Source organism: Desarmillaria tabescens, assembly GCF_030435595.1.
Source record: "Desarmillaria tabescens strain CCBAS 213 chromosome Unknown EV420scaffold_1, whole genome shotgun sequence".
NCBI lineage: Eukaryota > Fungi > Basidiomycota > Agaricomycetes > Agaricales > Physalacriaceae > Desarmillaria > Desarmillaria tabescens.
In genome coordinates, this window is record NW_026848300.1 from 4,179,649 (window position 1) to 4,246,536 (window position 66,888).

At 48.2% G+C, this 66,888-nt stretch overlaps 14 protein-coding genes and 4 non-coding genes across 18 annotated transcripts; 5 read left to right on the forward strand and 13 right to left on the reverse strand.

The window, feature by feature from the left end:
- Positions 1-237: 237 nt before the first annotated feature.
- EV420DRAFT_1258342 (putative zinc finger/binuclear cluster transcriptional regulator) lies at positions 238-2,160 on the reverse strand (the record flags this gene model as incomplete). Its single annotated transcript, XM_060466884.1, has 4 exons — positions 238-1,475; positions 1,658-1,827; positions 1,882-1,936; positions 2,082-2,160. The coding sequence occupies 4 exons, from the start codon at positions 2,158-2,160 to the stop codon at positions 238-240; spliced, it is 1,542 nt and encodes a 513-aa protein (XP_060340226.1).
- Positions 2,161-5,457: 3,297 nt separating this feature from the next.
- On the reverse strand, positions 5,458-9,354 carry EV420DRAFT_1473492 (putative glycoside hydrolase; the record flags this gene model as incomplete). Its single annotated transcript, XM_060469141.1, has 10 exons — positions 5,458-7,071; positions 7,124-7,216; positions 7,358-8,097; positions 8,145-8,227; positions 8,284-8,340; positions 8,390-8,484; positions 8,541-8,597; positions 8,647-8,902; positions 8,956-9,067; positions 9,123-9,354. The coding sequence occupies 10 exons, from the start codon at positions 9,352-9,354 to the stop codon at positions 5,458-5,460; spliced, it is 3,339 nt and encodes a 1,112-aa protein (XP_060340227.1).
- A 363-nt stretch (positions 9,355-9,717) lies between these two features.
- Positions 9,718-12,531, reverse strand: EV420DRAFT_1500671 (putative efflux transporter). The gene is made up of 12 exons (XM_060471027.1): positions 11,964-12,531; positions 11,793-11,900; positions 11,622-11,736; positions 11,506-11,573; positions 11,319-11,449; positions 11,226-11,259; positions 10,995-11,172; positions 10,712-10,941; positions 10,523-10,658; positions 10,265-10,473; positions 10,043-10,217; positions 9,718-9,989 (listed from the first exon to the last, which is right to left on the reverse strand). Exons 1-12 carry the CDS (start codon positions 12,099-12,101, stop codon positions 9,868-9,870), a joined length of 1,644 nt encoding a protein of 547 aa, XP_060340228.1. The 5' UTR covers positions 12,102-12,531; the 3' UTR covers positions 9,718-9,867.
- An 817-nt stretch (positions 12,532-13,348) lies between these two features.
- EV420DRAFT_1616574 (putative halogenase) lies at positions 13,349-15,397 on the reverse strand (the record flags this gene model as incomplete). Its single annotated transcript, XM_060475132.1, has 10 exons — positions 13,349-13,692; positions 13,745-13,857; positions 13,912-14,065; positions 14,125-14,421; positions 14,478-14,820; positions 14,876-14,922; positions 14,974-15,016; positions 15,064-15,203; positions 15,260-15,332; positions 15,383-15,397. 10 exons carry the CDS (start codon positions 15,395-15,397, stop codon positions 13,349-13,351), a joined length of 1,569 nt encoding a protein of 522 aa, XP_060340229.1.
- Positions 15,398-15,805: 408 nt separating this feature from the next.
- On the reverse strand, positions 15,806-17,929 carry EV420DRAFT_1257672 (putative efflux transporter; the record flags this gene model as incomplete). The annotated part of the gene is made up of 10 exons (XM_060466848.1): positions 15,806-16,138; positions 16,189-16,533; positions 16,587-16,807; positions 16,855-17,032; positions 17,081-17,114; positions 17,162-17,292; positions 17,341-17,408; positions 17,464-17,578; positions 17,633-17,740; positions 17,789-17,929. 10 exons carry the CDS (start codon positions 17,927-17,929, stop codon positions 15,806-15,808), a joined length of 1,674 nt encoding a protein of 557 aa, XP_060340230.1.
- Positions 17,930-18,164: 235 nt separating this feature from the next.
- Positions 18,165-18,993, reverse strand: EV420DRAFT_114838 (hsp10-like protein). The gene is made up of 4 exons (XM_060466078.1): positions 18,920-18,993; positions 18,778-18,861; positions 18,538-18,723; positions 18,165-18,486 (listed from the first exon to the last, which is right to left on the reverse strand). Exons 1-4 carry the CDS (start codon positions 18,920-18,922, stop codon positions 18,436-18,438), a joined length of 324 nt encoding a protein of 107 aa, XP_060340231.1. The 5' UTR covers positions 18,923-18,993; the 3' UTR covers positions 18,165-18,435.
- Positions 18,994-19,981: 988 nt separating this feature from the next.
- EV420DRAFT_115004 (uncharacterized protein) lies at positions 19,982-20,675 on the forward strand. The gene is made up of 3 exons (XM_060466091.1): positions 19,982-20,243; positions 20,295-20,408; positions 20,462-20,675. Exons 1-3 carry the CDS (start codon positions 20,228-20,230, stop codon positions 20,563-20,565), a joined length of 234 nt encoding a protein of 77 aa, XP_060340232.1. The 5' UTR covers positions 19,982-20,227; the 3' UTR covers positions 20,566-20,675.
- Positions 20,676-21,780: 1,105 nt separating this feature from the next.
- On the forward strand, positions 21,781-23,170 carry EV420DRAFT_1664233 (uncharacterized protein; the record flags this gene model as incomplete). The annotated part of the gene is made up of 10 exons (XM_060478955.1): positions 21,781-22,119; positions 22,178-22,219; positions 22,267-22,302; positions 22,359-22,394; positions 22,446-22,475; positions 22,515-22,568; positions 22,613-22,669; positions 22,723-22,782; positions 22,835-22,965; positions 23,022-23,170. Exons 1-10 carry the CDS (start codon positions 22,097-22,099, stop codon positions 23,168-23,170), a joined length of 618 nt encoding a protein of 205 aa, XP_060340233.1. The 5' UTR covers positions 21,781-22,096.
- Positions 23,171-23,348: 178 nt separating this feature from the next.
- Positions 23,349-24,766, forward strand: EV420DRAFT_115373 (uncharacterized protein). The gene is made up of 6 exons (XM_060466110.1): positions 23,349-23,407; positions 23,462-23,556; positions 23,605-23,881; positions 23,933-24,457; positions 24,510-24,543; positions 24,592-24,766. Exons 3-6 carry the CDS (start codon positions 23,629-23,631, stop codon positions 24,620-24,622), a joined length of 843 nt encoding a protein of 280 aa, XP_060340234.1. The 5' UTR covers positions 23,349-23,407; positions 23,462-23,556; positions 23,605-23,628; the 3' UTR covers positions 24,623-24,766.
- A 1-nt stretch (position 24,767) lies between these two features.
- EV420DRAFT_115020 (uncharacterized protein) lies at positions 24,768-26,617 on the reverse strand. The gene is made up of 2 exons (XM_060466093.1): positions 25,974-26,617; positions 24,768-25,926 (listed from the first exon to the last, which is right to left on the reverse strand). Exons 1-2 carry the CDS (start codon positions 26,272-26,274, stop codon positions 25,010-25,012), a joined length of 1,218 nt encoding a protein of 405 aa, XP_060340235.1. The 5' UTR covers positions 26,275-26,617; the 3' UTR covers positions 24,768-25,009.
- Positions 26,618-31,717: 5,100 nt separating this feature from the next.
- EV420DRAFT_115011 (uncharacterized protein) lies at positions 31,718-33,737 on the reverse strand. Its single transcript, XM_060466092.1, has 10 exons — positions 33,047-33,737; positions 32,978-32,993; positions 32,830-32,921; positions 32,759-32,772; positions 32,623-32,698; positions 32,526-32,558; positions 32,427-32,464; positions 32,325-32,374; positions 32,242-32,267; positions 31,718-32,188 (listed from the first exon to the last, which is right to left on the reverse strand). The coding sequence occupies exons 1-10, from the start codon at positions 33,565-33,567 to the stop codon at positions 31,810-31,812; spliced, it is 1,245 nt and encodes a 414-aa protein (XP_060340236.1). The 5' UTR covers positions 33,568-33,737; the 3' UTR covers positions 31,718-31,809.
- Positions 33,738-38,433: 4,696 nt separating this feature from the next.
- Positions 38,434-40,212, reverse strand: EV420DRAFT_1634866 (uncharacterized protein; the record flags this gene model as incomplete). The annotated part of the gene is made up of 3 exons (XM_060476380.1): positions 38,434-39,198; positions 39,247-39,360; positions 39,415-40,212. 3 exons carry the CDS (start codon positions 40,210-40,212, stop codon positions 38,434-38,436), a joined length of 1,677 nt encoding a protein of 558 aa, XP_060340237.1.
- Positions 40,213-41,278: 1,066 nt separating this feature from the next.
- EV420DRAFT_t21 lies at positions 41,279-41,349 on the reverse strand. The gene has a single exon. It is a non-coding gene; the product is annotated as a tRNA-OTHER (tRNA).
- A 115-nt stretch (positions 41,350-41,464) lies between these two features.
- On the forward strand, positions 41,465-41,941 carry EV420DRAFT_1742790 (uncharacterized protein; the record flags this gene model as incomplete). The annotated part of the gene is made up of 1 exon (XM_060480059.1): positions 41,465-41,941. Exon 1 carries the CDS (start codon positions 41,525-41,527, stop codon positions 41,939-41,941), a length of 417 nt encoding a protein of 138 aa, XP_060340238.1. The 5' UTR covers positions 41,465-41,524.
- A 1,276-nt stretch (positions 41,942-43,217) lies between these two features.
- On the reverse strand, positions 43,218-43,311 carry EV420DRAFT_t20. Its single transcript has one exon. It is a non-coding gene; the product is annotated as a tRNA-Asp (tRNA).
- Positions 43,312-46,346: 3,035 nt separating this feature from the next.
- Positions 46,347-46,439, reverse strand: EV420DRAFT_t19. Its single transcript has one exon. It is a non-coding gene; the product is annotated as a tRNA-Asp (tRNA).
- An 8,513-nt stretch (positions 46,440-54,952) lies between these two features.
- EV420DRAFT_1757964 (uncharacterized protein) lies at positions 54,953-56,546 on the reverse strand. Its single transcript, XM_060480531.1, has 2 exons — positions 55,826-56,546; positions 54,953-55,773 (listed from the first exon to the last, which is right to left on the reverse strand). Exons 1-2 carry the CDS (start codon positions 56,426-56,428, stop codon positions 55,336-55,338), a joined length of 1,041 nt encoding a protein of 346 aa, XP_060340239.1. The 5' UTR covers positions 56,429-56,546; the 3' UTR covers positions 54,953-55,335.
- Positions 56,547-59,060: 2,514 nt separating this feature from the next.
- On the forward strand, positions 59,061-59,156 carry EV420DRAFT_t14. Its single transcript has one exon. It is a non-coding gene; the product is annotated as a tRNA-Asp (tRNA).
- The last annotated feature ends 7,732 nt before the right edge of the window (positions 59,157-66,888 follow it).

Sequence of the window (66,888 nt, forward strand, 5' to 3'; positions counted from 1 at the left end):
TCACTCCTCCTCCTGAGATCCCTCCGCTACAATTACATAAATAAAAAGGCTCAATCTCGAATAATTATCTGGATATTTTGACAAAACAACTGGTATCTAACATAAGTGCAATCAGAGCAAAGAAAAGAAACGAAGAAAAGAGAGGGGGGAAGCCAGATATATATATAATCCTCGGCTCGTCTAACACGCAAATCGATCAACGAAAATCCGCGGCGCGGCGTCCATATAGTCATATAGTCATTCGCTACCCTCCACCTTGACCATACCCATCAGGTCGTCTGGGTCGTCACCTCCTCCGTCGCCTCTCACCCGCTTCGACCCCCCGAATGGTTCCAGAACCTGGCTGGGGAGGCGCTTGAAGTTGGGTCTTTCTCCCTCGCCCATAGCACCGGCGAGAGAGAAACCATAGGAGGGACCGTTGTTTATAGGCGGCTGGCGCGGCTGAGGATTCGACGAAGTCGACGGAGGATTTAAGTGCGTCATTCGTCGGCCCTTGATGCCTTGGATGCCTCCCATGCTGAGATTTCCTAGCGTTTTCCGAGCCATCACGGCATCCTCGAAGCCGCCCTTGCCTTCACCACCACCGACTATATTTTCCGTGGGCGTCTTCACGCTCGGCAAGCTCGAAACGCGCTTCCGGCCGTTCGGTGGACTCATCACTGGATGCGGCGGAGATGCCGAATGGGCGTGGTTAGCTGGGGGATATAAGGGCGTGCTGCGCATGTACTCCTTCCAAAACTCACGAAGTGCCCTGGTCTCCGCTTCACGGGGAGTTGGAATTTGCATCATACTGGACACCGGTACATGGTTGACAGTAGCCGTCGGTTGAGTCGATGACGATGGGAAAATACCATCGAAGAACGGGGCGGAACCATTGTAGAGGGCGTTCGGCTCCTCAAGGCTCATCATCCCGAAAGCTTCTAGGCGTGCATCTGCCGCTGCCGCCGCTGTTGAAGGATCAACGTTCTCGTAAAGCGGTAAGTGAACGCTGCTACTTGCGGCGCTGCTGCCTCCACTCTCTGAAAAAGAATCTCTTCTCGTCCAGCCTCCGCCTTCGTCGTAGATTTGGTTGGAGTGATGGTTGGAGTGGGAGCCATGGTGATGATGATGCTCCAGCGAATGAGCTCTCGTGAGACCTGAACCTCCGGCATTAAGGACATCGTGCGAAGGCTCGTAGTTCACCCATGTCGGAGTCGGGTGATACATTTCTGGACTAGGCTGCTGCGTCTGGGTATGCATAAGCTCGCGGTACTTGGACTGGTAGTCGTCGAGGTTGGATGGGTACATTTGCGGTGGTGGGAAAGAAAACTGCTGCTGAGTTGGGAAAGATACAGATACGGGTGGAGGAAGATAAGAACGCTGCGCCGTGGGCGGTAAATGAGTCGAGGGAAGAGGATTATGACCTGGGCCGACAGGCGCTGTCTGTCGGTGAAATTTGACGAATGTACAACGACATTTTCGTTGTACGCATTTGGCTACGGCGTTATTAATCAGCACAAGTTTGCATTGAAGTAACGCCTAGGCTAGCTGACGGCTAATGGCGTAGGCTTGACAATTTCATTACGAGTAGCTCATAGCGAGCCGGCTCCAATGAAATTCAAAGACCGCCAAGGGCGTCGAAGCTAGCCACGACAGAATTAATGAAAGGAAAACTCACAACATGGGTTACAGCCATCACAGGGCAGACTACTTTGCACGCATTGGTCGCATGCTTGTTTGCTGGTCGTTGCACGCGTAGCCGAGGCTTTCCGTCGCCCGTTGCCCTTTTCGCTGGTCGTCGTGGACGCGGAAGCGTGACATTTGTTGATGTGTCGTGAGAGGAGGTCGCTAGGAAACCCCTCAGTCAGTAATCACGGAAAACTAAAGGAAATAAACACGTACCTCCGGGCAAACTGGTCGCCACAGTGTGTACACTTGTACGGTCGGTCGCCAGTATCTAAACAGACGTAAATTAGAATTCCATATGGTCCGTACCGGAGACGTGGAGAGTCGGTGGAGAGACAATCGAGCAGGGTGGAGAAAGTGAAAGGTAGAATAATGGATACCACAAAATCAAACAAAGTGGAGCTGAAAGTACTTACGCGAACGCATATGGCGCGCGACGTGCTGCGGCCTGGTGAAGGTCGCTTGACAAACGGGGCATTTGTGGTCTCCGCCCATTGTTGCAGAGTTTCTGGACTTTGTTGGCTGGAATTTCGAGCTCGGTTCAAGTGTGAATGCAACTTAAGTACGTGGAATCGAGTATGAGGTAGGCGATGTGGAGTGACGGGTGATGGGGGATGATGGATAAGAAAGGAAAAATCAAATTGGCCAATTTTTTGCCCGGTCGTGAGGGGCTACGTCATGCTTACCACGAGATTACATGACGTCAGTGGATCGCCTCAATGTCCTTTTCTCCTTTTCTGCTCAAAGTCCGCACACTTTCGGAATTTAGCTGAGAAAAGGAATATGCCAGAAACTCTTTCTGGAACTAATAGACACCTCAAAACCGACGGACGGACTGTTCAAAAGCAAGTTTAAACGAGTCCTTGATGTCACTAACAAAAGAAGCTCGGTACTGACGTCATATTGACATGAGGTAATAAAATTTTAATTTATGGGGAAGGGTAACATTGAATGATGACGCGCGGCGTTCGTCCTGTGTGAATGTTGAAGCTGAAGGAGAGAATGGCAGGCACGCAGCGGCAGGAATACAGCGTCAAGAGACTACCCGGCCTAAATAGTATCATAGGAGCGAGAGGGATCAAAACACGGAAGTATAGTAGGCTACTTGCCGGCCCGGTGAAAATAAGCTCGTGCTATGAATCAGATCCTCCTATCGGGTCCTCGTAATCTCATCAAAACATGCGGATAGTGCGAGTAAAGAAAGATGAAAGAGGACATCGTATTGGAGAAAGAATAGAAGACTTTTAGACCCGTGTTCAGTTTACGGGAGCAAATGACATCAACGAAACGCAAAACCGGTGCGGTACCGAGATATACGAGGCCTCTGGCTGAGGAGTGCGTTCGGTTTGCTTGATATCAATCAGTTTATCACGAGAAAATCTGACAGGGTCAAAAGGAAATCACCTTGTCCCTTGAGCTTGTGTACACGAGTCGGTTTGAAGACCAAAGGCCGTCGCACGATTGTCAACAAGACCGCTGTGCAGACTACAATGTTCCCAGGATGGCGACTAGCTGGCCGCTAAAAATCCAAAGACTCGGGAGATGCCAAAGAAGGAACTAATAGTAAGAGACCGGCGAAATGAACGGGCCAGGGCTGCGATGCAGGGAGGCGACAAACGACAGCCTAACCGCAAAAGTACATAACAACCGCCATCGGAACCGATAATCCAAAGACGCGAGCTTGAGCTTGAACGTTCTGTCCCCTAAAGCACACGAAAGAAACAAAATGAACACCCACGTCGAGGATAAATACACATACTCACAGGAGCTTTCTTGGCAAGTATAAAGTGTGCACACTACTAATTATGGACACGGCAAAACGGTTACTGTCGGTAAAGCACCGGAATAATTTCCCGCCGCGCAATTGTTTCCGTTTAGAGAAAGCAAACTGCAAAGATCGAGCATCCGAGGAAGAGAGCTCAGAGCATGCCTGCCAGGAAAATATCCCCGACGTCCAGGCAATTTTTCGTTCAACTCTGTAATAGCTTGTACAGGTGGGAAAGTGGCGGAAGCCCATCGGAAGGTGTGTGAGAGCCAAGTGGAGCATTGGGTGGGTCTGGTGGAAGCAGTACAGTTGAGGATCAGTGTATTTCCAGCCCGCAGAGAATTTTCTAGCCAAGGAGGTTCAAGAATCAAGAAACTCTGCTGGCGTAAGAAATTGCTCAGCTTTGCTGGAGCGAACAACAAGTCTCGCTCTGTCGGTCCTCGGGGTCGTGATGGTAAAGAAGCACGGCAGTTATACCCCAAGAGCACTGGAGCATTGAGCATGGCGAGGTTCGCCCGTTTAGTTGCCGGTAAGTCACCGATACTATTCTGGTCTCTCTTACCGCCGGTTTCCCACGATCACTTATCAGCCCGCACCTATATTGAGAAGCTGCTAAGTGTCCGGATGACCTAGCTTCGAGTTGTTTATCCACAGACGTCATACCAGTGCGATCGACTCCACTAGATATAACACAAAAGAAGCGACTTTGCCAGGGTTGACCTCGAGTTAATATGCCGCCGGCTGTGGAATATCGTGGAAGTCCACAGCAGCTTTATGTCGAGATGCTGACAAAGCATTGTACCCGGGGTCACGCGCTGTCATGCCGATCAGCCGAGCCATGCCTCGGTTTTTGGAAGTTCCCGAATCCCAAGACCTTTGCTTTTTTTGGTTCTTATCTCTCCCTTTTTAGAGCATGCGACACCCAGTAAAATAGACAAAAACCCAAAACTCTTCGTTTACTTCCATCCCGCCACCGTCATCTTAATGCTATACCTTATTTTTGGACATCCTCCTTGCACAACCGTGCTACATTCATCGTTCTGAGTAACTCTCGGGCAACTTCTGGTTCCATGAGAATAACAACGAAGTCTCAGTATTCAATTAATACACCTTGCCGAGTTGTGAGCCAACACTAAAGTTGGAATTTTTTCCAGTTAACTTTAGGGCTGCGTACCGTACCGTATACGGTATACGGCCATAAAGTCATTGTCCTAGACGGTCACGGAATTATCCGTATACCGTGCCGTATGGTCAGTTTCAATGCCTTGTCGGCGTCGGTACGGGTACGTTACGGCCGTCTACGGTCGTTGACGACCGTGTGCCTAAATATGAAATTGATTGGCTCATAAAGAAGTAAGTCAGACGCCTTTGAGACTGCCAAAAATCTGTAAAATGCACCTAGTCTTATAATGAGCTATGCCACATTGAGTAAGGCTAGAGGTATCCAAGACTTAAAGGAAAGTCATGCATATTGTCTTGAATGCATACAAAATTTTGATAAAACGGCTAAAAAGTGAAGTTGGTAATGCCACGGAATTGAATGATGGATATTTTGTGTTGATTTTGTGTCATAGATTCGCCCTAAAAAGACTCTTGGTTAAGTCAAAAGTCAGATAACAAAATAAGCCGTATTACGACGTTGTACGGCCATCTGTAAGAGCTCTTGACGGTGACGGAACAACCATATACCGTGCCTTACAAAATGGTCAATATGGTGCTTTCGGCTTCGTCCCGTCTTCCGTATAATGGTTACCGAAAACCGTACAATACGACGACGGTGCGCAGCCCTAGTTAACTTGCTGGATTTTGCCCTACTGTTAGTCTTAACCCCGAAAGGTGCTCTAATGTGCATGACCGTAGCAGAAAAAAACATTCTCCATGCCAACCTGGTATACTCAGTGAGTACCCAACAAGAGTTAGTTATCCGTACAGTAGACCCCCGCAGCATCATGATACCGCACCCCACTACAAAACAGGTAAAGAATTTCGTAAAACGACACGGTGTTGGTCATTTCACGCCCTTCTATTCAATCAAACCATGGCCTCCCCGACCGCTTTTGATTCGCGAACATCAACCTCTTATTAACTTTCACACCTTCAAGACCTCTAATCTCCGGACCGAAATTTCGATACGTCGAAATCTTACAAAATTTCAGCGGGACACACCCCTCCCTTGGTTCCTTAAGCCGCGTCAATAGGAACTGCTCTAATGTCTTTTCCTCAAAACCAAAGTTGTCGTCGAGCTTGAACAGCTCCAGGCTCGGACACAACCCACCACTGGTGAGCGCTTCGAGGAGGCTATCCGTGACTGCGGGAGATCGAGGACGATGGGCCTCAGTCCATGGATAGTCGAAATCCTTTATCTTGAGCTCCATTAGCGAGGGAAGGAGGTCCAGACAAGAAATCAGGACGTCCGTCGAGTTGATGGACAGGTATGAGCGGAGCTTGAGTTTCCTCAAGGTGTGAGAACAATTCGTGACGAACCCACGCAGTGCGATGAGGGCAGCGTCATTAGCAGTAACTTCGTGGTGGAGCCCATCGACATCTAGGGCTTCGAGGGCGGGGGCCACGACGTAAGTGAAGATGTCGGGAAGGTTAAGGAAACTCGGCGCTGCCCCGGGTGGACCGCGGAACCCGCATGCCTCAACTCTTAGCGATTTGAGATGAGCAAGGTGGGCGGGCACGAAGATAGCAGGTTCCTGAGCGGTCGGGTGAAATCTCTCAGTGGTGGTGATGTAGCAATGAACGAGATTGGTGCATGTGCCGAGGATCATGAGCATCTCGGGGGTGTTCATATCCCAGTGTTCGCAGCGTTGAAGAGTAAGATTCGTGATATTGGGGAGGACTTGGGGGAAGGACCCCCTTCGAAGGTCCGGTGAGAACAAGTGGAAGGAAATTTTGCGAAGGTTTGGGGTGGTTGCAGCGGAAAGAAAAGGAAATTCGATGTATTCGAACTGAAACGGTGTGTGGTAGTTTGATGTGCCCAACTCTATCGACTCGAGGAGGTCATACTGTTGATCAGCAGGGAGATCGAAGAATACGCCCAGCGAAAATGAAGGAATATAAACCGTAAGATGTTTCCATCGAGCTCTCGATTTCTCGAATACCCATTCAAGCTGAGAGTACAACATCTCGGACTCGTCCTCTCGTCGTTCTTCAGAGTGGAGGGAGAGATTTAAGGGGAGACTACCCAGATGCTCCAGCCAGTATTCAAATCCCGCGCGCATCTGTTCGTACAGCTCAGGTTGCGAGTCGGGATAAGGGATTGACCGGGGAATCACGAGATGTAAGGATGACCACAATTTGGGAGTTTGTAATGATATAGTCCGCCAGGCTCTGCAGACTCTACCGAGCAGTAGAGGTGCCTCTGCAGCATCCATGACGGGGTGTTTCCGCAAACAATGAGAAAAGATATCCTGAAGAAGCTCGGTTGGAAGACTACAGATAGTAGTGGAGTAAGTGTCAGCTTGGTCTGCAGGAAGTTCAATGACTTCATTGACTTCGAAACGTCGAAGTTCGTCACGTTCAGTAGTCAGCGTGGCAAGCTTCTGGGCCAACAAAGTGATTTCAGCTTCGATACACGTCAGACGAGCTTTTACCGAGCCAGGGTCCGATGACGATGATGACGCAAGGGCCATTCCCTTAGAAGAGTGGTGTTAGTAGATTCTTCACGAACTTTATTCTTGTACTCACCACGGGTTGACAGTGTACCACGGACTCGGAACGTGTGGCTATAGGGCGAGTGGCTGAGCAGTAGAGTATTCCGCCTTTCAAGCGCCGCTCCGCCTAGCCGGTCTGTCAGAGATGGGAATCAATCGTAATGACCCGATTGGGCTATCTATTACCTGGCCACTACTACTTTTGCATTACAAGCACAGGTATCAGCATGATTAACAGCACGGTTAGTATACCCGACCCAAACCTCACTGACCCGTTGATACTCTGCAACCCCTTGACTGTGGAATTCCCGTAATAAAAGCTATCACCATCACTAGGTTCTCCTAGTATGACCAGAGCGGCCCCGGGGCCTGGGATGTTCACAGTGCACCCATCGGTACAATCAAGATGAAACGTATCCTGTTCCCCGTCCAACTGACCTAAACCTCCCACTGTCTGGCCAGCCCATGAGATGTTACTCGTTTCAACGACGGACGGCGCGAGGAGCAAGCGGTAGCGCAACGAGGCCGTCATATTAGCTGGGATATCATACGTCTGCTCATCACCTTGTTCACTCAAGTTGAGCAACACGATCTTCCCCCGTGTGGATTCGGCATCGTAAACTCCGTATGCGGCCGACGTCGCACTTGGATTGTGTAGAGAGTCATTGAGGTTCAAGTCGACAATGATATTTCCGCTGGCGCTAAAAGTTTCTGCTAGAAAGAGTGCTGCGTAGTATGGCGCTCCAGTAATCCACCCGGACGAAGTTGAGGTAGGTGGATCAAAAAGGTTGTACTGAATTCCGGCTTCTCGAGTGTGGATATAAGCTCCGGAGAACCCACGCTCGGCGCTTTTGAGACCAGCGTCAATTAGCCAAAGGGCTGCAGCAAAGGTGGAAGAGATGTTAGTGCCACCGCATGAAACTGTATTGTATTCCGTAAGGAGAACGGGAATACCGTCTTCCTTGGCGAGTGTGATGCCGTCCGAGTTCCAGTCTAAGTATGGGCCAACTGAAACGCGAATAAGCGCCTACTCGACAAAGAGGCAAGTAGCACACCTTCCATGTGTGAGAGATAGTACGTGATGTTAGTATTGCCCTCATTCGGACCTTGGCAAGCATGATTCGGGTAATGTTGTACGCTGCAGCGTTTCATCAGACACGGAGCGGTAGCTGGTCATAAAGTGGGTTAACGCACGTGTAGTACTTGTAAGGATATTGGTCGAGACCTCCTTGTATAACGTCGGATAACGACCTGCAAGCGGATTGAGCATTTCCGGAGCATACGAAAGTTAAAGGCATACCATTGCGCACAGCATATCGTAGGACCGCCGAGCACGGTGTCATTAATAATGCCCTGCTGTTCCATATCCCCAATGACATGGCCTAATTCCGCGATCTAGAAGAGATATCATACATTCATTGAGATATCAATAAATGTAAAAAGAGACTAACATAGGTCGTTAGGTTGTAGTCTGTCCTCGTTCCGTGTCCCGCATATAAATCCGGTTCCTTGTTTCAAAAGTCAGTCAAACGGCGGGAGAAATTTTACATTCCTTACATTGCCTAGCAGCATCGCATCTAACTTGTTCCCCAGAAGCTCTCTTGCATCTTTAGCTAGTTCCAATACGTTTTGGTCGTTGGCCGGATCTCGCATACTCAGGCCAATTATAAATTGCATCGGCTCGACTTCGTCGTACATTGCATTCATGATGTCAAACAGTACGCGACTGAAATTGACTGGGATGTCATTGAAGTAAGCATCTGGATCTGTAAGTTCGAGCATCTTTGTCATGCTTGATCCGACGTAAGTTGACCTGTGAAGATATCTATCATCAGAAGGTCAGAAAGGGAAGATTGATACACGTACCCATCCATCCCGTTCCCACCAACACGGATGCGAAGAGGCGCGCTTGTGCGAACGTTGATGTTGTGCAGGTAGTTGACCATTGCGTCTGGTATCGTGTCCACAGTGGAGCCCCCTGCATTGCCGAAGTCAACCAAAAGCGCCTAAAAGGCGGAGAACCGCGTACTCACACAGCGTATCAAACGAACTCAATTCGAACGAAATGCCTAGAAAATTGTCGGCAACGGCATTCGTAGTGCCATTCGGCGCTTGCTCCGGAAACGTGACATTCAAAGGTTCGCATTGCGAGAAGCCGAAGGTCGCCATAAGAAAGACTAACGAGAGTGGGAGGACCTGCATTGCTAGGCCCTTGTCGAAGTTTGGAGTCAAGAAGTCGACCGAAACTCCTAATGACAACGGCATTGATGTGCCAAGAGAATTTACCGAGACGCATGTTTAGTCGCAGGTACCGCGAGGCGTATTGCTCGGCACTCAGTATTAATAGATTCAGATCTCAAAAGTTACGTTCACTGCCTGCATTTTTGCCGCCTGCATGCAACCGCCAAGTGCTTGAAGAACCTAGACTCAACCTCAACGTTGAACCAACGAGGCGACTGGGGCAATAGATATGCCATTCACAGGCGGCTTACTACCTAAAAGTGTAATGGCTCAGTGCTATTTCGTCGAATAGAAGCAATGAATACCATGAAGAGAGCTCGCTTTTGAACCTTGCAAGTGGAGGTGGTGGTTGGAAAGGAATGTGGGTCAAACCGGCCCGAGCCGACAGATCGGGTAAGCATTACCCGGTGTGGAAATCTCTATCGATATTAGTCTACAGGTGCTCTACGAGGTTTATACATCCAAGAAGATAGTCCTAGGCATGCAAGCATCGAGTCCCAAAATTCACATAATATATGCCATAGGTGTACTTGTTTTCTACGCTCGCGAATCGATCTTCTCCTCTGGATTGGTGACTGTCCGTTCCTGATCATCAGTTTCCTTGCCCTTCTGCCCTACAATACCTACACCACGGAAGAAAATGAGTGCTAGCAGGGTAGCTACGGAAGGCAGGCTCAGCGTTGTGAAGGAAGTGCCAGTCAAATTAACATACCCAACATCCCGAAAGCAAAATTGGTCCACTCCGCCGCTCTATAGCTATCCAGCTGCGCAGCTTTGGGCGCACCAGATGCGCTCGCATCCAGAATTACACCCATATCCGCCGAACGCTGGCGCAACACGCGGTCGAAAACAACAGTCGACACCGTCACACCAACAGATGTGCCGAGCTATCAGTCAATTAGCTACGTTTCTCGTTCAAAAACGAAGAGACTACCTGAGTCATTGTTTGGAATACTGCCCCAGCAAGACTTTGTTCATGCGGTAATGATACCTTGGCGATGAACAGAGTTCCGCCCGCGAATACGAAGTCGGCGCCAACAACTGCGAGTATGGCTGCAGGGAACCCGAACGCCCAGTATGTTACATCGGGGTCCATCACGGCGAAGAGGAGGGCTGCGACACCTGATAAGGCGGTTCCAGTCGCTGAGAAGTTAATGAGCATAGCGTAAGCGAGTCGGCTTGGCGAGCATACCTATGAAACAGACGAGCGGTAGATGTCCTACAAGAGCTGCTACAATCATATTGCAAATGATTCCAGATACCGTCATAGGAAGCAATCGAATCACAGTAAGAAGGGGCGTGTATCCTTTGTAATTTTGATAGTACAGCTACGGTTCATAACTGTGAGAGCAAGGAATGTGATTGAGTAGAATGCACGTACCTGAGACCAATAACACCATGCCAAAAAGCAGCACCACTGCAGAAACGCAACAACCATCATAACCGCCACGCGCCCCTTGGCTCTCGTCCACAGCGACAGGCGCATAAGAGGCGGGGGGTTCCATTTTGACTTGGGGATCAGGGGGTCGTCCAATTGCTTTTCCAAATTGTGCTGCCAATACAGGAATGCTGCAATGAATATCACGCCGACTATAAGAAGCGCAATGATATCTAGTACAAACCTCAGCCAAAACTCAGACCGAGGATAAATAGAGTAAACGCACATGGTGTCTTCCACTGTTGAGGGGCAACTTCTCCCTCGGAAAGGACGAATATGATGAGCACGAGGCCAGTAGTGACGAGGGACACGCCAATCCAGTCAATCCGTTGATCTGTTTCCGTCGAAGGTAGGTCGGCGTCAATGACCAAGAGTCCGATGATGAACGATGCTGCACACACGCCCTGTCAAAAGCAGGTGAGTGGTCGCATCACCAGAGTAGACTGAGGCCTCCTACAGCAGTAAGGTAAAAGGACGAACGCCACGACCGTCTAGATAGATTTGCGATATCATCAGTGTATAGGAAGAAAAGCAAGATCAGTGCACGTACTTGGTGAGCTGCGTTAGTACGCCGCCGATTGCTGTTCCGAAGGCACCTCCTAGTGGTGCTCCTGCGGCGAAAGTGGCGAACGCAATGGAGCGAGTTCGCGATGGCGGAAAGGCATGGGCAAGGATGCCAATCTGTATAACAGGATTAGCAAGTATTCTACTTAATAAGGGATTACGAGAAAGCATACGGAGGCGGGTATTGTAGCGGCAGCCCCGATTCCCTGCAGTCCTCTCAATATATCGAGCGTTATCTCGTCTATCAGATAATCAGATAGCCATCGCGATACTCAAAAATGATACATACCATTAGCAAATGAACATCCCAGTGTGAAAGCTGCTAGCCACAATGACCCAGCACAGAATATCCTTTTTCGGCCGTACAAATCCGCTAACCTACCAAACATTACCAGTAGACACCCCTATTCCCGAATGCCAGACGTTCAATGCGTAGTCTGGGGGAAAGGAAAATGCTTACAGAGCTTAACGGGTACGCAGAGACGATCCAGTTGAGTTTTGCTTCTGGTATACCGAGGTCATCACCTATTGTCGGAAGGGAGATCGATACAGAGGTACTATTCGATGACTATAATCAAACGTCAATACGCGAAGGTTATTAAAGATGAGAAAACAGAGTCCAATAACCTACGTTGACAATCATTGCCATTGTACATGTAGCCACAATTAACACAGACCGAAGGCTACTTCTCTGAGCTGGAGCAGCCATAGTCGAAGGTCCCTTGAAATGCTGTTCTACATCGTCCTTCTCCACCTTCTCAGTGGACATGATGGTGGGGGATGGGGAGACTCAAGCTAGTTCCGGCTAAACGCATTTTTCGAGTGCGACGCGTCGCAAAAATTTGTGAAAGAGTATTGGAAATGGTACGTGAAGACGGAGGCTCAATGCCGACAGACGCCGACGGAACGTCAGTATCGATCAGATAATGACTGAGATTGACTTCCTTGCCGCCGGCCGAACTTTCAACCAATTAAATCGTGACATCTTATCTACCTTCCCCGGACATCGGTGCACCACCATGGCTCTTGAGAGCGACGCTTGTCCTGCAAAGTGGACTGATGTCTTCTCGGCTAAGAAAATAGGTATGCCTTCTTCATCGCCTGATTAAGGACCTGTGACGCATCCTTGCTCCGAAATTCGCACGGACTGGAGTACTAAAACTTCCATTAGCTTCGCGGCACCTGGTCCCTCTTGTAAAAGATCCGGGGTCATGTTCATCCTCGAGAGTACGAGAAACTTCAAGTACTTGCGCAGCTTTATTTAGTAAAGCTGTTCCATCGAATGAACCTTACGCCTTGGATTCACAATCTCCGATGCTGAAATCTCTGTACCTTCGTACCAGGCATAGGGTCATGCTCCGAGTATCAGCGGCGCTAGCGTCCTTCAGCGTTCTAAGATCCAGACCATCTAGGTTCCGCTTGTTGGACGGATACGGTGTTATATTTAGATCGGCCGGATTGAACTCCCTTTAGTCCAGTCCATTGTCAAGGCCTGATAGATGGATTTCGGCTCGGTACCGGCAATGCCAGCAATCTAAAGGAATTAGTCCAAAATAAGGGAGGTTTTCCTCCCGGATTCTTTATAAGTGGCAGTTCGCAAGAATGTGAGTACGCTGACACGGTGAGGAGGGAAAGAATACGAAATGTGATTTAGATACCTATGGAGTAGAGAAGGAAGAAGCAGGAGTGCAATTTTCCCTCCTTCCAAGACCTGCCTTCGAACTAGTAATTAACGCTCACGCCACCTCCCCTTCAGGGCTATCACTCCATAATAGCTGTCTTCATTCCGTGTGCTTACTGGCGTACCCTGCACGATGATATCATCGCCAGTAAGATCCCCCCTGGAGCAACCGCCGATATATGGGCGCGTGTAGATGTGGAATTAGGCACAGCACTGTTATCAACGGATATAAGGGTTTGCACCAAGTCGACAAGAAAGCGACCCTGCATATATATATGAGATACATAGTTCTTCATTATAGTACACTATAGCTTGGAATAGAAACCGGGTTGACATTATGCACGCACGAGGCCCAACGCCCCTTGTTCCATCTTCACACAGAACCCGTTAATGATTTCAGTTCCGAAATTTCTCTTGCAGTCATACATCGATTGTAGCGGCTTCCGTGCATTGATTTTCCAGAGTGCATGCTTCGCATCCAAGTCAGTTCCGGTGAGCTTGTCAATCATATCTGTGTCAAGCAGTGGCCCATCTGGATCCGCCAGACTACCAAGCCGCTGAACAGCAGCCTGATACGTTTCAGGCTGAGTCGGTGCGAACACGTTTCTACAGAAATCGAGTGTGCTCTGAAGTTCTGCCTCTGTGAGACTTTCGTCGACATCCGCGCTTCCTTGAATAACTGTCGAGAACGTTAGTTCAAGATCCGGATGCTAGAGATGGCCGAGAATTACCGGGTCTAAGGAAATGAAACGCTCTATCGAAGTTATCTTCATCGACGTCGTACAGAACGGCCATCTCCTGAGATCGTATCTGCTTGTAGACGCCGAGTACGACAAAGAGGAAACTAAAACATTTCGCAATGTAGAAGTGAACAGCCGCGCTTTTGTGAAATTCTTACCGTGTATAAGCCGTTCCTATTTTCGAGCTGTGAAACTCACATGCCTCTGCTTCAGTACAGTTCCCTCGAATAGAGGCGGCGATGGTGCTGGCCGCAGACAATCCGCCAGTAAGTGCTAAGTGGATACCGGATGAGAAAAATGGGTCAATGAAAGCTAACGAGTCATGCGTCAGCTTGAAGCGCTTAATAAGAATGTGTGAAAAATTAGATTACCTCCCGCATCCCCGGCGATACGGAAGTTGGGACCGGCATGTTCTGATGCATGATAACTGTAGTCACCAGCGGACATAAGCTTTCCTTCAAATTTCGCATCTCCCAGCAGCTGAATTAATCCTGGCGCTCGCTGAAGATCTGCCATGTAACAATCGTGCTGTAGTTCCGAAGAAGATTTTCCGTTCGATTCTGATCGGTATTGTGCTTTCTTACGTTTGCTCTCTTCCTCGACGAGAACAACCCCAACGCTGGTAGTTCCGTTATGAAGGGGAATGAACCAAGCCCAACCCGTTTCATCTAGAATGAAAAAAAAATGAGAGTCACAAGGGGGGAGAGCGGGATCTACTACTTGCCCGTCAAAGCCTCAAACCATGGCGCGTTCTCCCTAGTTGTCCCTGGCGCGTAACATCCGGTACCGGTCCAATATCCCCATACCGCGACATTTCTCAGGGTCTTGTTGAATGATCTATTCTTCAGGTATCTTGTGGACATTAATCCATTCCTTCCAGAAGCGTCAACAAGCCAATTAAAGGACACTTCTCCCTGCGTCCTGTCATCTTTGGTCCAGGTCAGTGAAACAGGGCGAGTCGGCTCGTTAAAAGCAAAGTGGATCTCCTCAACCCGGACGCCCTCGTAAACGTGGACGCCCATTTCCGCTGCGTGACGGAGGAGGAGATCGTCAAATTCCGATCGTACCTGAAAAATTTGAGATAATTTAGGTAGATTGTCAGAAGCACAAAACAGAGCCTACCACGTTCCATGCCCCGTTATCTGGATTGGCAGATATGAAGTCCGTGTCTGGCGGAGAGATTAGTGACCCAACGCATCTCATAGAGATCCGATACATACATCCTTCGCGTTTGTGCTGATTGAGTTTGACTGCAGCACCAGGCTAACCATCTGTTAGATACTAGCGAGCGGGAAGAGGGGGAAAGGCACCTTTAGAGTGAAACCATGGTTTTTCAACTTCTCTTCACAGTCAATGAATCTAAGGAATGGACGGCAGGATGGGAGCATGCTCTCCCCTATGTGATAGCGGGGAAAGACGTCCTTCTCAAGGAGGACAACCTCGAACCCCTCTGTTGTTTTCGTGAATATCACATCCAGATGCATTCTACGAACGCGGACCACTGACCTCGCGCGAGAACGGTGGCGGCGTAAGACCCGGCGGGACCTCCACCAATGACAAGAATGTTCGTTGATAAAGGCTATAGACTGAATAAACAGCTGCACGAGAAGAAGAGGGTGAAAGACTCACCACTTGCGCTTCCATGATAAAATGCAATATCTGTTATTCTGACCCTATGTTCTCGAGTCTTTTTAAATGAAGAATTAGTTCCTAAACGGTGTTATTTTATGATATTGACATTATGACGTGTCCCGCCAAATGTTTCGAACTACAGAACCAGGAACATTAGAGCGGGTTCGACGGCGTCTATGCAGTATCATGACTTTTGATTTCTCGCAAAAGAACTGCTCCGGAGGATGGTATTTCTGACGAAGTCCCAAAGGGGCTTCTAAATGGATGCTATTGCTTTAGCAGATGATTTACTGGATAAAATGATGAATGGATGCAAACGGGCGGAGATCGCGCCCAGTAATCAAGGCTGCCATGGGAACTATCTGCCATATCTGGGAATTTTTTTTTTACAAAGGGGAGAGGGAAGTGCGAGCCATCTACTTAACAATGCGTATGTCTCCACGAACCAGAATCAACGGCGGTGCTGCTGCTCGCAGATTCACTTTCGTCCTTGTTACAATGTCTGCTTCCTTTTTCAATTACTCCGACGCCACGGAAGACGATCAGAGCTAGCAATGCCGCTAGTATATCATCAGATCGATCGCCTGCAGTCATCCAGAAAGATAAGGAGAACATACCCAACGCCGCAAACGTAAAATTCGTCCATTCTGCCGCCTTGTAGCTATACAATGGACTTCTCTGTGATTTCGCCTGACCTCCAGATACTTGATCGAAAATAACAGTGGATAGCGTGACGCCCAGGGACGAGCCTAGCTGCATATTCTTGTCAGATTGAACATGAAAGCATGAACGAATATACCTACTTGTGTCATGGTTTGTACCACAGCTCCCACCATGCTTTGCTCATGTGGTTTAGCCACTTTCGTGACATAGATCATTGTGCAGGCGTATACGAATCCAGCACCCGCGGGTGCCAAAATAGCGGCCGGAAATCCAAAGGCGAAGTATACCGAGTTAGGATTGACTAGGGCGAAGAGCAGACTAGCAATGGCAGTCAGCGTATTCCCAGAAACCATAAGGTACACCAGGGGTATGCGACCAAGGAATATTGTCGCCGTGACATTATACAATGTGCCGGTGAAGTAGGCTGGGAGAAGACGAGTGACAGTGGCTAGAGGTGCTAGTCCCTGGTAGTTCTGATAGTACAGCTGTTAGGAGAAATCAGAGGCCGTCGCGTGGTGATAGGATGAAAAGGATATACCTGAGCCCAGTACAGCCAAGAGTATAAAGCACACCACGTTAGGAATGCGATGACGAACGCCGCCGCAACACGCCCATTCGCCCGTGTCCATAGTGATAATTGCATCAACGGCGGTGGATACCGTTTTGAAGACTTCATATCGTACTTCTGTCCAAGGTAGCGTTGCCAGAGAAAGAATGCGATGATGAATGTTATGCCGAGGAAGAGGAGCGTGATTATGTCTGTTATCGGGGTAAGTCCAGGAACATGTAAGGGCGAAACAACGAACACGACGTTTTCCATTGGTACGGTGCCACTTCGCCTTGGGACAAGACAAATACGACAAGCAAGAGGCCGGCACTGACAAGGACCGTACCAAGCCAGTCAATCCGCCGATCCGGTTCAATGGAGGGACGATCATTGTCAATGGCATATAGACCAAGGGCAAAAGTCACAGTAGTCAGAGCCTGAAGATAAGAAATAAGACAGGGACCATAAGACGGAGTTAAACTTACTGAGATAAGGTAAAATGGCGACCGCCAGGATGTCCTATCAGAGGTGAGAGTTCATTCGAGCGAAGAGAGCTATGCTCTTACGCAGTGAGCTGGGTTAAAACGCCACCAACGACCGTACCAAGCGCATCGCCGAGGGGCTGGCCGGCAGTGAAAGCAGCAAAAGCTTTCCTTCGCGCCTGGGGAGATGGAAACGCGTCTGAAAGGATTCCGACCTGCTAACAATCAGCGGAAAGGATTATAACACCGATAACGATCATTACCGCAGCAGGCATCATAGCAGCACGTCCTATGCCCTGCAGGCCTCTCAGGATATCAAAGGTAATATCGTCTGGAACGTGCATTAGCTGATGAGATACAAAGAAGGAAGAATATGGAGAGCGTACTTTTGGCGAAGGAGAGGCTTAGAGTGAACACCGCCATCCACAGCGAACCGAGGAGAAATGGTTTCTTGCGACCATAAAGATCGCATATTCGCCCAAACGTCATCAGGAAACAGCTCTGTGTCGTCCATTAACGTGATGCAATCATAATTGACAGGAGAAAAGGACAGACCGTGGTTAATGGACCTGAGGAGACTATCCAGTTCAAGCGCGTCTCCGGAATGCTCAACTCCTTCCCGATAGTGGGCAAGGAGACCGAAACGGCGCTTGTATTGGAGCTCTGAAACCCGCATAAATACTTTGACGCCTAGAAGGAAGAAGTACACACATTAACGATGTGCGCCATCATACAGGCTAGTACTATCGATACGGATCTGACCGCCGTCCTGCCGCTAGCCAAAGATTCCCTTGACTCTGAAGCGGTAAAGTTGACAGCGCCTTTCTTTTGGTGGGGTGAGGAGGTGAACATGCTTGGCGAAAGAACGAGACGCCTGTTACAACTTTAAAAGCTTTACAGAAGTCGTGAAACATCAAATAGATCTTCTGCAGAGAGCAGTGACCTTGAATGTTGATATCACTTGATATAGGCGACGCTTGACCCTTGTATCAATTCGCATGTCTGTACCATGTCACTTTGCAGTCAGTAGTGGGAAAGCGATATGGGAATCCCCGCGTCCGTCTGGGAAGTATCATAAGGAGCTACTCTGAGGAGTGATGATGTTGTTGCGTGGGGTTCGAAAAGGTTTCATGAATAGTATGATCCCTGGGAATAGAAGCTGTTGGCCCCGTGGGTATTGCGTGATCGTCAGAGAACATGGTAATTATACTGGCGCAGCATCAATTCAGAAGATCCGCAGAGAGTGGGGTGATGTGTTGGATTGTTCGATGCAAATAATGACATTAGTATAATGGATAAAGATGAGAAGATTTGCTCGAGCCAATGGCCGATCGCCACCCAGCCAGAGTCACATGGATTTACTCCTGGATTTTGGCAAGAATCTCTGAGTCCTTGAACAGGAAATACTCCTACGGGAAACATCAGAAGCTGTGTGCCAACTTAATGCGAAACAGACACACCTCATCGCCCACCTTGATCGAATTGCCACCCCAGCCAGGTAGTAGTACCCTATCGCCTGCTTTCACTGTGGTTGGAACAACAGCTCCATCCTTGTTTGGTGCCCCGGGACCAACAGCAATTACCGTCGCCTCTGGTAATGGAGCTGTCATTGAAGATGTGGGTAGAAAGATCCCAGACGCAGTTTTCTACAATTCATCATGAGAGAAATAAACAATAAATCCAAAGCAAAAATCGCGGACCGTCTCCGGTTTAAACCTCTGCACGAGTACTCGGTCAAGGAGGGGGATGATAGCCTTGATAGATTTGAACGTTGCCTGGGCGGCCTACAAGACCAGAACCGGTGTGAATACTCGTACTATGCATGGAGAACAGTCACAGTACCATGGAAGCAAAATAATAATAATAAAGGACAGAGAAGAGGCGAAGGAAGGAAAAGTTCGCGAAGGTTCCGCTAGCCAGATGATTTAATTTTTCTGCGAATTGGGTAATCAACGGTCACGTGCCACTTCCCGTTATAGTCATCACCTCCGGAGTCCGTTTCCGATTTTTCCTCTGTTTCACTTCAACTCGCGTCTGCAAGGAAGAGGATGCTACTGATTGATGCAAGTTGGACTCAAAATATCTCTCTTTGTCTCATGGATACCTCTTTTTGGGCCCCTTGCACCGCATCGTGATAGAGTCAAGACTGTCCTTGTCGGACGTGATCACCGGCAACCATAAAACTTGCCAGACTTGATTGCTCCGTCTTGCTGAAGCACAACAACCCACGGAGATAACTATTCCCCACTGTGCTCCTCTGTTAGGCGGGCGCTTCACATGCATGGCCTGGTCTAGGTCGATTGTTTAATGGATACCTGCTGTTAGCCATGTAACTTCATCTCACCCTTTGGTTACGAGCCTTCTAGACGCTGGGCTCGTCAGGTGGTATCACTGCTATGCAAAGGAACGACGGCGTCAAATTTTAATATCTACCGGGTCAAACCTCAGCACATTCAATGAATCCGCCCTTGTATAGTTGAATAACGCCGATTGAGGGCTGCCATCGCGTTTCCCTCGGTCCTATATGCTGCGACTGATATGTAGCCCTTGTGTCCTAGTTCACGAAACTCGATGACTCCCTGAAAATACGAGGGATGGTTTCTTTTGTCTCTACGCCCTGCAGAGTCTGCAACTTGGATTTCTCCATCAGGACCCATTGAATCGCTTTACTGAATCGCCTTCGATATCGCGTTACGCTCCGGTCGGACAAGCTGTTCGCTGTTAATTGTCTAGTTGTTTCATCACCTGGAGAAATAAGTTCAGATCGGATTGTAGTCAAGAAACCGGTTCTCCTTACGACAGAAATGCTCTCGTTTCTCCAATCTTACGCGGAATTCGTTCACTTTTGGTGCTCGTACCAGCTGTCTGGTTCATGCTTTTCAAAAAAAAAATTGACGCCTCATAGGTAATTATTCAGTCTCGTGTTAGATCCGAGTGTGCGTCTCCCTTTCCTTGTCAGTCGGTGAACTTACTCCACTTTTCCTGCTATGACCTTACACGGCTACAGCTAGTGCTCTTTCTTGGTTTGGCTGTTTCTGCAGGATGGTATAAATCGCCTAACTGCCAGCATATCATCTCTCCAACAACAGAGAAATTCATCCTCAGCAGTCTAGAACACTCATACGACTCCACCATCTAGTATATCTCATAATGAATCCTCAGAGACGTGTGTTCGGATTCTTGTATTTATGGTCGCTCACTCATCTGATTTTTCCAGACTACCGACAAGACTTGAACAACCATGCCATTCAAGCGGGCCTGGCACTCACCTATGGGGACCCTACTGCCGAAGGCCCTCAGAATTCGATTATTTGGACCGTCATTGCCTACAGTACGTCTCTGAATGATATGCAACAGCGCCGACACTCACGACACCGTGTACAGTTGACGGTATCGAACATGGACGAGGCAGCTCTAGCAGTAAGGGCCAAGCTAAGGAAATTGCCGCTTACAATGCGATGAGTTACTTAGGGTTAGATGTTAATTGACTGCAATGGGTTCACATACTAGCCCCATTCCCTTTTGTTTTCTAACTCATGTAGGGTTCTAGAGCACCTGATATAAAGACGTCACACTTGTATTGCTCACAATATTTGGTCGTTTGTGTTGTTATTTAAAGCTCTACGCAACCGATTGCGCTAGCCTTGCCATAGCCTCAGACGCTTTTCAAGTAATCTCCAAGTCGCAATCCCACGGACCTCGCTATTAAACTAAATCAGTCCTGGGTCATATCTCAGGTCCGTCTAGTCACATTCTTGCTAGCTACGTGAAAAGCGGCGCGAAAGTGTCATGGTATCCAAATATACCTCCTGCGAGTGCATACAGGTTTCCAATTGTCATAACAGGTTCTTGCCATCGATGCGTAAAGAGCGCTCCTACAAGTATTTGAGAAATAACTTCGAGGAAGTGCCGGAGAGCCATTGTACCCCGAATCCAATCTCTTCCTGCTGATAGTGTTTCTGTTACTTGATTGAAATAGTTGCCGATACGATACGGGACTGAGTCTCCTTTTACTTCATCATATGAAATGCAGACGCTACAAGATAAGACTTAGCTCAACGAGTCAATTATCTAGCTACATTGTACTATATCTGTTAGCATACGCACCCTTAGTGATAAAGGCAGCACATGCCGGGTTCGACTCCTAGCCAGGGGTTTGGAAATGCCGTTGTGGGATTTTTTTCTCATCTCGTTTACTGATTCCCAACCGGCTGCCAGTGAGGATGTGCAGAGACTCACACTAGCTGAGGATCTGAATTTGTAGGAGCTTCGCCTTCCGACTATAGGCTTCAACGTAATGGCAGTGTAGCGTTGCGACCTAGCTGATCAAGTACTTACTGCTGTGTCAAATTAATAAATATTGGTGATAGGATTCCGGAAACCTGGTCATTTTTACAATGGGAGGGGAGGTGTTCAAATATTTGTTAGTAACTTTTTATAGAGGATTCTTCAAGCTTTTCATTTTAAAAAAATACACAAATATATACTTATCACGGAACGATACAATATTGATGCTCGCTGTTCGAACAACAGACGTTCCTATAGAGTATTCCCGTAGTCATAGAACAAAAAATCTTACGGTTCGTTCATTACAACCTCCCGATGAAGGATCAAGGAAAGTCGCAGGAAAGTCTGGTATGATTGGTGCTGTTCCGGTCCGGTCCGACCGATTTTTAAATATTTAGCGCTGTTCGCTTCGTTCTCTTCGACAATCTAACTCCGCCTTTCAACAGCCTTTCTTATCTTTATCCTTTTGTTCCCCTATCATTTCTGATGCCATGAAAATGCACCTGATGTCGGCAAAAGTACAAAGACTCAGACATATATAGCTAACATTCCAACAGCATCCAACGACAGAGCGACTTCGTTGCAATCTCAGGATGCATGATTCGCCCTTTCTCCTGTATCACAAAGAAACTTTCTTGTTACGAGGGACACAAAGGAACCAATGCATATATATTAGGCTGGAGCTTCGCCTGATCCCTTTCAAAACCACCTTCATCACCACCTTCCTTTCCAATGGACCAGAAAACTCCTGAACGGTACATTAATTATCTTTGATGGATTGTCGACCTGTGTTCTGACTGTGATACTACTCAGCGCTACTCATTCTGAAGTGTATACTACCGATGATATATTCTCGTATGTTTCGTTGCTAAATTGTTATCAAATCTAATCCCTGCTGTTAGGGATATGAAGTTCAAGTTTGGCAGTCCCCAGTCTACGTGCGTAATCCGGGTCATCCACCTATGGATGTACCTTTGACCGTCAAAAACCATAGCGATTTTTCGAGTGCACATTTGTCTCAGTTCACTCTGTGAGTATCATTGTTGGCGGACAACAACCAGACTTAACTCTGCGTGTATAGAACCTCGTCTCAAGGACCCAATGACTATGAGTGCGTTATCTTGTGTACTCCGCGAAACTTTCTTACTAGGTCCAGAGTCTCGTTGTCACAACCACCGTGCCCGCTCACACAGCCCACGGGAGAGTACGTAAAGTCTGTTGGTCATACCGTCTACTTACTTTTTGCAGCGTGGACGTCTATCTACCGTTGTCTCAGGACGAGGGGACGACTTCGGACTATGAGATGTGTGTACAATCGGTTTATTCCCCAATTTATCGGTCCACTGACTATTGTACAGAGCGGGAGGGAATGTACCTTCCTCGTCTCAGCGCGAGCAGTACACAAGCGAAGATGGCATGTGCGTGTACCCCTAGGGAATCTTTGAATCTCATCTTTAAACCATTTATTAGGGATTCAGACGATATTTCACGGGCTCAAGGTAATCCAGAATCCGGGCTGCTCAACGGCGTCCGCGGGCAATTATTGGTTACTTTGAACGCCGCGACGGACGCAATTCTGAATGCCCTGGCCCGTGCTAAAAGTATGTACTACATCATCCGAATTGAAATTATGGCATGTACTGATAGGCAAACGTAGACATCCCTAACGATGACCCGGAGCTCGAGAATCTGTTAGAGGCGTGGCGCGGTATAGGGTCATTGGCGATAGCTCTCAGAAAGACTTTGCATACGAGGCTGGAAGTTGCTCACGACCCTGACACTGACAAGTATTGGAAGAGTATCTAGGAGTCAGAATGATAGGGGGGTGTTGTATCTTACGATGAAGTGAGCAATCTCATGATGAGATATTCACGGTAATCTGTGTTGTGTATCTGACAATGCTATTCCCGATCCACGGAGCGCTGTTCAGACAGTCTATCAACATCCAGGCAAGACACCGATGAGACAAATCCGTGGTTGATAATTCCAGACAACAGGAGAGAGAGATAGAAGAGGCAGAGCGAGAAGCTTGAAGACTGCCGGGTTAGCGTGCATTATTTGATGGCTCTGAAGCGCAGCATTAATGAAAAGGGTTAGAAGGCACGGACGACGGAGTGAACCGTGGTAGGAATTGCTTGATAGCAGGATGAGCGATGGATAGAAAGACATATCATCGGGGTTCAGTTAAATAAGTAAGCCTTCTGTTTCAGACTTTCTTTCCTACAAATAACGTCAGAAAGATCAACAGACTGCCAGTATTAATCATGACCGGTGCCAGCGGATTTGAACTCTTCTATCAAGCAGAGAAATACTTTGCCCGGGGCGACATCGATAGGACTTTCGAATATTATCAGAAGTCTATCAAGAAGATTGTAAGGGATGAAAATATCACCGCGCAGATGCCTCTGCCCCCTGGTGTGGCCATTCCAGACAATACCATGCCAACAGAGACTCTTGGCTCGGCATGGCGAAATTTCATCGGTTTCTTCAAAGATCCAGCAATGAAGAAGAATAAAGGTTCAGCCTCTTTTCTCTGCAGGTCCAGTTTGCTCACCAGAGTCTGTTTAGTAGACAACTCGCCTGAAGCGTATAAGCTTTTGCAGAGCTACCGACCTAACTCAACATACGAACATACTCGATTCCGCTCAGAGAAAGAAAAACTCTACCTTAAAGGAATGCAAATAACGGCAGGCCTTACGCTCGGGCTCCTGGCTTGGGACAGCAAGGACCGTCCTACAGCGATGAAGAGGTATCGCGAGGCTTTAGACTTAGCTGCTACCCACCCGCCTTATGAATACGAAGCCAATGCCCGCGAACCTTTCGAACGATTCGTCTCTATCGACGTCAAAGCAGCGAGGAACAACCTCGCACTGCTGTTTGAGAATGACAAGGAAAATGCTCGGCTCCTTGAGATGTTTGGGTTCGAGGGGAAGGACGGCAGAAAAGAGATGCTAGGCATTGGACAAGTGAGGTATGAAGCAGACGGAAGCATAACCTTTAAACGGAATGTTGTCGTCGCATCAGATGTTTGTGCGACCTGTGGGAAGAGGGATGTGAAATTACAGAAATGTGGTCGCTGTAAGAAGGCGTCTTGTGAGTATGACCCGCTAATTCCTTATTTCATTCTCTGACGAGTACCTTTTAGATTGCAATCAATTATGCCAGAAAGCGGATTGGAGGTGAGTGTCTCGAAGTTTGGTGTCTTCCTCCAGCTAACGAGCCAAAAGAATGCATAAACCGTCGTGCATTGCGGCGTGATGCACAATATGTTTGTAGTCCTATACCGAACCTTTAGTATTTACCGCACCTGAAATTCGTTATCATAATTAACACATTTCACCGACCGGAGAATTTCCCGTCATTCGATGTACACTAAGTTGGTCTCGCATTTTATTCCCTATCTCGTCTCTGCTCCCTGACAGATTTTTTCTGATCTATGTCCTGGAAGTATATATCAGGTTTCTAGATGACAACAACAGATGGGATCTTCTCGTTGAGAACCATTTTCATCAAAGACGTCAAGGAAGTGAGGATGCGCACGGCAGAATGTGACTACACGAAACGACATTTAAATCTGTGATTACACCAGGTAACTACAAGCGGGAGATATACAACAAAAGAAAAGAAAAAAAAACCAACTAACATCTAGACATGTGGAATATACATAGTCCAAGAAACCTCAACCAGAGCCGCTGGTAGAAGACAACGTAAAGACATAAGTGCTAAAACGATAATACATATCCTGGCGGTAATATAGCACGTAGCAGCAAAGGCCATCGAGAGATGAGAAGGGCAAAAGAAGAAGCTGTACCCCTGCACGAGGAACCACAGCGGAATGGATGTGATCGCGATAGCGGACGTGCGCCACAAAGTCCGCTCGACGTTGGAAGGAAACTCATAAGACCAATCAACGAGATACATGGATCCGAACAAAGCTCCCACCGCCCATGCTGCTAGCCAACGCAGCACAGCAGGCGTCGAAGGGAGCGAAGGATTATCGATGTAGTCCGCCACATAGATTTCCGACACACCAGTTTCGATAGTCGGGATCGTATCGTCGTCCGCGCATCCGTATATCGCGACCAGCACATTATAATACCAATCATTAATGCAGCGGAGCAGCCCGACATGCTCTCGGTCTTCATGATCAGCATAGTCCAGCTTCGCACCAACGGGGAGCACGATATGTACTTGGATATCAAATGGTTTGTACCACCATATCATGTACAGCACGATGCTCAGAACCGAGAACGCCAGCGCAGACATCTCGATTGGGACGATGGGGAGGTCCTGTATCACGCGAGCGAGACACTGGAGGGCAAACCAGGATATCTGGATAATGGCAATGCCTTTGGAGAACGCGTCGGCTTTGCTTCTTTCCTCCATCTCCTCCTCCGGCACTCCCGCTAAAGCGTCAATCCAGGATTCCCGACAGGATTCTCCATTACGCTCGTGTCCGATTGGATATAAGTCTTTACAGCAGAGGATATCCCCGTGACTGTTACAGAATCCACCCATGGCTACGAAGAAGCCATGTGCCATGGTGAGCTTTTGAGGTGATACTGATGGTATATCAGTAACAGCACACTGAGCATACAGAACAACTCACGATTCTTGATGTATCGCGCGACTCTCCACTGTGCAGCAGCCCAACCTATGATAATCTCCGGGACTATGATAGTAAGAAGCATGAGCTTCGCCCGTCGAAAGGCTATTGCCAGCCTTCCGCGCCTTTTGAGAGCTCTCCCAGGAACATTCGGGTGGACAGCGAGCCAGGTGCACGCGAAGATCGTGGCACTGCAGCTCCAAATGAGTTGCAGCAACGTTCTCTGATCATTGGCCCCTGGGTCTTCGATCACAGAATCACATCTGACTCTACTAACGAGAGCCAAAAGCATGAATAACAGCATGATGGACACCGAGAAAGGGCGCTAAAGAATGATAAGAATCAAAACACTCTTCGTGAGAAACGTCAAACGCTTATTTCGCAGAAAAGGTTCATGTCGAAACCGGTCGAGAGACTCGAAGTATTGAAGCAAGGTGTAGCTCGGAGTTGCGCTCGACGGAATGAGTCATGGTAGCAGTGGGGGCACAACAACACACTGGAGATAAACCACAGCACTCAGGGACGGAGTACGCCATGATCTTATTCAACACAGCGAGTTGACGCAAGGCGGACATGTAGATTGGACCCGATGACAGGCAATACAATGAAATCAGGAAGCAGCGCCTTCTACAAAACATTCCTTCCGTATTGGGGCCGTATTCTTACTAAAGTAGGCCCGAAATATCGTATTTTGTGTTATGCAACACAGCTTCCCCCCTCTTGATGTCGCCTATCTTATTGACAGTTGTGTTCGAAGTTACTGATGGGATATTAGTACGCTTTAGATGCTGTTCCAATGAGGCGCCATACCATCACGATCCTGTTCAATGTCCCTACAGTCTTCACAGCAGTCCTTGCACGGCACAGCAGCAAAGACTGCATATGACCATCCGTAACGCCCTAATAGAGGTCTGGGTATCGACGGTGCCGGTTGCGATACTCCACAGCAGCGAATGATGATCTCCCTAAGATCGTTCAGGGCTGTCGGGTACTAAGCGGATAGGTAAATGATATGTATATCCACAAAATGATGGAATCCAATTATCCAGTCTTGAAGGTGTTGTCAAGACTCGTGTGCCCAGAACCTGGCCTGCGACAAAAAGACGCCATGGGACAACTGTGATGTCTAGTGCCTCCTTGTAAATTTATTGGTCGGAGATAAAAGATGTCTGCGAAACGGATCACGGCACCGCCTTTGGTAATGATGACCTCACTACGGAATTGGGCGACAAACAGCCCGTCCCACAGGGTCGAAGAGAGGGAATGACGATGAGGCTGGGGATACACATTCGGGATCACGGAAGGATCGGACCGGTCCAACGCTCTCATGAAAAAGCCCAGCCAAAACGTAGACCAGCGACAGACGTGCGATAAAGTCATGGGCTCGAGCAACAGAATGTACTGCAACCCGTTTCAGTCAATAGCCTTGCTAACTGAGCACTTCTGGAAGAACCGAAAGACAATGAAATATGGGATGCGAGGACTTCAAAGAGAGCAATTGCCGAAGGGCAGTATAGAGAGTGCTGGGAAAACCTGAAGAGTCGGTACCGTGATGTTGTGTATGCGCGCCTGTAATGAAGAGCCTCGGGGTCTTATCATCGATGCTGCACACAACAGATGATGTAGCACGAATCGTCACAACTTTGCGGTGAGTCTAGACGTCGGGCCTAATGCGTACCCTTGGTAGGTCGTAGAATCGGAAACTATGTGCAGTTGGAAGGTAGGCTCTGCGATAGGGAGTGACAATCCCTTCCTCAATTGCAGCTCGAATCCGAGGAAAGAGTGTACTCACGATTCATGATGGTTCTTTAGTCGTCCAGTCCTTCGACTTTCTTCCCTGCAGATATCGTTCGGTGTATAACCACCTCAACTCCAATCAACTTTTCGCCCAGCCAGTCGATCCTCCTAACGCCACCGTCCCATCCACCCCCAAGTTTCCTACGATCACTGCTTCTGAATTGCCAACAACTGGTCGCATGCTGAGAGAGCACATGCCTAAACCATTGCCCTGACAATGATTTAACCGTGTCGAGGTCGGTATTGATGCCGCACACGCCAGATAATGTAGCGCTGTAGCCGGCGCCGACATGAAAGGAATAACGGCGCCTAGGAGTAGTTGAGGTAGCCAGTCTTCAAAGTCAGACTGTAAGATGGACGTGACGATTTCATATGGACCAGCCTCCTAATACGAAAGAGTTAGTCCAAATTCGAAGAATTGTAACCCGCCAGATGACCCACCATACGATAGTTTCGGTCAACCGGCAGTTCTTGCCACTCCGCACCCGTCAGCCACCACTCCGGAAACAACGCATTGACAGCAGGCTTGATTTGCGTATACACAAGTCCACGAGCGTGGAGGGCTCATCAAGAATGAACGTAGCTCGGAAAGGGAAAACCGCCCATTCCAATAGGTAGGCAATTCTGTGGGAATCCCTAAAGTAACAGATAGCCGACTAGCGTGGCCGTAGCTTGCAGAGCTGGGAAATTCGGCTATATGCACTAGGGGCCCATCGGCCCATCGGCCGCTCATCCGGAAGACGGTAGCTATCCGAGAGAGATGAGATGTCGGCCATCGGGGAACGAGATGGAATTTCGCTGCATCCTTCTGCTCCTTTCAAGAGGCGCCATATCTCTCGCTCGCCGAACGTATGTGGTAACGCATAAAAATAGCTGGCGCTGGTTGTTATGGAATTGGATAACAAGTGACCCGTCTTCCTAGGTCCAAGGGAGGGAACAACGATGAGGCTGGTGATAGTCGTAGGTATCACGAAGGGACCGGTCCGGGTCCAACAGTCCCATGGAAAAGCCCAGATGTAAAATGAAATCCTGGGCTTCGCACGGCGAAGGTCAGTGTTTCTGCTATCGACCAAAGACTCGGGCCAACGGAACAGCAGGCAATCCGTCCCAGATCATACATCGTTGCTGAGCCTCGCCAACTGGAAGAACGGAAGAGCAATAAAAATATGAGGAGCGAGGACTTAGAGGAGAGCGAGTAGTATAGAGAAGGTTAGGGAAACCTGAAGGGTCGGTGATGTTGGCTATGTGTGCCTGCAATGGAGAGCCTTGGTTTCCCATCATCGACGCGGCATACACCGGACAATGTAAGACGCCGACAGTGCACTTGAGGCAGCCGTTGTTCGCAGTCAGACTGCAATACGGGCACGAGGATTTCATGTGAATGAGCCTCCTAATACGACAGAGTCAGTCCAAAGTCGAAGAACCGTAACCTGCAAAATGACCCACCCTACGATAGCTTCGGCTAACCGGCAGTTCTCGCCATTCTCATCAGCGACAACTCCGAAAACGGCACGTCGTCAGCAGGCTTGATCTGCGAGTACGAAAGGTTCCAGTCCATGGAGCATGGGGAAACCCACAAGGAATGAATGTAGCATGGGAAGAAAAAACTGGTCTTCCCGGTAGACAGGAAATGCTGTGGGAATCCCCCATGGAAATGACGAGTAGCCGACTAGTGTGTCCAAGTTGCAAAAATTCGGCCATATGCGCTGAGGCCCTTCATCCGGAGCATGGAGCAATCCGAATGAGACAAGATGTTGGCTCTTGGGCAGCGACACGGAAGTGCATCTAGCCTTTATAAGAGGCGTCGTATCATGCGCTTGCGGTATGGTAAATTCCGTATTCGGAAGCGTCAACGTACCAAACTTGCTGATACTGCAAGAAAGCCGAGCGCAACGTCGACTGCCGCCAAAATGCCAATACCAGCTCCTGCTGCAACAGAGAAACCTGCCACTTCTACAATGAACCCGGCAGACTACAATGAACATCAGAATAATTGAAAACTACGACGAGCGGATATGCACGTACATCGTGGAGCTCTTCCTGTGCTCTAGCATCGGTATCGGCATCCAAGAAGGATAAGAAGATATGGCACTGATACTGCGGTTTGTGGATACGAGATGCGTCTGCCACCTCGTCTGCACTGTCTCCTTTCGGAACGAGCGACACGGTACACGCGTATGGTTTCCTAACAACCAAACTTCTCCTCGCTGTAACACGAACGAATCGTCAAAGGTCGGGGGAGTCTGGGCGTCTTGCCGCTGCGTGTAGAGGGCCAACGCGGTAGGCTGGAGGGTCGGAATTCTCTTTGCAGTGAGACAGTGGTGATGCAAAGGCTCTGCGACTGATGAGTGATAACCGAGTGTCGCATAAACCCCTTACGGTCTGTTAACGACCAGATTTCCCGCTGTAACACGCATGAAGGTCGAGCGTGTTGCGTGTAGAGGGACAACGCAATAGGCCGGAGGGTCGAAACTTTTTACAGTGAGAAGGTAGTGATGCAAGGCCCTGCGACCAATGTGTCGCAACCGAGTGTCGCATGAAGCTGTCTTCTCCGAGCAGGCTACCTGGTAGCTCCGTTGCGACTTCAAAAGGAAGAAAGGTGGGTTGATGCACTTTCGCAGTACGAATGTTCAACCGCTAGGTGGGACATTGGGGCGTGTCTGCGAGTGTCTTGACCAGAGACATGGAGGGACTTGTGTACAAGCTGCCGACTGGTGCTCATTGTAACTCTCGCGAGTCGTTACAAGGTGAGAGAAGCCCAAAGGGTTTGTACTTAGGCGGCGGGAGATTCGGGAAGTGAAAAGCTGTGTCCATAGCTACCTTCAGTTGAGGATCAAATCACGAACGAAGGGCATACGCATGATTCATGGCCTAGCCCTGTACCGCTCTTCTTCACATCTTGTGCGCAGTAGAATCATCATCATCACTGTTTCTTGTCATCACCTACAGGATGCATGGTGAATCGACAACAAAATCCGTTCTTCGACCACATAGTGATGTTGCTCGCCATAGCGAAGCCACTCGTGATAATCGGGAAGTACTGTATTCACGAAGCATGGCGGGTGTTCATCGTAGTGGAAATGGGGCCGCGGCGATTCGCAGGGCAAGGCCATCTAGCAAGGAGCAAAATTAGAGCTCGACCCCCCATCGTACTTGGCGGTGATATCTCGCTTCATCGCTTTTGTTTCACTTCCAGAGGCCGAGGCCGAGGCCAGAGGTGAGCATGAGTGGGCCGAGCACTCGCAGAACGCGCTTGTGACGACGATGATGATGAACGAGAGTCAGGACGAATTCAGGATTTTTGTTGGTTTTTGTTTGCCGGACCCTTTCGATCGTTGTCATCACCTTTCGCCTTGCTTTCGCCGAGATCTGGACGATTCGTCCCTTTAGCGCCTCTTGCACTTGATCTTGAATGATCATTTAACTAGTCAGATCTCAGAATTCGAGCAGTCTGTCAAAAATGAATGGTCTAAGTTCTGGGGACTAGTACTACCCACGGGCCGGCGACGAGTTAAATTTATTTCTCTGGTTCGATTGAAGGCGTTGTCCACACGCCGGGGTTGACATGCATGATCTTTTACTGGCTTCGCGGGGTCAACACTAGATACTGGGGGGAAATATTAAATGCTCTAGGCCATATGTACTATTCCTCTCTAGAAAAGGAGTTAGTATCTTCCATTCCAGGGTCTGGCGAGGTTGCAGAATGCGCGCTGGTGATCGCGGTCTGTTCGCTAGTTCAATATTGAATTCGATGCAGTCATTACCCAGGCTTATGCGTCCTCACTGTAGAGCGGTACTTATTCACTCCCAGATACTGGCGATGTATATTTCCTTCCCGTGCCTTTGGCAGTTTATGTAGGAGAATATTCAAGCATGCCGAGACTTGAGACTGAGGAACGTTAGGCTCCCACGGCGGAGTTTCGTAATTCCACGATAGGGAAGCCATCCAACCAAGTGTCAGACTCACACTGTATAGCCAACGCTTGTTCAATGTTTCGTTTCACTACAAATGTCCCAATAAAAAGTTATCGAATAATAGCGATTAATCCTCAAACGCCGACATCTCCGACTCAGTAGGGTAGAGCTTGACGAAAGTAGACGCGCTCTTGAAGTCCTGCCATGATTCCTTATTAGCCGTCGCGCTCGCAACGCACGTGGATTGGTATGAAGGGACGGTGAGGATGCTGGCGCGCGCGGGGCGCTCGGGGATGGGCGGGTTCCGAGGTGTCGGTGTTGGGTGGGATTCTGTATCCCTCGCAGCAAGTCGGCGGTTCCTCCTTCGGAGGTAGAGGATCACACCGACGAGGACTATGATCAGAACGATGGCGATTATTATGGGGGCTATGAGTTTGCGGGGGAGGGTTGAGGAGGAGGATGACGACGAGGTGTCGGAGGGTTTGGTTATTGAGGGGGAGCCTAATCTGGTGAGGGTTAGACGGGAAGGGATAGGGAGGGGATGGGATGGGGAGCTTACGGGCAGAATGTTATGATGAGGTCGGACTAGATGGGAGGGGTTTGGGTAAGTTGGTCTGGGGAAGAGAAAGGAGGGAGGCGTACATCGAAAGAATTGCATGATATGGGCGTGGGAGCGCAGTTGGAGTCGTAGCCTAGGTAGATAGATTGAGAATACTGGGATAAGGGGGGAGGGAAGGGGCGTACATTGAGCAAAGTAGATGCTGTTGTTGGCACAGGAGTACCTGTAGATACTTATATGAGCTCGGGAATCTAGCAGGGAGAACCGGGGATTCGGATACGTACTGGAGAGATAGAGGGACAGAAAATTTGTCCGTTCTACAACGAGAGTACTGGTAAGCCTCGACGAAGAAAAAAAGACTCAAAGAGGAAAGAGACGTACTGAGATACCGACGCCACCGGTACAGCCAGATCGACATCGACAGTCGAGCATTCCTCTCCATCATTCCCACAGGAACCTTAATTGATGCACGGATCAATATAATCTGTTAGTCTCAAGGGAGAGTGATTTCATTTACCTTGCTCTAAGAAGCTGATGTAGGTGAGAGGATCAGGGATGAATCTGGTGCATGGATAGATGAATGCTCACGCATGGAGGACGCCGTCGTTGGCGTTAGCACTGGAGTATGTGCCAGTTCCGTCGTTGATGCTCGTTCGGGAATTGTGAGTGACGATGGTGGGCTGGCGAGTAAAGAAATCAACGAAGAGTAGTGGAGGAGGGGCGGCGTGAGGCTTACTGTTCCGGACCCACAGCTGTAAGTAGGCGTTGTAGTCATTTCATATGATGAACTGAGGGGACAACTCACTAGTTGAAGAAACGAATAGTATGTGCGGCTGAGGCTGCAGAAATAAAGAACGAAAATGAAAGAGTGGATATGGTACAAAGAAAGAGAAGCATCGACAACGAAGGAGGGAGAAGGAACAGGAAACAGGAAACAGGGGATGGTGATTTATATGTCGGTTGGTGATCAGATGAGACTCGGTCGTCGATGAAACTGATGACTCGTCGTGATGGTGGAGAATCATCCGAGGCGGTATGGGTCCGGCGGCCTATGATGAAGGGAAGTAAAGAGTGTATTGGGCGGAAGGAGGGTGATAGATAGTAGGGAGGCAGCTGGCTGTTGATTATCATAGGACGTCTTAGCAGCTGAGTTAGACTGTGAGAGAGCAGAATCCAGATGTGGATCCAGTTGCTGGAAGGAGAGAATGTACATAATTGTAGGTGTGGTTCTGCGCCCACGGCGCATTTGGGTTCACGTATGGAGATAGAGCGCTGGAACGCGTCAGGTATCACCATGTTTGCAATGGAGGTTTCGAGTGATGACATGGATACCACTTGTTAGTGAAACGTGCAAAGTCAAAACTGAAGGTCTTGTATGAAATTGTCGCTCGGTATAGTGTACCGGGGGGAACTCCATCCCCACACCACAACCCTTTAGCGGAATCTTTTCCAGTGCAGCACTATGAAAGTGGCCTAGAACATTTCTTCCGGTATCCAGATTATTGACCCCGAGAAGCCAGAAGAAGATCATAGATGCCGGCCCTGATGCATGGACGAGAGAAATAAATTTGAAGGGTCGCCGTGTTATATTATAGGTAGTCCCCCGAACTTAGACCGTTCGTATTTCATGGACAGGTCGAATTTTGACGAGTTGTAATGTCGCTCGCTCAAGAGGTGCTATCAGATTGCAAGGGCACGAGCACGAGTTGTCCAAGGTTCATGTCAGAGGCTCGGAGAAGATGATGACAACGATCGACCCGGTCCGACAAACAGGGACCAACAAAAATCCTGAATTCGTCCTGACTCTCACCACCAGCGCGTTCTGCGAGTTCCACAGCCTGGTTAGATCCTGTTCTCCTCCCATGCTGCCTCTTAGATTTGTCTCTGACCTTGGCCTTGGTATCTGGAAGTGAAACGAGAGCGCTGAAACGAGGTACCACCGCCAGGTACGTCGAGCTCTAACTTTGCTCCCGTTGAACTTTTGCTCATCATGGAACAGATGGCCCTGCCCTGGAATCACAACGAACGCAAGCGCCACCACCGCCTCACGTTCATCACGACTGGCACCCACCAGGCTTCGTGAATCGAGTGCCTTTACATTATGGCGAGTCGGCGAGCTACGGTCAAAGAACAGATTTCCTGTCACCGAGGTATGGCTTTTCTCACAGTGCAGCTCGTAGTTGATAACGAGAAACAGTGATCACGGTTCTACTGCGCATAAGTTGTGTACGGGGCTAGGCCAATAGAGGATCATCATAAATCGTGCGTATGTCCTTTCCGCTGGATCTGATATTTAACTGAAGGTAGCTATGGACACAGCTCCTACGTCCTTGTCACTTCCCGAATCTCCCACCGCCTAACTACAAACCCTCTGGGCTTCTCTCGACTTCTAACAATTCTACAACGAACACTGGTCAGCGGCCTGTACACAAGTCGCCGATCTCTCTAATCAAGACATTGCGACAATGCCCCACCTAGCTATCGAAGATTCATGCTGCGACAACGCCTTCCCTACTTCTAACGTCAGAAAGGAGGAGGGTAGTCTGTGCAGAGAACAGTGCTTCCTACACTCATCAGTCACAGAGCCCTTGCATCACTGCCTTCTCACTGCAAAGAGATTCCGACTCTCTTGCCTACCGCACTAGCCCTCTATACGTGGCATACCCATACTTCCTCGACCTTGTGGCGGGGAGAAGCCTGGTTGTTGGCAGACCATACGCGCGTACACGATGTCGCTCGTGCCGAAAGGAGATATCCCAGATGAGATGAGGCGGTGAACACATCTCGTATCCACAAAGCGCAGCGTGCCGCATCGTCTGGGCCTTGGATGCCAGTATAGGCGTTAGCAAAGTTGAGCATAGGAAGAGCTCAGTGATGTACGTGGACATCTCCCTTGTCGTGGCTTTCAATTGGTCTAATGTCCACTGTAGCCTGCCGGCTTCGTTGTAGAAGCGGCAGGCTTCGGTGTTGTAGCAGGTGGTGCCGCTGGCATTTTGACTGCAGTCGACGTTGCGCCTGGCTTTCTTGCAGTGTCAGATAGTTTGGTGTGTTAACGTATACGACCGCAGAATCCACCATACGGCGAGCGAGCGAACGATACAGCGCCTCTTGCCAAAAGGTAGTAGGATGCAGCGCAATTCCGTCTCGTTTTCCGATGGCCGACAACTTGTCTCTTTCGGATAGCTGCCGTTCTCCGGATGAGTGGTCGCCAGGGCCACAGCGCATATATGCAAATTTTCGCAATTTTATGGACTCGCTAGTTGGCTACCAGTTATTGCCAGCAGGGATTCCCACAGTGTTTCCTATCTACTGGGTTATTCTTCCCATGCTACATTCATTCTTGATGGGCTCCCCACGCTCGTGGACTTTCGTGCATGCAGACCAAGTCTGCTGTTGACGTGCCATTTTCAGCGTTGTCGCTGATGGGTGCGGAGTGGCAAGAACTGCCGGTCAGCCGAGGGGTAGGTTCTCCTACGCGTTATGATTCTTCGACTTTGAACTGACTCTTTCCTATCAGGAAGCTGATTCATATGAAATCCTGCAGTCTGATTGCCAAGAATGGCTACCCAAAGTACTTTGAAGTACTTTTATGCGTTTAATGTCTGCCTCTCGGTGTCTGCAGCGTCGATGATGGAAGATTGAGGTTCTTCATTGCGGACGTGCCTACTCCTAGGCCTTTCCCTTCATCGATCATCACAGGCCACCGCCGCCGGCGGACTTATACCGCCTCGCATGATTCTCCGCCATCACATGCACAACTGATCAGTTCGTTTCATCGACGACCTCGTCCCGTCTGATCACCCTTTGCATCACTACTGTCTCACTGCAAAGAGAATTCTGACCCTCCTGCCTAACGCGCTGGCTCTCTACACGTAAGATCCCTCAACCTTGCTACGATTCATACGTGTTACAGCGAGAAGTCTGGTTGTTAGCGGACCGTTACGCGTAACGTGTTCAAAGGAGATAGCCCAGACGAGGCGGCAAGCGCATCTCGTACCCACGAACCGTAGCACCCGTCTGTGTCTTCTTGACCTTCTCGGGTGCAGGTATCGGCTCTAGCAAAATTGAGCATAGGAAGAGCTCCGTGATGTACGTGCATCTCCGCTGGTCATGATTCTCAGTTATTCTGATGTTCATTGTAGAAGTGGCAGGCATCTGTGTTGCAGTAGCAGGATGTAGTGCTCGCAGTCGACGTTGCGCTCGGCTTTCTTGCAACGTCAGCAAGTCTGGTGTGTTAACATATTCGAACACAGAATCCACCCATACAGCAAGCGCGCTGTACGGTGGTTAGTGGAAGCAGCACAATTCCGTCTCGTTCCCTGATGGCCGACATCTTGTTTCTTTCGGATGGCTGCTGTTCTCCGACGAGAGGCCCAGCGCAGTTTTTAGGACGGAAGCTATGGTGGTGTGAATGGCCGCGTGAGTTGGCTAACCGGTAGAGATGGTTGCTAGGAACGGCCCTTTCTTCCCATGCATGCCTGAAGGTTTTCCTCGTTCTCGTGCACTATGCGTAAATCAAGCCTATTGTTCAAGAATAGGTGTGGAGTGCCAGTTAGCAGGAGCTATCATAAAGTATGTTCTCTTACAGGTTACGACTCTTCGAGTTTAGACTGAATTCTTGCCGTCAGGAGGGCAATTCCCTGATATCCTCATGCCTGTATTATGCTGTTCTATTGCTACTTCGAATACTGGGAAGCACCGTCGTGCGTTTAATGTTAGCCTCGACCACTATGCTGCACGTCTCAATACGAGTGCACATACATGACGTCACCGCGTAGACCTTTCACCCTTCTCCATCCAAATCGCTTCCTTCAAGTCCTCGTTCCTCATGCCTTCCGTCCTTCCAGTTGGCAACTGACACGGCTTTCGGTCCATTGAGTCCCTGGTCGACAGCGAAACAGATCTTCGTCGTGCGAAGCCCAGGATATCTCGGCTTTCTTCATGGGGGCGTTGGACTCGGGCCGATCCCTGAGACAAATCGTTTTACAAGCGTCGCAGGTTGTCCCATGGCATTTTTTCGTCTCCGGGCACGCGAGTATCGACATCGGAATCCATTGTTTTGTAAAAATACCTCTGCGGAGAACACATGGCCATGGCGCGGCGGCGCGGAACGATAGGTTGCCATGTCCGACAGGTCATCGTTCGCTGCTGTAGGTATGATGATCGGCACCCAGACATCTATTAGGGCGTTACGGATGGTCTTTGCTGATAACTTATCTTTCATGTTAATATATTTACTGCAGATTTTATTTGCATTTACGGGATATCAATTGGATGGCTCCGAATCGTGAATTTTACCCAAATGTACCGCGAGTCCTAACATGAATTCCTCAGTCTCAAGTCCGCCATTAGGATGCGTGAGACGGTGGGAAGCATTCCTTTGCCGTTGAAAAGTATGACAAGAGACGAGCCGTTTTAGTGTGCGTTTACCAGGAGGAGGAGGAGGAAGTCGATTCCCAAAATTACAACGGTACTTTCCCTCACTATACCGATCCCTCGACGAGCACCACTCGGATACCTGTTCGTGGGTGGAGCAAAGATGAAAGGCGAGTAGCTGTCCAATGTTCCTAGGCCTAGGGTTATTTGAAGGAGGCTCATTTCTCCTATGCACGCGCAGGGGGAAAGTATAAATCGCTGGTATCTGGATCAGTTGTGGAGAGTAAGGGATTGGGGAGAGATGCGTAGGTCTGGACGCTGTATCGAATCTAATATCTCTGAATGTGCAGGATTGCCTATGTAACGGGCTAGACCTTTAGCTATACCAGCACGTAGTATTTGAGTTTCGTTTTATAAGATGCCAGGTTTGTCGAGTTAAGGAGAGGACGCAAGCGTGGTGATTTCTAGTAGGCTGGCTAGAAGAGATGTTGCGTGATGCCCCAGGCCTGGACTTGGGAATAAATACGACAGAGACAACCTTGCATTTTCGAAACTCATAGTTCTATGAGCTGATTATCAATGGCTAGCTTATATAAGTATTGCACAAGTATTTGCTAGTACTAATCCTTGCCACTCACTCGCACTAGTATGTCATACGCAAAACACACGACTTTGAAATGGAAACCACGACACGATCGTTCTCTGTTGATCGACTCCCCCGAGATAATATAGATAATCAAAAATACGCATACCAGATAACCCAGCATGAGAGCAAAACCAAAAGTCCTGTCCGCCCTTCCAATTTCCACCGCCACCCTACTGCCTCACCCTCCTCACCTCCCACTTGACCCCATCCCTCTCCCTCACAAGAACCACAACCTTCCCACTCCCATCCTCCCAATGATCCACCCTCCTCAGCTTCCCACACTTCCACGCCAACAAACTCGCTATTTCGTCGTTCTTGCGGAACCGACTACGGTCCGCCATAGAAGTCGCCGAGACTAAAGCAGAAGCTTCGTAAAAGAACTTGACCCCATGGAACGCCACCAGCTCCGTCAGCCCCGCCAGCACGTTCGCCCACTCTACCACACCCCCCGAGTTCTGCCCCCCACTCAGTTTCTTCCCCGTATCGAGCCACGAGAGCGTCGGCGCGCTCTCGACAAGTCTCCGGATATCGTCCATATCGCTCCACCCCTCGAGTTCCACCCTCTTCACGGACCCCCCAAAGCGCTTGAGGCTCGAAAGGAAAGCATCGCACGGACCAGAGAGCCGTACGCCCTTGATCGTCTCCAGCGGATGGGGACCACACTCCAGGATCGCGGTGACGACGTCCTTGTGCGCGGTGAGTTCCCGGAGGCGCGGGAGGGAGTTGGGGTATAGAGTGATGGGCGTGATGTCGAGGTTGAGGACCTCCAAGCTGGGGTGGGAGGAGAGGAATGTGGACGCGGCGTCGCTGGCTCCGCGGAGGTTGGTGAGTGTTAGTGTGGTGAGGCTGGGCCAGCGGCCGTATAGGAAGAGTTCGTCTGCGGGTATGTAGGCTGCGAATGGGGGGCGGGGGCGGGCGTAGGATATGTTGAGGTCCTGGATCACGTTAGTAGAGGTCGTACTGTAGCAGTGGGGTGTATTTACCTCGAGATTAGGGCAATAGTTGAGCATGTCTTTGATACGACCCAGCTCTGGATTTTGGCACGAGCCATAGATGTGCTTCGTGGATTGGAACGACGCGGTTTTGACTGACGGAAGCTAAAGATAATGAGGATCAGATAAAAATGCAGTAATACAGACTGAGGGACCCACGACGAGAGACCGAGCCGCCCGACTATCTTCGCCCGAATCCGATGTCGGCCCGAAGATCATATTATCGTTAATCTCAACCTCCGATAACGTCTGGCACTTCAACAAAGTAGGCCAAACATTATCGATAGAGATCGGAGAATGATTGCAGGACCACACAAACGACCTCAGCGCACTCATCCTCGCCAACGCGCTAACAAGAAACCTCTCCTGCTTCTCATGCATCCCCAGCTCGTCATCCGTTGACTCCAAATCCGTATCCGTACCCACAACACCCCCCGGGATTCTCACAGCCTCCCCCGAAGCCCTCTCATCCAAGATCTCCAGCCTCCTCACGTTCCTCGCCAAGGATCGGTTGACGATCAAGTGATTCCACACGCTGATCGAGCTGACTTTGCATCGCACCACGCGATAGTCCAAATGCCTCGGCACCACAACCCCATGCATCCGCCGACACGACACAGCCAGAGCCACCAAATCGCGCTTATCGTCTATATGGAACACGATAGCATCCAAGATCTCTGTAGGCTGACGCGTGATGAGCGTCCGCTCGCTCGAAGCACCACAGCCGATGTAGGGCTCCACGATCGTGAGGAGGTGAAGCGAGAGCTTATGCTCTTCCGGCGTGAGCTTGTACTGGCACCCTCCCAGACGCGAGGCCAATGACCCCAGGAGGCCCGCGAGGACGCTGAACGCGCGGAATGGGTCCGTGCGGTCGTAGGATCCTAAATGGGTATCGACTGCGAGGGCGGTTTTTCGTTGTCGGCCCACCCTTCCGGGACGGGGTGACTTGGAGGCCATGGGATGATTGGGACGAGCAGTGCTAGTGCTAGTGAGCGCTTGAGCACCGCTTGATGGTCGGTCGTCAAGCTGGACCCTGGACCTGAGCAAATCAATCGCGGCAACGGGCGATTTAGTTCCCACGTGACTTAATTAAGGAGAAGACGCGTCTTCACGTCGCGAACCATGCAACCGCGAATCGAAGAGTCAAATACATTTCCGACATACTACTAAGATCATTGACTGTCTGTCTTCTTGTTCATTGAGGTATCAATGTTCCTGGGCACCAAACTAGGAGTCTAGAACGGTGAGATTCGTATCACCAGTTACAGTAAACAAGTCTTACGGATACAGGAACCTGAAGATAAGATACCTGAGAAATTGAAAGTTCCAAAGACAACTTAGATCAAGGAGAGTTTTTATCGCCATAGGACATTCGTTCAACTATTAGTTCATATGAGAGGGGCCGTATTACTAGTTTGACCAATATTCCGAGTGCAGTTTCCGGATTAGCTCTGTGTTGTACTTATTCTTGTCCCACAAGCGTGTTGGTATACTTGTCTGCTCAATTCGACGCCCGGTCCTTGTAGATTGTCGCCAAGTCCACATTTATAACGGGTCACTCAAACTTACGTGAAAGGATTCTATCAGTATTCCTGAATAGATGTAAGTATCTCTAACAAGGGGAACTCGCGCTGCTCTCCTCTCGGTAAATTCCATCTCCAAGCCACTTCAACTAACAACCTCCTCTGCTTCTAAAATCCAGGTCCAGTCTTTTCTTACACGTGCCCATCCCACGCTCGAACTCTATCTTCTCATCTATCATCCCTCCTTTTATCTTCAACCCGCCATATAATTCCTCGCCGGCATCATTTTCCCGGCCGTGAAAATTTAAAAAAAGACAACTCCTTCCGTGACCATTACTCTACTCGCATTCCCTATTCTTGGCGACCAATTTTGACACGACGCGCATGGGATGTAGAACGATCCCTTCTCCATGTTCCTTGAGTCTCATGCTCCGAGATCAATGATTGTCCTGTTAAGCAGTAATATTGAAAGCAAAAAGCTAATAATTAGCCGAAGCTATCTCTCTGACTGGGAGTCGAACCCAGCTTTCGCATGGATAGGTGCATACACTAACCAATATACCACCAGAGAGTTAAAATTTGTACTTTGTTTCTCATCAAGACTACATACAATTACGCAAGACTTGCCTTTTCACTCCTCCTCCCTATTCTCGTTGCTAAGATCGCCATTAACTGTATTACGATGACTCTGCTTTAAGATCTCGTAACATTGTCAAGTTGAAGTCGAACTCTTTCCGTCCGATCAAATGACAGACTTGGCTTTTTCTTTTCTATTCTATGTTACGCCTCCGACCTATTGTGAGGAGATGAAGCGAGAGCTCGTGCTCTTCCAGCGTGAGCTTGTACTGACACGCGAGGATGCTGAACGCGCGAAATGGGTCCAGGGTATCGACTGTGAGGGCGGTTTTTCGTTGTCAGCCCCCTCTTCCAGGATGGAGAGACTTGGAGTGAGCGGCAGGATTGGGACGAGCAGTGCTAGCTTGATGGTCGGTCGTCAAGCTGGACCCTGGACCGCGGCAACGGGCGATTGGTTCCCACGTGACTTAATTAAGGACAAGACGTGTCTTCGCGTCGCGTACCTAGAATCAAAGAGTCAATACATTTCCAACATAAGATCGTTGGCCGTCTGTAGTTCTATCTTGAAGAAATTGTCCAGGGAATAACGTTCCTGGGCTGAACTAGGAGTCTAGAATGGAAAGATTCGTATCGCCAGTTAAAAAAGGTCGTATGGATACAGGAGGCTCAAGATAAGATAAATATCTGAGCGCTGAGCGCCCATCGAACCCCCTGTTGAGACGGATATGTAATGCAACACAGCCTAGGATCGAGAACAAAATCTTTAGGGAAACAATGGTAACGAAGAAACTTGAAATTGAAAGTCTAAAATCAGCTTAGATCAAGCTCAGCTTATTGCCACAGAAGAATGAAGTGTTGATTCCAGCTTGATCGAAGGCATGGGTTCTTGTTCCAAATAGTTACAGGTAGCAACTTGTGTTCCCAAGAGGCGATGTCAAAGAAAAACATTATTAAATTGAGGTCATGGGACTCCGGATCGTGAACCTTCCCTTGTACTTAAACGCGTTCTCCGAAGTCCAATTTCCTGACAACCGGCTCTCGTCAAACCCCTTGCATGGTTTCATTCTCTCGGCTATCCTCCTTGGGGGGCGAACAGCTTCCAACTCTATTGTGCATTGTCGCTCTCCTATTGCTTTGTGATTTTCGGATTCACTAAAAGTCCATCTCATCTTTGGAATGGATACGATCGTTGCAATACGATTTTAAGTTTCCTTGATCATTCCAGCCTCCGGATTTGCTTTCTTGTGCGCGTTCTGGTATATTCTCAGGTCCCTCATCGCTACCTGCTCAATTCTATGTCCCGGTCCTTGTTCTCGTTCCAAGCAGATCTTCTCAATCCACTGAAACGCTGTTACCAAGTCAACACTGACCTATACTTGACATTTATTATTAAGTCAGTCACTCGAAGATTGAGTTCAGATGGTAAGCATTCATTAATTCATACCCTCGCATCACCAAAAGGACTCCTTCTAAGATCATCCCAGTCCTGAATGAATATCTAGATGTAACTGTACATGAGAAATCCGAGGAAATAGGGCTTCGATTGTGCTGACTCTCCTTCCGGTCGTGCAAAAATAAGAACTTAAAGTACCCACCGGTGCAACCAACGGCTTCTTAGTTGACACACCTCTGTACAGGTAAGACCTTTGTTCCCAACAGCTGCTATTAGTCCGGTTTCGCTTTCTCGATATTAGCGACCAATCCCTGCATGCAATAAGAAACGCGACGTGCATGAGATATAGAAGAATCTCTCTCCATATTCCTGGAGAGTCGTATGAGTGTGCTTTCATGCTCTGCGAACAGTGATTGTGCAGTAAAGCAAAAGAAACAAAAAATAATCTGCTTGTCCAGATGTGGAGCGTACTCTCTGGCTGGGAGTCGAACCCAGCTTTCGCGCGCATGATCTTCTAGAAATATACATGACAGGCGCGTGTACTAACCGATATACTACCAGAGATTCATATTGTAGTTTAAGGATGCCACTAATCGGACTGTCCGAGTCTTGAACGAATATCAATGGCTTCGCACATTTCCCTGCCTTTCTCCAAGTCTACAGCTGGTCCGCTCTGTCGAACTCTTGTACACCTACCATATGGTTCCTCAATGTCACAACAGGATCCTTTTCCCTCTCCTGGACCTCACAACACTTACCGATCGACCCCCCATCCCTCTATGGAAGCAGAACGATCAATTGATAAGAACGAAGTCACTGGGATTGATGGAACCAGATAAGTTTAATCCACTCATCGATGCATCAATAGTCAGTTCATCGTCCAACGTGCCAAGGCAAAATTCCAATTCCAGATTGTACTTGTACTGCTTCGATCGAACCAAGTTCACTTGATGACTCTGGGAGTCTGATGCCTAGCTCAATTTCGCGTGCCTCTATTTCTTCTATGTATCCTTCCCCTTTCTCCTATCGCTCAGTACTGAGATTTTTATTTGTTGGAAAACAGGGTATCGGTTCGTTCCCAGTGTCACATGCACGGTAGCAAGCCAATAGTATTGCGCTTGGCTGAGCTCTGCAAACACATGAGGATCTATGCTACAGTACATACTTTTATACTAAATGTACTTTTACTAGAACTTTCCACGCTTTTCCTAAGACTTCTACCTTAATAAGCGACTTCGGCATGATGCCGGATTGCCAAATCCCAACATTATTCAACCATACAACGAATCCACAAATCCTATTTCTATTTCATACTCTCAACTAAAACATGTTCCTCGCCAAAGACCGATTCACAATCAAGTGATTCCACACGCTGATCGAGCTGACCTTGCATCGCACAACGCGATAATCCAAATGCCTCGGGACCACAACCCCATGCATCCGCCGACACGACACTGCTAGAGCCACAAAATCACGCTTATCATCTACATGAAAAACGATAGCATCCAGGATCTCCGTAGGCTGACGCTTGATGAGCGTCCGCTCGCTCGAGGGCACCACCAATGTAGAGCTCCACGATCGTGAGGAGGTGAAGCCAGAGCTTATGCTCTTCCGGCGTGAGTTTGAACTGGCACCCTCCCAAACGCGAAGCCAAAGATCCTAGGAGACCCGCGAGGACGCTGAACGCGCGAAATGGGTCCGTGCGGTCGTAGGATCCTAGATGGGTATTGATTGCGAGGGCGCTTTTTCGTTGTCGGCCTACCCTTCCGGGACGGAGAGACTTGGAGGCCATGGGATGAGCGACAGCCTGTGGGCTGGGGACGAGCAGTGCTAACTTGATGGTCGGTCGTCAAGCTGGACCCTGGACCTGAGTAAATCAATTGCGGCAACGGGCGATTGGTTCCCACGTGACTTAATTAAGGAGAAGACGCGTCTTCGCGTCGCGAACCATGCGTACCTTGCAACCGCGAATTATATTTTCGATACAAGATTGTTGACCACCTGGGATGTTGTATCGAAGGAAATAATGTTCCTGGACATGTAGGTACAACCAAATGGCAAACCAAGGGTCTAGAACGGAGAGATTCGTATCATTCAAGTTTTTGTGGACATGGGAGACTCGAGATAAGATAGGACGAGATACTGTCCTTGATCTTATGCTGCCAATTTCAGGGGTATGACGGGCGCTCAGGTTATCTCCACAGGAGAATCGACTGTTGGAGTATTACTGGTTCTAGTTTGATCCAGAACCCGAGTTTTGGTTTCAAGCTATCGCAGGAACCTACATTCCCAAGAGACGATGTCAAAGAAAATCAGTCGGCATACTGGATCGAATCGGTAATCAGTAAATCTTCCCTTGTACTTCAACGCGCTCTTCATGGTCTTGCCGAATCCCTTAAGTACATGATTTCAAAGATTTACTCGTTCTCTCTCTGCCATCATCTTTAGGCGAAGATCTTGCTCCTCCTATTGCTTTATGAGTTCTCGGGTTCACGGAAATTCCGTCTCATCTTTGGATATGGATACATCACAACGGTCATTACTGGGCTTCATTGATCATTGCAGCAGTCTCCGGGTTGTATTCTTGGCTTTTCCTGCGCGTTCTGATACATTTTCGGGTCCCTCGTTGCTACCTGCTCAATTTGACGCCCGACGACCCATGAAATGTTGGTCCTTGTTCTCGTTCGAAGCAGATCTTCTCACACCGCTGAATTGTCTTGTATAGCATTTAGAAACACTGTTACCAAGTCAGCATCGACAGGCTATACTTAACATTCAAGTGGGTCACTCGAACCATAATTCAGATTGAGTTTTTTGATATCTAGATGTACCTCTACATGAGAATTCCGAGGAAATAACCCTTCTCCTTCCGCTCCAACAGACAATTTAAATTCCATCTCCTTCGCCACGAGAACGAATCAACTTCTCCTGGAAACCAGAACTACCTCTGTTCTATTCTTCTTCTAATATCAAGTTCCCGCTATTCTAGTAGTCTTTCATTCACTTCCTACACGCGCCCATCCCACGACGTACAAAATCACACTTGCTCAAACTTTATCTCGTCCGTGTTCTTTTACTAACACGAACCGGTTCCCAACACTTGTTATAGCCAACATTGTATTTACCTCCATTCTCACATCTACTAACCGTTGACCAACAACTCTGTCATCTGCAATCGGAAGCCCTCACCGCCATATCCCATTCCATCACCGGCAACCTTTTCCCCGGTCGTGCAAAAGAGAAGTGCGACTGACCCCTTCCTCTCGACCATGATTACTGATTATTGAGACTAACAATGTACGTATGCCTCTCATTAACAATCTATTCCTTGAATGTACCGGGAAGACTTTTACTCTACTTGCATTCCCTTGTTCACAGCTACCACTTAGTTCGTCTTCTTGACCATAAGTATCGTTTCGCTTTCTCGATATCAGCGACCAACCCTGCATGCAAGCTTCTCCTCGGCCTATGAGATATAGAATCCTTTCCATGTTAACTGTTCTTTCGTGCTCATGTCCTGTTAAGCAGTAATATCTGTTTAAACTTTACAGAGCTGGACGAACAAGGAAACAAAAAATGACCTTCTCATCCCTATACTACTCTCTGGCTGGGAGTCGAACCCAGCTTTTGCGCGTACTAAGACATCAGAACCTTATGATAGGTGCGTGTACTAACCGATATACTACCAGATATTACCTTTATTTTATACAATACTAAGCTGTCGAGTCTTGAACAAATATCAATGCTTCGTGAGTCTCCCTGCCTCTACAACTGATCCGCTCTGTTAATCTCCTGCACAACATACCATCCTCTTCTTCCATGTCAGGACAGGTTCGTTTTCACCTCTCAACACCAGAACGATCGACCCCCCGATACCGATGAGCAAAATGATCGATCGATAAGGACGAAGCCGCTGGGATCGATCAAGACAGATAGCTTTAATCCACTCCGAGCTCATCATCAATGGCCGGTTCATCGTCCAATGTACCAAGTCCTGGTAAGGAAAAATTTCAATTCCTGATTGTGAGTCACCCTTGTACTGCTTCGATCCAAGTTCACTCAACGACGACTTAACCCGTGGAGACTAGCTAAATTTTGCATTGCCTCGTTTCCCCCCTGCACACCCCTCCCCTTTTCAACACTGGGATCTTCATTCAACCATACAATTTATCTACGGATCCTATTTCACACTCTCAACTAAAACGATCGAGCATCTCACTCTGATTTATCCGTGGAAGCAATAACGACTTGACGAAGTTTGTCACTTGGTTCCTCTTCTAGTTTAAAGAAGATTCAACGTGACGCTTGGATTCGAGAGCACCTATAATCGGTACCCACGTAGAGAGGCTGTGCTTAGCACCGGTTTCTGTTGTCTACTTCGCGTTATTCATGGGGGTCCTTGTTTTAATAACTCGGTCCTTTGAACTTTCCTTAACAGTGTTAATTGAATGTCCCAAGGCTTCTCTCATAGATTCACTTGCGCGCTTTCTTACATCCGCCGGCCCTTGTCTTCCTGCTCTTCCACTGTACAGTTCCCGCGTTATATCTTCTCCTGGAAACCGGTCTCTGGAGTTCCCTTCTATCCTTCCTTGGTATTTCCGTGCCTTTTATACACAGTTCGCTCTTTAGGCATTTCGATCCCTCCGCAAAAGACCCCACAATTTATCACACTGGTGTATTCGGCAATCCAGGTCCGGGCGGAATGTCTAGTCCTGTCATGAAAACAGCGAGCTTTCTCCCAGGGCTCCGGAGTTTCTCAAACTTCGGCGGTTGAAGGTATATATTGATTTATAATGATGTTGAGATCTACCACGCGAATTCAATACTCGAAGTCATTTAATTTAATGGGAATCAGTGTCACGTTCTTGTCCCTCGAGTAATTGAGAACAGCGCCTTTGGCTAGGCTCGTATTCATGTTCATGATCCTCCCGCCCAACCCCCATGGTTCAAAAGTCCAGTACATATGCATGGATCAGCTTTCATTTGATACCGCCGGTCGGGCTTTCGTACTTTTGGCCGAAGCGTGGGTTCACCGCCACTTTGACTGTGTTTTTGTGATTTCAATCGGCTCTACCTACACCGGAGTATCACCGACCTTTAATTATCGCCGCGGTGGTCGGACTTTATCATAATTATCTTCAAGGATTTCATGTTGCGAACCTATATAGAACACTTTGTATTTGCTCCCACTGGCCAATCAAATCTCTATCGCAAGGCCTTGCATTCAACTGATGTTTCACAACCGGACCTTCATCACTCCCAACTGCTATGTCGCAATCCACTGTATTCTCTGATCTCTCGCTGATCATTGTGCGAACAAAGCTTTACAGGAATACATCCTCATTATTGATGAAGGACCGCCTTGTCCGGCCATTAGGATCCCAGTATTCTCTTGTTTGCTTTCGAGAGGCTGCTAGATGCTTGTTAAGTTATTGGTGACGATGCTGGATATATTCCGCTTGCTAATCTTATCGCACTTCCCTACCGTCCGTCTCTGAATTACTCCCACAGTGCAACGATAAGAGCGGCATTGAACCAAGGTGTGCTTTTCTTCAACACACGAGAAGTGTGAGAACGAATCGGTTGAGTCAGAAGGGGCTTGAAACATGATTTAGGCAAAACTTTAAAACACTTACAGAAATAGCGTTTAGAGTATCTCTCTTGCTGGGAGTCGAACCTAGCTTTCGTGCGGATTCAATATACAGTTATTGACAGGTCATTGCAACACCATCAGTCACTGAAACAGTTGATTTAGCCTCCTTCTCCCCAGTTCCGCTGCCTGACAGTGTTGTATAATCGGAGACATAGATGTTATGGATTTTTAGTGATTTTTTGGGAATTTTAGCGCTACTGCTGACCCAGTGAAAAATCGAACAGTGATGCAAATTTGGCAGGGGTTTACCACGTGGTCATTTACCAGTCAATGAAACACCGTAAATTAAGAATATCTCAATACTAGATGCTTTGATTCAGTTCATACTTTGTATTGACATCACTGAGTAATATTAAAAATTTTGTGGCTACTTTATTTGAGGAAAAAGACGATGTGTGGTGGATGGGACAAAAAATATTTTTCGGCGTTCCAATGACCGGTAAATAACTGTACCACCCGATGACAGGCGCGTGTACTAACCGATATACTACCAGAGAATTCAAATCAGTACTTTGTTTCCTATCAAGACGAAATCGCACGACATACAATTATGCAGTCTTCAATTTGCTTGCCTTTTCGCTCCTCTACGCCACGATCCTGGCCACTTCCCACTCATTAGCTATTCACACCGGACAGATGAGAATTTGAGGGAAACCAGAATGTGCACAATAAGGTGACGTTTTGGGAGGTCGATCTTGGCAGTGACTTTACATAAAATTTGCGTCTTCCCGGAAATTATCTCTGGCGGGCGGCATGGGTTTTAGATCCTCCAAAATACGAAGTTTGCTGATTCCCAAACGATGCTCCTAAAACATTACATTTGTGCTCAATATTTAGGTTTGTCACAAATGTCCATCTTCCCGGTGTGATTCCCAGCTATTCTCGTCGTTAGGATAGCTATTAACTGTGTTGCTACGACTCTTCTTTAGGATCTCGTAACATTGTCAAGTCAACCGTGACACTGAAGTCGAACTCTTTCCGTCCCAGTCTTTCGATCAGATGACAGACTTGGCTTTTCTTTTCTATTCTATGTACGCCTCCGACGTTGCGCTCTTCTTATCAGCGACAGCTGTACATGTCTGTTGCTAGAATCTTAAGTTGTTTGCATCACGTAACTCGGACTCTAACTCCCATAGTCACTCTCGTTCTTGGGTCATTGATTCACCCCGCGCTTACCTACCCCTTTAACGTTATGGCTACGACTACTTGGCTCCTCTTCACGGCTAGCGATTCTTCTCCTTGAACTGCTGGACGTCTATTTGGCCCTCGATATCATACATTTGCTTTCCTCTCTCCTTGGGCTTCCATCTCATCGCAAAAACCATTCTCCTCCTTCGAACGATAGAGGATCCCGTCCCCGATGCCTCCATGGGAGTAAAAGAAAAGTAATCGGCGATCGATCTAAACGGGATTGATTTGGGACTGATCTTCCGGCTCCCGAATCAACTTTTCCTCCCTCGTCATGGAGCAAAGTAAGTCTTTTCAAACCCTGAACCCAGAGTTGTTAATTGAGTCTGATGTGACCCTACGTATGGGAGAGTGCGGCGGCCGGGAAGATGGACTCTCCTTCCTTCGAGTTCTACCACGTGGGAAGTCATTCTTTCTCACGTGTTGAGACGTCGACACTTCTTTCATCCTCGAGGATGATATTACCGAGCGAGTTCTCTATGGGTGACGAGCGGTCGATTAATATTCGATATTCAGCGGATGTGAATCCCTGCTTCAGGCGCTCTTGTTGCATCTCCAGGCAGTGATATCAAAAGGACCCAGGCTCGAGCTAATGTCAGAAAACCCGAGTTGTCCGACGGGAACAAATTCTTATATATCAGAAATTTCCTCTCTGCCGCGGGAAACCTGAGAATGAGCTGGCTGACTAAAATTGAAAATGACTACAATTTTAGGTGTTCGAGCTCTAACTTCCACGAAATGCGACGTTTTTCGGAGACATGCACTGACCTTGGGCATGTTTCGATTGTTTAGTGAGGGACTCGAGAATTATACCCTTTCGTGGCCTTCTTAAGCAGATCAAAATCAAGTGAGAATCCTTCCGCTACGGTAACCTCATACGGCTAGCCTGTGTCAGGTATGGGTGCTCCACTCATCAATCCGGTATCTCCGAATTTTTCTGGTTAGTGATATTCCGATCTGGGGCCGTGCGGGTAGATAGAGGGTGCATCGTATTATTCACCTGATTTATTTCACCTCTAGCCAAAGCGATGCATTCTTGGCTTTTCCTGTCATGAAGGGCGCGCAATCCAGCATCTTTTCGGATTTATTATCGCCAGCTGTCCGGTACTCCGTCTAATATGAAACTGTCTTCCAACCGTTGGTCCTTCATTTTCCTCGTTCTCTTTTTAAGCAGATCTTCTCATCCTTACTGAATTGTTCCGTATAGGATAACGCTGCTACCAAGCCAACATTGAACTTTACTTGACAATCAATGTTCAACGGTCACTTAATCAATAGCTTTGATGGTGAGTGCCATTCGAATGATATCCCTGAATGCATCTCCCCGGTCCTACTTGGATATGCAGATGTATCTGTACATGAGAAGTCGGAGGAAACATTACTCCAATTGCGTCGCTTTCCCAGAGCCCCTTGTTGCCCAGACGCGCAACGTAAATCGTGAAGGCACGTAAATTTGAATTCCTTCGCCTGACGGTGGAGTTTACTTCTCCTGGAAAATACAACTTCTCCTCTGCTCTTCTACTGTCCCCGCTCTTCTAGTCCAGACTGTTTTTCATACCTCTCCTTGTTCACGTTCAATTTTCATGAATTAAATTTTACCACGTGCGTCTCCCACGATGTACAAGATCGAAATGCGTCATGCTTGCTCGAACTTTATCTTGCACCCGTACTTCCCCATCAACACGAGTCACAGTTATAGTGTCGATTGCACGGATGCTCACCACCCTTTATAGTTAACATTATATCCTGGTTGTATCAAGGCTGTATTCACCGCCATTCTCGTATTCGCTAAGTATTGACCTCGTGTTTCGCCGTAGGTCCTCCATCTTCCACTTGAAATCCGCAACATCACCGCCATATTTTTATCCCTCGCCGGTCTCATTTTCCCGGCCGCGTAGAAAAGTACAGCGATAGCACTGCTTTAGATGATCTCTAGACGATGATCGTGATCATTACCTCTCATCGACGTTCTGCCATTTCAAAGTACCGCTAAGTCATATTCCTTAGTATCACTTCGCCCCCTATTTCTCATCGTATTCGGTGAGTGTGTCCGAGCTGACGGTGATATCGTCTTGGATTGAATTGATTATTATACTGAATTCGAATTCTGAGAGGTCCTGGTCTTAGAAAACAAGGGGACGTTAATAATAATGAGCTCAACAAGTATTCCTACCGCTACCTAGTCCAGGGGGTATAAGAGGTCAAAGCAGTTCGAACCTGCTTGGTAACATCAGTTGTTTGAGAAATCTTTTTTGCACTTTACAACAGATGCTTTGAAATAGAGTGCATGACGTCACATTTCACTATCGTATTTCGAATTCATTGTTGGCATACTGTCTGAACTACAGATCTGTCCACTGTAGCGTAGGTGTTGGCGACGACAAACCTGATCCAACTCCCGCTTCCCGAATCCCAAAATTGGCGTACATGCTAATGGTATGTTGAAACAACATTAGATGAAAGAGGAAAATTACAGAAAACCGCCGGGCCGGGGTTGTCAAAGTCAGTAGTTTGACTAGCCAGCCACGAAATGAGAATTGCGTCCAGCTGGTAGAAATGTAGCTGGAAGTCGACTCAAGCTATCATGCACAAAAAGACCAAAATTTGGATAGCACCCGCGTACTACCAGTACGTCACCACCGGAGACTACTAAGGAGAAAGGCATAGGAATTCATGAAGAAACATCGCGAATGGAATATCAAGTACGAAGTACCTCGGTTATCAAGTAACTATCCAATTACTGCAGGAAGATTCGCATTAAGCAACAAGTAGAATGCGAGAAAGATAGAGCTGAGAGGAATACCAGGCGACTGTTAATGGCGCATGACTTTCTCAACGTCACCGTGAGCGTAGGAAACAACGTCATGCTAGACGGATCAAGCGGACCGGAACTCGCCACCATCCAGACCCAGGCGCAATTCAAACATGGTGAGCGCTCATTACTCTTTTCCATTATGGCTCGTATTTCTTCCCTCGCTACTTAATGCGACTTGTACCGCACGTACCTTGACCTGTGATCAGTGGAGTCCCACGTCCCTCTTCTGCTTTCTGTTCTCGCAAGTCGGTACTACCGATGATGAATGATTAAATCTTATTGAGTCAACATTGACATCGAACTTATCCCATTACTTGATTCATTTCCTGGTTCGTCGGATGCCTAGATCTGGAAAGCAAAATTCCAATGATGATGGGGAGTCGATGTCGTTCGTTTATGGTCACTCCTTGTTTAATTCACGCAAGTTCTCATGTGTATGCAAAGCTTTATCGCACATGCGCCGTTCCCGGGCTCAATGTATCCTTCGTAGCTTATTCTTTCTCAGTGACATTCCCGAGGATCTGCCAACAGTCTGGTCAAACTACTTCTTGGCTGGTACTCTGAGGATGCACCTCGTTCTTCGTTCTCTCTTTTCAATCTCGCTAGCTCGTACTCATCATGCCTCTCCCTAGCTATACAGCACACTCCCGGAGGACATACTTATTAATTGCTCCCTTGTAATTCACGATAGAGAAATCTCTATGACTCGCGACCTTCCAATTCGTAGCACAGATCCTCTTCATTCTATAGCCAGCGAATCATCATTATCGGCCAGTCTATTACTCCATCCCACACACCCCCTACCAACTAGCCATTCTTCCCATACCGATCGAGGATCACACCCGATCGATGGAAACAACGTGTGCAAGCTAAAATCCTACACGAGGTCCACGATTGAGTTGGGTAGCACACACCTCTCGGTCCTACGTCGACACCGAAAAGATTCTTCGCCTCCCCAGTCAAGATCCTTGTTTTAATATCCTCTAGCCTTTGAACCTTCCTTAAACGTTATGTTCTTTAAGCTCCGGTGGAGCTTATTTCCGTCCCGTCGTGGATCCACTCACGCTTCCAACTCCAACTCGTCCTATGGTGCAGATACCACCCAATCTTTTTCTCCTGGCAACCGGTCTCTCGAGTCGCCTTCGTGCCTGTACTCTTGTAGGCACTTCGACCCCTCCGGAAAAAAACTCCGCTCCAAAAGTAACACCAAGTAATCTATCACCCACCCATCTGCTCACCCACCCACCTGCTCGCGCGAAAAAGAAACTGACTCCGCAGTGCAGTCCCAATTTCGGTGAGAAGACTACCTACCACCCACCACAAAACGTCTCCTGCCAATCACCAGGCTGCGATACCTGTGTGCCTCCTTTTGATAGCCGCTCCGTTCAACGCACATGAATCCTTGTTAGCACATGGGTCTGGAGGGCTCAGTCGAGTCTATTCTCTTCTGATTTACATAACTTAATACCGACCGGCGGTCGGGTCCCCCTTGTACTTTGCTCTGTGTTCACAGCCACCGCCACCCTGAGCCTCGACCTCTGGCTGTACTCATACCGAAGTATCACCGTCCACCGTCCCCTTCCGCCCATTAATTATCTTCCCGGTGCGACTTCCCGCCTCGCCTCATGTCGGTGGGAGAGAAATTTCCACGTCCGTCCTCACTTTTAATTACGTGGAATCTTCGGGGAATATTAACTACTCGTGTTTTCAATATATTTTTTTATTGGGGAAGTCGAACTCGAATGTTAAGTTCAAATTTGCGATGATCCGCGGAAGCTTTCGCGTCCGTGCTCTCTCCCCTCCTCTTGGCTTGTGTCTGAAAAACTTCAAGCATAGAAGATCAGTGGACGGGTCACTTGTAGGTGATCTCTATTATGTGTAACCTTTTCTCCGACACTCCCGCTCGCTTACCGATGACGGTCCCGCCAGGCAGGTGCTTCTTTCTTATTGTGTGGCCACCGACGTCCCTGTCTGCCGTGAGTGACTCGATCAACCCTTGATTACTTCCCGGTGACGACGTCCTTTCCTAGCTAGTATCATAGGTTCTCATAGCCCTTTGCCCCAGTTTTCTGAGTCTTGGCTACTATGTCGTATTCTCTAATCCCTCGTTGAGTCCGTCTTCGAGTCCGAGGTCATAGTTGTGTGGCCGACCGATGTCATAACCCGCTCACACTATTCCCGATGCCGACATGCCCTTGGCCCCGTCGAATTATCATGTCGTCACCATTAATCAACATCGATCAGTTTGCTCACTATCACCTCGGGTGATTCTTTTTTTTTTTGTGTGGCCATGACAAGTACATTCGCCACCGCCAGTCACTATGCCATTGTCTGTCGTGAATTCTCTCGCTGCCTGGGAGAATCATTCGTTTTCATTTCTGATGCAGACATGGAAGTGGAATAGAGTTGGCCCTCTCGACCTAACGATATGGGTCCCCCAACGCCACATCGTGACCCCCATTTCCAAATTCCAAATCCTCTTCGTACATACATATTCACACCGGGTAACCCTTAGATACACGCCCTACTCCCGCAATATGAATGAATTCTTTTTTTAATTTCAATTTATTTTCATTCGGTCGTTCGTGAATCGTCTCTTGTACTAAATACATGAACATCCGGTACAACACAGAGTCTCTCCGTGTGTGTTACAATGAGGGGATAGAAATAACCAAGAAAGTAGGAATAAATGACAGGGATAGGGGAATGAGGGGGGAGGGAAAGGACAAGGAAGTATATGTAAGGTATGCCTCAAGCAGATTCCTTAACACCACGTAGAAGTCGGCTTGCTATCAGCAGTAGCGGGAGGGTGCCATTTTGGAGACCCCGCCTCTACACGCCCATAAACACGATGCCGGACGCCACTTGGTGTCCCTGGTTCCGCTTGGGGCATACCTTACAATGAAAGAATGAATAATAATGATAAAGAACTCTACGCCAGCGAGAAGCCTTCCCATTGTGCAATTCCGGGTTGCGGGAAACTAAAATCCATAAGGTCGGTGAGATACTCGTTCGGGAGATTTGTCGAGAGATAGTAGTCGATGGTGTTATCGACTGCTACGGGACTGGGCTCCGGGAAGAAGGAAGCCGGGGAACCGTACTCGATGGGAGAAGTGCAGGGGGTGTAGTCGTAAGGATAGGTTTCGGCGGGAGAAGGGTAGAGGAAGGAAGAAAAGTCGGACTGGGAGCCGGGAGAGAAGCAGTCGTACGAATTGGGAGACTCGGGATAGTACGGTACATCGGTGCAGAGCGAGTTGAGGAATACCGTGTCGAGATCTACGACCGGTGCTTCAGGCTCAGAAGGCACGATAGGTGCAGCCGGCTCAAGAACGAGAGGAGGGGGAGGAGGGGGAGTCGAACGCTCGCGTTTCTACGCCAACCGTCAGAAAATTCTGCCAGAAAACAAAACACGGAAAACATACCACGGAAGACGTCTTTCTCCGCCTCTCCTCCTTGCCCTTTTCCTGCCTAAATGCACTCTCCGTAATCGGCGCCTCGAATCGCGTGATAATCTCGGGGACGTGCGTCTTGTCAAACTCCTTGATCGCCTCGTCCAGCTGCGCGCCCTTCAATCCTTCCACAAGCAACTCCGCAATCTTGGCGCACCTCTTCGTATCCTTTGGTTCAACCTCCCGTACCTTCCTCCGTCCTTTGTTTCTAGTCTCTCCGCCTTCTTTACCGGGCCGGAACGCATATCCAGGGAACCGCCGCCTGTGCTCGTCGAGCGCCGCACGCGCCTTGTCGTGCCATACCTGCCTCTCGCCCTCCGGGAGTCCCTGCCATGTCATCCCGATGATCTTGGACAAGGTCGAGTGGTTCGTTTCGACATCGGTAGAGACATGCTGCGATTTGATAAAAGACGAGCGGAAGAGAATGAAGGCGTTGGGCGGGCGCGGGATATGCGTCGGGGGTTTCTTTTTACTGTGGCGAGGGGACTGGGCGGGTGAATGAGGATGTGAAGAGGGAGAGGAGGGCAGGGTCCAGACGATCTGAGTGCCCATGTCGCCGGAGAGTGTTTTAGGCATCGCAAGTCGGAGGGAGGGTGTCGCTGGTGAAGAGGGTAAAGTGGGGGGGAGGTAGGAATGATTAGATCTCGGATTTGAATGCGAACGCTGCGATTAAGAAAGGGCCCGTGAACGTGGTATCGGATATCCGGCCCTGATGAGAATTATGTAAAACGTAATCGTCTTTTTTTTCCCTTGTATTCTCTTCCCTATCTCTTGTCTGGACTCGTCCTTTGTACTTTGTCCCTTCGTCCCTTCCCCTACGATATACTTCCGCGGAACCAAAATTAACGATCATAGATACTGCCTCGAGCTAGCTAGCCATGAATGGAGAGGACGCAGCGCCTAACTCAAAATTCCGACTAATCCCCATCCATCATTACCAATTTCAATTCACCTCATGCCCACCCTCGAATCAAATCCCGTGGCGTTGTCCTTTTTTCAACTAATCCAACTCCCCCGTGTGTCCGAGAACTTTATCAAACGCTGATGTGAATGAGTATGTAAATCATCCAGGCCGCGTGATACGAGGTGGCGGCCTCGTCTACCTATGCCATTGAAAGCCAAAACAACAGTACTTTGAACTCTCTGAGAATGAACTCGTCCCGCGATCCACCTAGTAGCACGACGGAAAATCAAAAAATTTATTAATCCCGCCTTCCACCGCCGGAGTTATCACCTCACGGCTTCGAATAAATTGCAGCTTCTTGTCCCCCCTTTGGTTAAGAGGTCAGATGAATGATACGATACACCCTCTACGCACGGACCCAGATCAGACAATTTCATGGGTGGCGCAAACGCGGGTCTTTTTGGCTCTCGCGCGAAAAGTGTACTTTCATTGATGTATGTAGCGGCCAGAACATGGGGAGCCAGGGAAAGATATCAAGTTACCGGGTACTACTGATAAGTATGGACGGACGAGTTCAAGTCTGGGTAAGGGGAACCACTCACCGGATGTAAATATTCTGATATCAATGTCTAGAAAAAAACTTCGGAGATATCGGATTGGCGGGTGGAGTATCTCGCTATTATGGCATACTTAACAGAGGTAAGGCGAGTCGATATGAAGCTATGAGTCATTGCGTGGCGTTGTGAGGATTCGCATCCGCTGAAGAAGCCCCCCGACGACACCGGCTACGAGGTGTGGAAGGGCGCTAACTCCAGTGTAACTGTTCATCAAGCCCTCCCTTCGATCCGTCCCTAAATACACTCGGAAATAAATTGCTCCCCTTGCCAAGGTGAGAAAAATCACAATCTACGAACAGTTTAGTCTTGACGTATTATTAGCAAGGGACTCACAATATACAAGCCTCAGCAAGAACAAACTCAGGTTCTGATTCTATCTCGACCCCGGGTCTTTTCTGATTATCACTGTCCAGAATAATTCGGAGATGCCGGATTGACGAGTAACAGACAGTGAGAGTGGGCGAGTCTATCAGTCAGAGGATTCTCACTCGATGCTCCGGACGACTTCGGCTATTCTTCAGTCCCTCACGAGGCATTTGCTCCCTAAAAGACTTAACATTAACACTTCGGTCGGGGGAGTTAGAACAGAACCAGTCGAACCCGCAAAATTGAAGTTGATCATTTTTAATTTTAGTTAGCTTACCACTGACAACTCATTCTCGGGCAAAGAGAAATTTTTTGATATATAACAACAACGATTCGGTGGGCCCGTCGGACAACTCGGGTTTTTCTGATACTGGCCCGAGCCTGCGCTCGAGCCTGAGTCCTTTTGATATCACTGAACTGAGGAGGCAACGAAGGATTACGAGTCACATCCGCTGGGCATGGAGTAATACCGACCGCTCGTCGTCCACAGAAACACCCACTCGGAAATATCATCCTCGAGGACGAAAGAAGTAGAGTCGACATCTCAACACGTGAGAAAGAAAGAAATGACACTTCACGTGGGAGAAGAGTCCATCTTCCCGGACGCCGCATTCTCCCATATGCAGGGTCCCTGCGTCAGTCTTAATTAACGAACGAGCTCTGGGTTGAGGGTTTGGAGGGACCATGACGCGGACGAGGGAAGATCGGCTTCAAGTTCTTATCGATCGGAGTCGATCACTTTTTTTTTTTGCTCCCATGGAGGCATCGGGCGTCGATCGTTGGGAGGAAGATAGTTTTGCGGTGAGATGGAAGCCTAAGGAGAGAGAAGGAGCAAGGGGAACAAAAGTATGAGATTGAGGGCCAAATACATGTCTAGCACTTCAAACAGAAGAATCACGAGAGGGATTCATCATTCCAGCCCTGCGTACTAGTAGCCGTAATGTTAAAGTAGTACTTAAGTAACCGCGGGGGAACAGTGACCCAAGAACGAGAACGAGAGCGACTGCGGTTGTTACGTGATCCAAGCAACTTAAGGTTCTAGCAACAGACATGTACATGTCCAACTGTCGCCGATACTTAAGAAGAGCGCAACGTCGGAGGAGTACATAGAATAGAAAAGAACTTAAGCCAAGTCTGTCATTATCTGATCAAAAGACGACTTCGAGTGTTGACTTGACAATGTTACGAGAAAGTCTTCGCAATACCGTTAACAACGAGCATAGCTACTGAGTTGTAGGGAAGGTATTAAGACGGAAAGGCAGGTAAATTGAAGACTCCTTGTGCGATTTGGCCTTGATGGCCCACAAAGCACCACGCGTAATCTCTGGTAGTATATCGGTTAGTACACGCGCCTGTCATTACACTGTGAAAATAGCTGGGTACGCGCGAAAGCTGGGTTCGACTCCCAGCCAGAGAGTTTGGCCATTATTAGAAATTCTTTTTCACTCCATAATGAATGAATGATTAAAGGACCGTAAGACTTGAAAGTAGGGTTGTACACGAAACCTCCAGGGGGTTAAAGTAACCGTTTGTTACCGGCCCCTTCCCAAGGGGGTGGTTTTGCTACGGTAAGTTACCGTTACTTACCTTCCCACGTGTATTATCACATGACTAACGCGCCGCAGTTGCCGAATTTTTACAAAACCTTTGTCTTCGTGTTTTTGTACATTTTCTTGATGTAATGCAGGGTCATTCAGTCGTAAAGACCACTCATCTGTAAATATACTATCTAAGTTGAAATATGGATGTAATAGTACTGAATTGTTCTGCTCAACTACCTGTCACATGACAGGTAAGTTTCCTCGACGAAAACTTTTCAGATCACCTGTTAATCTTAACGCTTTTCTGAGGGAACATTTCAGTGTAGAGATGATGCGGAGAGTGAACAAGTAGGTGACGAGGAATGGATGTAGAATAACTAACAAGAGAACGGATAAGGGTGTACTGGGAGCCGAAAGGATGGACGAGAGGGTCCTAAATCAACGATCAGTGATCACTATGATCGAGACGAAGTACGAACTTCTTTTGCGCGACCGGAGATCAGCGAGGGATCAGAAAATGTAGGGGTTGCAAGATACCAGTTGGGGATGAAGGACCGAGTGTGAAACGCTAGTTGAATGCAGGGCTATGCGATAGATATGTGAGTGGGGGTGAATATAATGTTATCTATACGCGGTTGCGGATTTCGTGACTTAACTCGTGGTTGATGGCGAGGATTTTTGAAGGGATGATAAGGTTCAACGCACGAGGATGATAATCAATGGGCCAAGGGCTGCAATATCTCTGTGTAAGTAAAACCCAATTGAAGTCAATAGAACGCGACGACGAAGATGAATAGACATTACGGCCGCCATACCCAGGAAAGAACAAAGTCCAAGAGTCCGATCGGTGGAATTGAAATCAGAAGAGAATAGGCTCGACCGTGACACATGTGTTGTAAGATTTTTCGAGCATGTGTTTTGGGCAGTCGGTTATCAGAGGTGGTATGGATAGGATAACAGGACATGAATTCGAATCAGGTGATTGGGAGACATAAGAGCATGGTGTTGAAACTTTTCACCATAAATCGTCGAACTATGTAGCACTGGAGAATTCTTTCAGTTTTCATTTCACGGGAGTAGACGTGTAGACTTTGGAGAGATACGCCAGTACAATAGCTACATCGGAGTAGAGTCCGTGCGGAAGTATCGAAATACCTAAAGCAAAGAGAAGTAGACTCGAGACTCATATTTTCAGGAGAAAAGGTGGCGGGGGATCTGTACCAAGGAACGAGTCGGAAGGTAATGCGAACGTAAGAAAGTGTGCGGGCAAATCTGCGAGAGAAGCCTTGAGCGGAAGAACTTTAATTTCGAGTCTATCGTTCCACAATTATTCATTAACACTGTTAAGGCAAGTTCAAAGACTAGATATTAAAACAACGATGCTAGAAGCGATGCGAATGGGGAGAGAAACAACTTGGTACTTAGAGAAATATCTTCCGGTGTCCACACGGGACCGAGATTTGCGTGCTCTTGATCCAGGTTTCGTTGAATTTTATGGCTCGATCCCACACGGTGCTGGGATCTCGATTGTTTCGGAGAGAATGGTTAGTACATCCGGACAAGGCTTATTACAGAAAGATATATGTGAGGGGCACAAGGAGGATTTAGTTGGACAGTCGAGCGAGTAGTAGACGGGTATTTGCCAAAACTAGGACTGAAAATTCCGTGTGGCGAGTATGAATAACGCTTGGAGTGAGAAGCGGCGGAAACAGAAAGATAGAGTTCGAGGAACAAGATAAAGTGCGAGAATTGGAAAAGAGTGACACAGGACCTGCCGGCCACAAGGAGGTTTCTTCCCAGATCTTGGTGTGCCGGAAACTCAGAAAAGACAACAACTGCTCAGACTGAGGTCAATGAGATCCCACCGACTAACCGATCGTCTATCAAGTTCTGTGTATACCAGATATAAGTGTCGAGGAAATAAATAAGAGCGAAATCAGAGAGAACGAGGATCGTGCTTTAAGATTGAATCGCGCGTGGTAGCAGTCGGACCGGTGATCCATGCGAATCACACCCGAATGACTTGTAAACTTTCCCACGTTCACACTGAAAAACCAGCATCAAACAGCCATCAAGTTGCTCATTTCCGAATCTTCAGGAGCTTCTGTAGTAACCCATACTTTACTTAAAGTTAAACACCAACCTCGTACTATGCAGTTTTTTCATTCGCAGTATTTCTCGGTCTCTTCAAATTGAGGGATCTCTAGTAGTTTATTGGTTAGGACACGCGTTTGTCGTACTATCAAACTATGAATTAACTTTCGCATGAAGGAAAATGGAGAACAGCGAGAGATCAGAATGGGTTGGCTGTGAAATCCCCGGGAGGATGAAGACCGTGTTGTAAAACAGTAGTTCAAAGTGAGGCGTTGCAACGGAGACGAGAGTTGCAGGAGATACAATGTTATCTATAAACAGTTGCAGACGTTCGTGTTGATGATGAGGATTCCAGAATTCATCGACAAGTCGCTGAGACAATGATCAAGGATCGTAGTACGGTGATACCTCGGTGTAGATCCCCAAGCCATTAAGTGACAAGGCACTGTCTAAAGTCGCCACCATGGTCACTATAGAGTGAAGTATAAGGACCCAACCGGCGATATCAAATGAGGAGAATAGACTCGACTGACCCATGCGTTAGGTTTTAACCCATGCGGGATGGGCGCGCGGTTATCAAAGGAGAGGCACAGGGTTGGGCAACACGAGTTCAAGCCTAGCCAAAGGGGATACGAGAGAGTATGACGCAATTCTCGTTGAATATGCTCAGGTATCATATTACTTCTCGACTCAGTGAATTCGAGGCCGCGGGCTCGCCTGCGATCCTAGTACTTTCGATATGTGTCAGGGAGAGATAAATCAGTACTATCATGCTATAACTAAGTCTTTCACAGGAGGATCCAAGCGTCTAAAACCAAAGAGCGCCGGAGCGACCAGGAACGCGCAATTCGATGAACGGTTGCCAGGAGAAGGAAAGAAAGTCCGACTAGTTTCGCGGAGTACGAAGGTGAGAAAGCGCGCAAGTGGATCCACAAGAGAAACCGAGACAGAAGAACCGTCATATAGAGTACATCATTCTAGTACCCATTAAGGAAAGTTCAAAGACGATGAAGAACAAGGATATCCCCCGATGGCGACTTGTAGACTTGGGACACTCTGCTGATGCTGAAACTACCCACGCGAAGGTAGAAGGGACGGGAACGAGCCTATGAGGATTGTTCAATTCGAGGAAGAGAAGAACATTTTGGCATGTAGGGGAACTTCGTGCGAAAGCTGGGTTCGACTTCTAGCAAGAGAGGTCCAAGGCGAGCTCTGTAGTTCTTTGTTCCCAGCTTCGCAAGGCATACTAATCCATTGATCCTTCTGTATTTTCCGCACTCCGTAGATGCATTTCTTCCCCAAGTAAAAAGGAGTGTAACACAGATACACCACTAAGGAGCCCCGAAGGATACGCTGCCGCTCTTCCTCAGGAAAGAAAAGCATGTATCAGGATCGACGGCTAATCTTAATGCACGACTGAGATTATAGTTCCGAGGGATTCGCTGACGAATAGGATAACAACACAAGATGGACAAGATCTGATAGGCGGGAGGAATACAGAGAAGCTATCGTCGAACGGTAACAGTTACGCGTAGTGAACAAAAACAAAGCTCTTGCGGATACAATGAAAGGGTAAGGCGTCGACAAGCTATACGTACGGTCTTCCATCAATCATCAATAGACTAACCCGAATCAGAGTTATTTCGCATGACCGGGACCAGGAACTCATCGATTCCGGTCGGGTGAGAAGGACTTCCCAAGGTAGATCATAGAAAGACTGTGAATCAAGTACAATGCCGTGATGATGGGGAGGACTGCGGACATGATAAAGTTCAGGCAGGCATGACGCGTCGTTCGTGAGAATCGAATGTGAATGAGAAGAGGGTGTGACAGACCGGACGAGAAATCCGGAAATATTAGAAGGCATGAATGAACTCCGAATAAAGACAAGAAATCTCGTCGCAGGGTCCCAGGAAGTTTGGTGTTTTCGGATTTCTCATGGCGCAAGATATTCTTTCAGGAGTGAGGTTTTCTCCGACGGAGTGTATGCGAGTGCAAGATGTACGGCGAAAAGCGGAGAGATCAAGTATAGCTGATGTAGCGTTGACCTGGTAACAGTTATTCATGCATCCGGCAGGACTTATACCGGGCAGTTAAATAGCACGCACACCATTATGGCGGGAGAAGTCAAGAATGAAATGAGGGGCTTTATCCAGTAAAGCAGAGTCGTTTGTAAGATGACATAGTCATGTCTTCGAGGCTGAATGCTTGGCATGAAAGCGAGACGTTATGAGAACAATTACCAGATCGCTGAACTGCAGATATACTTACTAGGAGTGACCGGTCCCGTAAGCATCCTAGGCGAGGCAGCTTATAAACAATAGCCTGCGAATGACGGTGGTGCACGGGACAGAGTTGACGAACGGCCGGCCCGATTGGTCCCTGTTATAATTGACTCGGGATTTCCCGGATGAATTTATCCGCCTCTCGTTAGGAGCGTACGTCTCTGAAAGGCGGGTCAGCATAGCGTTTATCCATAAGAACCCACTCTAGATCATGCCAAATCGACAGCCTCTTTGCTTTTATTGCTTACCAAGCCAAAACCTGCCCAAACCAGCCTACCCTTCAATGTTCATGTTTCCCTGTGGCGACTCAGTACCCTTGATCTAAGCTTCTGTCGTCATCGTTGAAATTACCATCAGATATGGACTCTAGAAGATACTTATCTCAAAGAGTAATCCTGCCATCTATCCACACTGCCATGTTCTCAAAGAACGTCACAGCGCTCAGCATTCAGAAGCCGTGTTGTTTAAAACAAATTCGTTCCGCTATCCTCCCGATTTACAGAACTTGATTGGAATACGCCACGAGTGCCTAGGCGCGTTTTATTTGTCATGTTAAGGTCTGCGATATGTGTGTCCCTCACTAACTATGATGGTGTAAGAAAACTCCTCGCAGAGTCCTGGGAGAACAATGCTGTTTTGTCGAATTTCTCATGGGAAAGATGTCTGTTCTGTAGCGAGATAATTTAAATCTCCGACAAGTGTATGCGAGACCGACTGCTTAAGGGACGTACGGAGAAGTCAAGTATAGTTGATATAGTGTTGACCCGGTTACAATTATCCAGCCATCAAGAGTCCTTACGAGACATTTGTGGTAGTACGAACATCATGATGGCGGGAGAAGCCAATTATGCAATGAGGACTTATCCGTTAAAGTAATTCAGTTCGTAAGATGGAAGAGTTATGTCTTCAAAGCTGAACCTAAACATTTTACATAAAATGAAACGTCGCAAAAAGTATTGGCAGACATAATTAGTCTGAGCGACGAAGGAGTGTAGCATTCGTTGGGAAGAAGGCAGATTATAAATGGGAACAAAAATAGGTAAGAGCAAGGTTGAAGACAGCACCAGGCCTCCAGGCCTGATGACGGTGACGTGCAGGGACGGATTAACGGTCCGATCTAGCCCATCGGTACGGTGTTGACTCGGGATTTCCCGGACGACTTTCCTTCTCCGCCTCTCATATACACAACAGTTACACTGAAAGACAGGTTGATTAAGCTAAAGGTTGATGGTTTCTTTATCGCTAGACCAAAAGCAGTCGAGTCAGAGAATCGACCCTTCAGTTTCTCCTGTGGCGACTACCCTTGATCTAGCCAGCCCTTGTCCCCCCTATCGTCATATTGGGTTCGGGCTCTCGAAGATGTCTATCTCAAGGCCAAGACTTTTGATCTATCAACGTTCCTGCGTTCTCTTGTAGCTTTTTTAGTAAAGCATGCAGCGCCTCTGACCTGCGGAGTTCTAGTTATCCTGTCATCCCCGAACTGGTCGAGCCTAACTGGACTATTCCAGTGATACAGGTACATCGTATTCTGTATCTCGAGGATCCAGAATCCACGATATTTGTTTTAGAGGAGATTGATTATTTCCCGGATCCGCTTCGGATAGACCTTCAATTTTGAGCGCGCATATCTAGATGAACCTTTCCTCGCTCGGTGCTCTGGAATGCCTGGTACTTCCCCGCCCTCCATCTATTCTAGCGAGGACGAGATGTAGACTGAGTCTACAGCGTTACGTCGAGGAATTTGTGTCCGGGTTCATCGACACCTCAATCTGTTCTTCTTGTGGTGGCCGGTCCTCAAATTGGAGAGTACTATCCACGCTAAGACCTGCTTTGCGTACGCTGAAGGCCGACATACTGATGGAAAGCCTTAACAAAGAATGCCCCTTCGATCTGCACAAAGTCTTCAAAGTCACGTCTTCGCGCCGTTGCTTCGCTCGATCCTTCGATCCACCCCCGACCCCGCCTTTGTGACCCTAATTCTATTGAGACAGTTATGCCTATGATAACTGCTGCGTGCCTTCCTCCCATCCTCCAGAAAGTGTGATAGAGGGGATGAACCCCGAGACGGCATACATTAGTGGCCTATCGGTGAGACAACTTATCCTCGTTTGTTGGAGGAACAACATGTCGTTTCTAGACGTAAATCTACATAATATATCACGCCTTGTGGGATGTAGGGCTGATTTGGCCATCAAGTTGAGGGAATGACAAGTAATAACATCCATCGAAACGAGGTTATACCCAGCTTACGCTTCAGCACTCCCAAGCTTTCTTCATGAAACATCCTCAAGGACTTATTGTTGCGTCTTGTTTAACCAAACCTCAGCGGAAAGAGACAACGCTCCGTACCCGATGGTCGATTCTCATTTCAGATGTCAATCACAAGATTCTCCTCACCAAAAATAATACATGGACCTGCACAAAGTAGGCAAGGTAGATCAATGATCCTCGGGTATCGGGAACACGAAGATTTGTTGACAAGGGAGCAAGGAACGTGGATGAGTCCCCCTTTCATCACGCGAACATGTAGACATAATTTGGGTGTAGATATGACTATCATCGAAGGAAGAGACTGCTATCTGAAACGTTACATTCGTTCATGATTGCTCCGTATTGAGTGGATGACTTCGAATTTCCGGGGCCTAATATACTGGGATTCTCTTAGACAGTTGCATTTCAACTCCGAATGCATGATCGACGGAATTTTCGATGCTGCCGCACTGGGGAATACGCTCCGCATCCTCCAGCGTTTTTGTAATAACTTGCGTTCGTCACCGCCGCCGCATTAACGCACAGTTTCTCCGCTACCGGCGAGAGGAAACGGGCTAAATGGGTGAATAGCGCAGCCCTTGGGTTTCAACTTTCATGTGACACATGTATCATTATGACCGCCTGGCGCAAGGGATTTATTGGATACCTCCTGAATAGAAATGTCGCCAATATTCCACATGCCGATCAGGTCATGGTTGATAGGTACGACTCCCGATTCGAAAGCGCTACAGAGCTGCATGAATTAATTAGAAAAGGAGCACGTTACGTATGGTAGGAATACTAATAATAATCTACCGGACTTGCCACAAAGTAAAAATTGTCAACCTTGACTTCAATGACGACGTTGGTCCTTGGACGGACGACAGATGATGAATGTAGCCCACTTACTCTGAGCGAAATCGTGTTTTGTTTTTTTTTTTCTAAAAAAAATGGACAAAATCTTAGAACGGTTTAAGCG

Coding starts and splice junctions, on each gene's coding strand:
- EV420DRAFT_1500671 (XM_060471027.1), bottom strand. CDS start 12,101: ATGTCCACTGAGAAGGTGGAGAAGGACGATGTAGAACAGCATTTCAAG. Junction 11,901..11,963: donor CAATGGCAATGATTGTCAAC/GTAGGTTATTGG, acceptor GTTTGATTATAG/TCATCGAATAGTACCTCTGT. Junction 11,173..11,225: donor CGTCCTTTTACCTTACTGCT/GTAGGAGGCCTC, acceptor TGCTTTTGACAG/GGCGTGTGTGCAGCATCGTT.
- EV420DRAFT_115373 (XM_060466110.1), top strand. CDS start 23,629: ATGACCGGTGCCAGCGGATTTGAACTCTTCTATCAAGCAGAGAAATAC. Junction 24,458..24,509: donor TCGCTGTAAGAAGGCGTCTT/GTGAGTATGACC, acceptor AGTACCTTTTAG/ATTGCAATCAATTATGCCAG. Junction 24,544..24,591: donor TGCCAGAAAGCGGATTGGAG/GTGAGTGTCTCG, acceptor ACGAGCCAAAAG/AATGCATAAACCGTCGTGCA.
- EV420DRAFT_1757964 (XM_060480531.1), bottom strand. CDS start 56,428: ATGCCTAAAACACTCTCCGGCGACATGGGCACTCAGATCGTCTGGACC. Junction 55,774..55,825: donor GGAGAAAGACGTCTTCCGTG/GTATGTTTTCCG, acceptor CGGTTGGCGTAG/AAACGCGAGCGTTCGACTCC.
- EV420DRAFT_115004 (XM_060466091.1), top strand. Junction 20,409..20,461: donor TTGGACCGTCATTGCCTACA/GTACGTCTCTGA, acceptor CACCGTGTACAG/TTGACGGTATCGAACATGGA.
- EV420DRAFT_115011 (XM_060466092.1), bottom strand. CDS start 33,567: ATGTCATCACTCGAAACCTCCATTGCAAACATGGTGATACCTGACGCG. Junction 32,465..32,525: donor TCTGTCCCTCTATCTCTCCA/GTACGTATCCGA, acceptor AAGTATCTACAG/GTACTCCTGTGCCAACAACA. Junction 32,189..32,241: donor CTCATCATAACATTCTGCCC/GTAAGCTCCCCA, acceptor AACCCTCACCAG/ATTAGGCTCCCCCTCAATAA.
- EV420DRAFT_114838 (XM_060466078.1), bottom strand. Junction 18,724..18,777: donor AGAGGTTTAAACCGGAGACG/GTCCGCGATTTT, acceptor GATGAATTGTAG/AAAACTGCGTCTGGGATCTT. Junction 18,487..18,537: donor CGATCAAGGTGGGCGATGAG/GTGTGTCTGTTT, acceptor TGTTTCCCGTAG/GAGTATTTCCTGTTCAAGGA.
- EV420DRAFT_115020 (XM_060466093.1), bottom strand. CDS start 26,274: ATGCTGTTATTCATGCTTTTGGCTCTCGTTAGTAGAGTCAGATGTGAT. Junction 25,927..25,973: donor CGCGCGATACATCAAGAATC/GTGAGTTGTTCT, acceptor ATATACCATCAG/TATCACCTCAAAAGCTCACC.